This window comes from Epinephelus fuscoguttatus, linkage group LG3 (assembly GCF_011397635.1).
Source record: "Epinephelus fuscoguttatus linkage group LG3, E.fuscoguttatus.final_Chr_v1".
Lineage (NCBI taxonomy): Eukaryota > Metazoa > Chordata > Actinopteri > Perciformes > Serranidae > Epinephelus > Epinephelus fuscoguttatus.
Window position 1 is genome coordinate 9,763,945 of NC_064754.1, and position 70,572 is coordinate 9,834,516.

Genomic DNA, 70,572 nt, shown 5'->3' on the forward strand with positions numbered 1-70,572 from the left:
TCCTCTGTGCCTGTGTACAGCTCCATTGTTGTCCTAAAGCTATTAAAAACACATCAGTGAGCCACACTGTAGCACTGGGTAACATGTCCCTGCATTATAATAAACATGGTGACTGTAGTTTTATTTGAGTTGAGCCTGCATACGCTGCCCTGCTGCTGTAATTTGTCACAGTACCAAATGTGTATTTATCCGCAGCTAAAATGGTTCCCAACAAATGCACTATTTACTCCTTGTGGAGGTGGGTGTGATTAGTAGCCAGATGCAGGGGAGAGGTGTGTGTGTGTGGGGGGGGCTCATGAGAATAGCACCAGGTGAGTTGATTGACACAGCTGCTGCTGATTTGTTCTGATTACATCTCTCCCTTTTTCATGCAGTAGTGTGCCGGCACTCAAAGGACTGCGGCCCAGACTGCGGAGAAGGACACTGCTTGAGTTTTTGGTTTGAAACTGAATGGACTGGAAGACGTGCTGGAGGAGTCGGGCAGCTATAGGCACATGTTGAGGACTGATTTTGTTGTTGTGTGCTGGGTCATGGTAAATAAAAGTATTGCATATAGATGGAGTGCTGAATCTGCACATCTGTGCTGGGGAACTCACAGAGGTAGCAAGACGGCTACACTCCTGTTTGAGTATCGTTTGCTAAAATCTATGGTACCCACTGGTTTCAGGAAATTATTTTTAAAAATGAAAATTTGTATTTGTAACCTGTTTATACAGATTTATAAATTCAGGAACAAAGAGGCTTGGGACTTACAGGCAGGGTTATGAAGTTCTAAAGAGTTACTAAACCCCAGAGTTTTACTTAAAATGCCTCTACCCTGGAAATAAAAAACAAAAAAACTGGAACGCGAGAAAAGTTTTAACATGGGCAAGGTGCTGAGAAATGCACAGGCAAGCTTTTTCTATATTTGAGCCAGACATTTTGGTGTGTGTCTCTGTAGATAGTATGCAAGCTACGAGCATGTACGAAGGCATTCATGCCCAACGCGTTGTTTGTTGCAATATGTTTGGAAATGCCAGGCAGTGTACAAACAAAATATTCTTTATATAAGCAAGTAGATAGGTAGATAAGTCCACTAGTGTTACCAGCAGAATGTTACCGGAAAAGTCGGCTAACTGGCAACAGTAGTAAACAACAATGAACCACCAAACATTGCATGTGTACACTGTAATTTTTACTGTTGCTTATCTCAATTACAGCAATATTTCATGTTCTTCCACACCCTAAGGCAAAAAGGCCTTGTCTTTCCAACATGTGGTGGCTACTTCTTCCATTATTTTAAGGTCACCTGACTGTCCCTGTGATCTCTCAATGAAGAGTCGCAGAGATGTCTGTACAGGCAAACGTGCTCGGCCAAGACTGTTGAACTGAAAGAGCAGCACATGCAGTGGGCACCTAAAAATTCAGAGGTGCAGAAGTGCCGCAACAACTTTTGGAGCCTTTGTGCATGAGATGAAAGGGGTAATTACATCAATTTCTGCTGCGCTTAACCCACACCAGGGACACGCTGAGCTTAAACCACACATTGCTCCTTCCTGCTGTGGAATAGTGGAGGGGTGGTTGGTGACGAAATCTGTTAGGATATACGTCACCTGCCACCACATCAGCCAGTAGCAAAATTCAATTGCATTAGCCGGGTCTCGAACAGTAGCCGGCAGTCGCTTTGTATATTCATAGGACAATATGCAGAATTTGAGTACTTTGCACTAAAATGTCAAGATTTTCAAATACCCATATATACTGGTTTTCAGCTGGAAAAACTGGTTAAGAGATAGAATAATGCATTGTTGGTTTTCGTCTTTTCAGGGGAACATCTTCAGCTATCCTTTGACCAAATCACAAAAGTACATGCACACAGTGGTTTCGGAAATCCTTAGTAGCAGATGTTACGGCACAACTGGACTGACCCTGTTGGTCAGGATATGAGGGAGGGTGATGTGTGCAGAGGAAGCGGAGCTGGCTGTTCCACTGGCTCACTGTAACAGGAAATTCTTTCCTGTTTGATCCTATTGTCTCTGTTGACAGGATGTGACAGCATGAGATGTTGGTCACGTGTGGCGGTCAGGATGTGTCTTGCTAGAGCTTGATTACTTCATCCTTATTTCTGTTCATGACGCTGAACAAAATCAGTTTAACCTTTGCACACGTAAGAAGCAACTTATACTGTGATCCTTTTTTGGTCATTGCTGCTGTATGTGCCTTATAGATTTTTTTCCTAACCATATTATCAGCCCACAACATGTCCAATGTGACCTTTGGCTGCAGGGTCAAAGGTCAGCACACACGCATCTCTGATTCATTTCAGCACACTAAAATAAAACCTGAGCAGGCGATGCACTTTTACATAAAGAAGTCTGTTTATTATTCGATAGATATCATTATGCATCTTCATATAATAGTTCTAATACCAGTAAGTCAAAAATAATAATCATATTATATTTATATATATAGATATATAGAAAACTAATCCAATAATCTACTTTTTACTTGGACTTTACTTCCTTGTAAAAAACAACATGGAGAAACGTATAATCTTCTCCCCAGCTTCAATATAGGCGCTTTAAGGGAGCAAAAAAGATAATACAAAAAAGAAAAATTACACCTGAACATTGCATCTTATAGAACTAGAACATCTGTCAGCAGCTAGTAATGATGACCATCTTGGTTTAAGACACAGGAAGAGGTTGTTTTTTTTTTCTTTGCTAGAACATCTTTGACAATTATGCTTTTTGTTTTGTTTTTAAATTCATTTGAAGATGATGGATCATGTGATCGGCTGGAATTGGAGACCGAGAGACAGAACGTTAAGATTACACCAGTCTCATTACACACTTTGAAGATGATGGATATCTGAAGATGAAGGAGAAGAGGGAGGGAGTGGATAAACAGGGTGGGAAAGAGGGAAAAGTGTGGGATAATGATTCAGGTTTCGAACAGCAGGGTATACAAAGTTTAATTTATGTGCTTCTCCACCAGTGATGTACATTTGTAAACAGAGGTTAGCGGCACAAAACAGTGCAGAGTCCTCTACATCTTCTCTCACCGATCCCCGGTGTCCCTCCCTTTCTGCAGGCGCTCTCCGGGAGGTAGCCGTGTCACAGTTGGAAGGGAGAGATATCCACTCTTATCCATTTAGCTACGGCAGTCTTCGAGTTTTACCAACCGTACTAACAGCATTCCCCCCAGAACTCCCTCTCTTCCCTCAAACTCTCGATATGTAGAAATAAAAACATGGAGGCAGGCTGTTTCAGGGCTGTGGACATGGATGAGGCCATGGACGACAGACCATCCGGAGTTTGGAGGGTGGCGTCCAGGGGCCCTCGTGTCTATCCAGGCCGGAGACACTGGAGGGCTGTACCACTGCAACCTCCCCTCCGTTTGAGGAGCCTAGCTGGTCAAGTTGGGGTCAAGAGGAGGCATCAAAGCTGTACAGGAACAGAAGAACAAGAAGAGGAGGTCTTATTACTACAGTATTATGTTGTATCTTATTGATCCTTGATTAAAAGAATTACAAAACTTAAATTCAAATGGGGTACAACTAGTAAATGCATGTGTTTTTTGGGAGTGAAAAATCTTGTGCTCAGATTAATACATGTATTTCATGAGAAGTTTGATGTGTAATAGCGGTATCAAATGAACCTCATCATGACTAAGAGCTAGCTGACATGAGGCCAGTCTCTCTGCTTGGTTAAGCTGAATGAAGTCAGGATTCCGGTAGGTACAGGAAGTCCAGCTTCTGTTGGATAAAATCACGCATTCATGACCGCTATTTTGTATGCATTCTTGCTAAATAGCTGCCTGCTAAGTAAAGCACCATAAAATATCTGTATAGCAACGCATTACTCAGAAAGCATTATTCAGTTTCATGGTGATTAACACTCAACTGTTAGCAATACAAACACTCTCGGTTTCGCAGCAGACATGTTGACTTGTCAAAGCAGAAAAAAAGCACAGGTGTTACTAATAACATTCACGATGGCTCTGCTGTGTTCAAGTGTCCCAGTCAGCAGTGACAGTGAGCCAGCAGACACAGGACTCTAAAACTGACTCAGCTAAATGGAATTCAGCCATCATTAATGTTATTATTTACACCTGTGCATTTCCTGCTGTGACATGTCAAAATGTGCGCTATAAAAAAGGCTTATTCTTGTGTGTTCTCCTGCCAGATAAGTACCAGGGTTAGTTGATGTCATAAAAATTGGCATATGATGATTTCCTCAGTGAAACATTGTGATGGATGATGATACTTTTGTTGCGGGGGCAATGACACAAAAACCAAACCGGAACCTGACCTGCAAACCACAAACTTTATGCATTACAGTGGCACAACTGTCAGGACCAAGGACTGAAATAAGGACAGAGTATATATTTCAGAGAGAGAGTGACAGAGAGTGGAGAAGAAAAGGTGGAAGGTGGACTATTGTACGCAATGTTTCTGTAAGTTATTAATAACTTACTGAGAGCGCTGCTTTGTCACTTTTTGACCTGCCCGCTGGAACCAATGATTCTTATATACCATTCATTCATTCATTCATTCATTTATTTTCCATAACCACTTATCCTGTTGGGGCCCGCAGGGGAGCTGGAGCCCAGCTGACTCTGGGTAAGAGGCGGGACCATTCAAGCTCACGTTCGCACCTATGGCCAATTTAGAGTCACCAATTAACCCAACTCTTTGGACTGTGGGAGGACGCCAGAGTACCCAGAGAACTCGACAGAGCATGCAGACTCCGCAGAGTGAGGGTTCCCCTACCCCAGGGTTCAAACCCCCAACCCCAGGTTCAAACCAAGAACCCTCTTGCTGTGAGGCAAAAACAAAAATAACAATATATACCAGTTAATTTAAAAAAACAAAAAACTAGAGACCATCTTGTGATGCGATCACTCTAGCTGCGACAAAGCTATCTGTGATGTCAGGGGTGGAGGCCATAGCCACTTCCCAACCCCCTACACCCTGAAACCAATGCACATATCGAATTTAACCTTAAAGGCAATATTCAGTTCTTACAACATCAAACGTAGGTGGCAATAACTTGGTAATAAACTGATTTTTTCCTAGATTCACCAGCCAAGGGGATTTTTCATAATCTTCCTGAACTATAAAACATGTGCAAATTATTTATTAACCATTATCTGAGCTATTAGTTACAGCTTGTCAACCCCAACTGTCTTTAGCGAGTGACTCATACAAACTGGAGTTGTCTAGATAGATAGATAGATAGATAGATAGATAGATAGATAGACAAGTTGCAGAAATCCTGTGGAAGCATATAAAAGAGGGAGTTTAAGAGAGATAAAATGTTCATTACTGCAGGCTTTTGTGTTGCTTATCAGTGACAGATCCTTTTGTTCGTGTCTGTCTTCACCACAGCAGAGAGAACCCATGGATGGCCATGGGACCTGTCTTCAGTCTGCATTGTTAGCACATCCTTGTTGCTTTTCTCCACGCTCGCAAATCATCGACTGACATACAGTACACTTTCTTCTGTTCCTCACCTGAGTCATTGATATTTTTGTACGAGGTAAGTGGGAGTGGGCTGGGAAAGCGCAGGCACAGAAGGAATGATGAGGTGAAAAGACTGTGAAAGAAGAGGAGGAGGACGCCTTCATCCACAGGTAGGAAAGGTCACCATTTATGGGAGAACGACCATGAGAATGTGTGTGGATTATGCGTGTTTGTGTGCGTGTGTATCCCGGCTACGTGGGGTTGTGACTATCCTCTGGGGGGAGGTGTGTCTTGTCTTGCAGTCATTAAATATTAACACAGCCATCTTGCCCTCCCACTGGGGCCTGATTGAAGATGTAGGATGGCACACGGGGACGGGATAGGGTCACCTCTAACTCTGTAGTCCCACTGTAAACCCACTGTGACTACACCTGGGCCAGACCAAGCATGCAAACACATTACTCATCTGGAGCTGGGACGCTGGGCTAACTCAAGGATTGACCCTGCAATGACACAGGATCACAACAGAATATAAATCAGAGATATTGTGTTGATCACTTAATGATTAGAAGGAGAACAGAGAGAAAATATTGAATTATTTAGACTTGGAGATTTCTGATCATCTTCACAAATATCCTTCAACCCGACTCTTAAATGTAAATTGGTTTGGAGACTCCAGCTAAAGGAGACACTCTGTATGGTAAAATAGAATAATGGGAGCTAATTACAGGATTATGGGCCCTCGTGGAAAGAACACACAATGACCTTCATCGGTTTTTCTTCTCTCAAAGACTCTAATTAATGCAAAAGACGTTTGTGAAACAGAAACAAGGCGGAGAGGGGTTCTTACCTGTCCCATAGCTTGACATTTCTACAGTTGTTGGTGCAGCAGCCGGCTGATATCAAAGCTGTCACAGAGGGAGAGAGAGAGAGAGAGAGAGAGAGAGAGAGAAAGGAAGAGATGAGTTTTCAGTGTGTTGTTTTGACAAGACAAGAGCGCCTCATTAATCTAAGAGCCTGTTTTCACCTGATATTACCATGCGTCTTGGGTGATCAGATCACAAGTGGACAGCTTCAAGTCTGTCTGTTCACACCTGGCGTTACAATGCATCTCAAGTGACCACCTGTGATTGGATCACACTTCCACGCTCAATGTGCAAATAAAGACGGACATCATTTCTGTTTGCAAAGGTCAAATGCATTGTTGTGTTTAACCAGCGGGAGTCTGTCATGCTACACACACTTACAGCCTATTAAATAGGCTGTTAATTTATTGAATAAAATTGTATTTCATTGTAGAGCTCCTCGCAGCACATTGATTTGTTCAGCTCCTCCATGCCCTGCTCTTTGTCTCTCTGTTTATAATGTAACAAGTGCCCTCGAACCAGCGGTCCCTCTGCCTCCCCACCGCTATAGAAGATTATTGCTACAGGAGTGTGAGCTCATAGCCAGGGATAGTTGGTGATAGTCCGCCCACACACTCAAGATGACAGGGCTAACTGTCAGCATCACACCACTAATGTTACCTAAAAGTTACCGACAGGTTTAAAGGTTCAGTGTGTAAGATTTAGTGGCATCTAGTGGTGAGGTTGGAGAACTGAGACTTCTCCCATGTGCCAAGCCTCTGGAACTGGTCGCAAATGGCGCTATTGAGAGTCAGTGTTTGGTTTGTCCATTCTGGGCTACTGTACAACATGGCTGTGAGAGAGGACCATGAATGTATAAAGAGACCTGGATACAGCATTAGCTACGAGGCCACGTTCATTTGTATGAAATTTGCTCAGTGGCGCGTGAAACCAAAATGGTTCAACTGCTGCCTATGAGACTACCCAGATGATGCTTACAACGGGTTTAGCACTCCACCTACTTGAATTGGGATAAAATAATTCAATAGAGCAGCTCTTCTAAACTTTCCAAATGATATCAAACCGAATGGATTAAATTCTGATTTTGCGGGGATTGAGACACTTGAAAAAATTGTATCCACTGATTTACAGACATCTCTCATTATGTAAGCCTATGGAAAAAAGTATTTTTGGGCCACAGGGTATCACATGCAGACCCAGAAGTTATAATTGTTTGGCCATTATGAAAATTGGCTTCAAAACCTGGCACACCTCCTGGAGGCCTGGAGACATCCTGCCCTGTATGTAGATATAAACAGTTCAATCTAAGGTTGTTTCCTAGTCTCAGGAAATTATAAGATAAAAACAACATAGTTATGAATATTGTGTTCCATTTCTGTCAATGTATTCCTGAACTGACCGTCGCCAGCCCAGGAGGAGAGCGGCTCCAGGGATGGCTCTTCGGCACTGCATCTAACCTATGTAACAGCAGCAACAGAAAGTTTTCTTATGGTATTCACTGGGCCTAAAGATTTGGAGCTGATGTCTGTGTTTTTAGACTGCCAAAACAGGGAAAATGACTCACTGATAAACCATGGAGAAGGAGGAGGCTACTACCAGTTTTTCTTTCCAGCAGAAATGTATGTAAAAGGTGAAATTAAGAATTTTTATTATTAAACTCGTCCAAGTCAACACTTGTGCAAAAACTGAGTGAAACATATATGAAAGAATACTTTAACATTTGGGGAAAAAATGCTATTTTGTTAAGAGTTAGATGAGAAGCAGTACCATTCTCATGTCTGTACATTAAGTAAGGAGATGTAGTTAGGAGGTGATTAGCTTAGCTTAAGAAAAACTGGGAGGAGAGAGAAACAACTGGCCTGGCTTTGTACAAAATTAAGTTGCAGTATAACTATTTCTTGGCAAACAGTAGTTTATCATTACACTCAGCACTTCTGTGTAGCTTGTTGTGACAAGGACAATTTTGAGAAGTCACTTCTTGCAGCTGTTGTTTACCTAGAATTAGCAACAGCCCATAATTCCCTCCATACCACAAATTACTGCTTTCACATTATTGTTTGTGAACAGATTAAACAAAAAAAGATACAATGTCTAATTAGTGAGCTATAAAGATGCTGGTTGGCAGATTTATTTACTTTGGAAAGAGCCAAGCTATCCTTTTCCCCTTGCTTTCAGTCCATGGGCTAATTGCCCATAGGCTCTAGCTCCATATTTAATACAGACAGTGGTATCAATACTTTCATCTAACTTGTGGCAAGAAAGTGAATAAGCGTATGTCTTTCTCTTTGTATGTTACATCACACTTGACTTTTATCTTTATCCTTTATAAACTCAAAGCATTTTGTGACAAAAGTAACAATCTAGATGAGCCATTAGAATTCACTGAATGATAGTAGTCTCCACTCAGAAAGCCCATGGCCACCACTTTATACTGTGTTGTAGCATTCACAACTGTGCCACATTCGCCCCTCGTCTGTTTCAATCTCTGCTGCAACGGTGCAAGTGACAGCAAGCAGAGCAGCGACAACCTTCAAAGAAAATGTGAATCCTAATGCGCACACACATGCACACCTACAGGCAGACTGATTTATCTAGACCTTAATCTCAGAGTGTATCAAATTTAAGACTGGAAGATAACGTGGGACAATAGCAGGAGACTAAGAGGGGCAGACAGCAAGAGATAAAAACAAGGATTTATTAAGGAGTAACACATCAAACAGCTTTGTGCAAGACTTCACACTATCGCAGTCAACGTTATTGTCCTTAAATACGAGGCAGGCTCTTGACTCTTATCTCGACATCCTTCACCGAAAACTCCTGTGCTGCTTCATTTCTGCTTGGCAAGAAAGATGTTGCTGTCAAACCAAATGGTGTTAATTTCAAGCTGTTTTAAAGTACAGGACGCACAGTGTTTGCCCTCATACTCTCTGGCTCTGTGAGCACTTCTGGTCAGAACTTGGTTCGGTTAAGCGGTGGAAAAATGCCTTTGCCTTAAGCAGTCCAAGCTTTGAAAAACTGTTATCCCTTTGTACCTCCTTCGCCCTTCGAAACAATTTTTATCCTTGCCCCCCCCCCCGCTTGATATCCCTCTCCCTCTCTTTCTTTCTCTAACAGTTTCCTCCCCATGAGCCCATAATCATGTTTTCAGCACATTTCCTCTCCTTGCCGCGCTAACATCTCTCATTAAAGATTCATAACGCTCTTGTGACCGCCGAGTTCTGCGAAAGATTCCAGTATAGCCACCTTCACTAAGTTCCCTGCCCCTTCCCTTGCTGTGTTTATCTTCGTGGGGAGGGGGGGGGGGAAGACGGCACAAAGAGATATGCAAACTCCTTTAAAGAGTCGGGGGATGCAGGGGTGGGCTGGAGGGTGTTTTCATTTGGAGGTCAGGGTGTGTGGAATAGAATTGATTTCACGGCTAAAGCGGAGCTCATAGACCAGTTAGAGAGCGGTAAATACATGATCACATCTCACATCCTCCTCACACATGAACACAAACAGAGACACACAAAGTCTACAGGAAGTGAAGCTGATAGCTGTTACGGTGATAGATTTGAAAGCAGGACTGTATCTGTACACGCTCTGATGGATCAATACAGACGTAGAGTGGTTCAGCAATGACATCCCAGCAGCTTGTGAGTGTGGTTTCAGATTGATGCCAGGATTAAAATCAGCATTTATTACTGTGATTCCATCATTGAGTGTAACAGTCCCTACAAATCAGCTTTAACTTTATGCTTGTCATATTAGTGCAAAGTTAATATTAGGCCAACTACCCACTGTACAATGTGATTAGTTCCAGATGTGTTCCAGATGACTTTCCAAAACAAACACTTGGTTGGTGTGCCCTCTGTTCCTGAGCTCAGAGCCTCATCTGGGACATTCAGATTAGTGATGTGCCAGTCATGAAACAATCGCTCGAAACAACGAGTCCTCATCTCTACAAATTCACTCATTCTCTCACCCCGCCTGCCTGCTACGAGCAAGTGCAAACTGCCGAAGCGAAACCACATGTCAGCTACTATATTGTGGAACTCTTACATTAACTGTATTAAGGTGTTAAACTAACCGAGAGGAGCAACCACTTTGGCACCTGTTTCAATTCAGTTCTCGCTCTCCCAGGCCGGAGCTCGCTCCCCGCCCTGAGCTGAAGGTCTGACTCGGGCTGCGTGTACCTTTTGCTTGTGAGTGACTGGATCACTTGATAACTCAGCTGTCAACTCCAGATGAGCAACTCTGGAACAGGTTGAGTGCCTCTGAGCAAGATCCCAGGAACAGCGCCAAGCTTTGAAGCAAATTTGATATAGTGGTCAAACCCTGTAATTACAACTTGCCAGTCCTAGCATTTTTTGCCGCACAGAATCATGGAGAAAAGGAGTAGCGGTAAAATGGTGGATACATTGTTTGGAGCATCACAAACCCCACAAAAATCACTTGTTTCAGTCAAGAGGCAGCCTCCAGGGCTAAAAAATGAATCCAACTTGAAAGTGCCAAAAACTGTAGTTCCTCACATGACCACTTGAGGGTGGCGCCAAGGGTGAGTCAATCTCCCATTACCACCCATGATAAAATGCTCAACTTGAAGCAAAAAAAACCCATTTTTACAGCCTAGTACAAAAAAGAATTTTGGTCTCTATGGCTAATTTCAACATTCATGGCAACTGTACATTTCATTAACGCCCAAAGTCCTGCTTATGTATGGGCAAGGCTGCGTGAGTGACAGGCTGTCTGTGAGGCGTGGCTACACCCTATGAGTCAGATCCACCCCTTGCTCCACCACAGCTCCACCCTCTAATTCAAGCATGCCAAAAAGTCCAGTCCAGGGGCCAATTGTGGCCCACAGACAGATTTTATACAGCCCGTGGCTCGTCTTTCAAAATATACTGTATGTGGCCTGCCTCACAATGTTGGTTAAACAAGCAAGTAAATTGTGCATTTTTTCCGTTGGTCTCATGATGCACGACTATCATACAGTTGTAGACATGGACCAAGTAGGAACCACGCTAGTCTGAGTGGACGGAAGTTCGCTGCATAGATCAGCCTCTCATTGGGCGGAACGAGCCACTCGCTGAAGTCCTTCCCTACCACCTTGACAAACGTCCTTTACTAACTTTTGTGTTTGATCTTGCGGAGATGTAGCCATTTTTCTGCCATGGTTCGCGTCCTGTATTTTTGTGGGCGTGTTACACCAAAACCTGTTTCCCCCCGGCAATATTTTTGCAAGCGCACCCTTGCTGTGGCACCGCCAAGAACGACTGTGATTGGTTGAAAGAAATAAAAAAAAGCCGCTGCGTTTTTTTTCTCCAATCTTAAAGTGAGAGGTGGCCCAGCCAGACCTTTCTTTTCTTGAGAAAGGTCTGGTGAGCGAGACTAGAACCATGCAGGTGGAACTATTGTGTTGTTGGGGCGTCTGTGGCTTAGTGGCAGAGCAGGCGCCCTATGTACAAGGCTGTTGCCGCAGCGGCCCGGGTTCGACTCCAGCCTGTGACCCTTTGCTGCATGTCACTCATGTCCTATCAAATAAAGGCTTGAAAAAAGCCCCCCAAAAAACATCTTTTTAAAAAAAAAAAAAGGAACTATTGTGTTGTCATAAACAGACAAGCTAACGAAGAGTTATCTAGCAGCGACATTTCCTCCAAGGTTGCAGACATGGACATAGCAAAAAAGCGTTAAGTCAAAAGCGAGGGCCACCGCTTCCAGGGGCAGTGGAAAATCAACCATTTTTCCAGTGAAACATTTGACAGCAGCATTCTTCCTTGTTTGTCTGGCGGCGCTGCCATACTATATTGTAATAGAAGATGTGATGATGGATTCAATGATGGCTGAGTAGAAAAGAACAAGGACTTGTTTCTTGATCCGGTATGTTTTAGCTGTCTTAGTGCAGTTGTTGTTAAGCTATTGCAATGATGTGTTCAGTGTTAGTGTTCCACTTCAGGTTATTTTTAATGTGTGCTCCAAGGTGTTTAAAAGAGTCAGTGGTGATGAGGGGGTCTCTGTGTATTCGTATGGGTATTTTTGGATTTGGCGTGCCACTGAAGTCAATAGTGAGTTCCTGGGTTTGGGCTGTGTTGAGCAGGTGGTCACTGCTTGCCCACTGAGTGACAGCTTGGGCCACCTTGGTGCAGTACAGGGTTTCATCACACTGACTAAGGGTTTGAAAATGTCTTATATGTATTTGTTTTAACTAGTTTTCCAGGGACATTTGTGTTATGATTTTGCTTTCACTGTTGTTTTAAGCATTACGATCTTTTACAGTAACAGCAGACATGGCAAGGCAAATGTACAGAAAAGTGCCCCACTGATGCTCTTGGCTGTCTCCATCTGTCAACTGACCTTCACCTTGCAGGTTGCAGCGGTCCTAAAGTCTTCCAACAGACACAAACACAGAAAGTCTCCAGGAAGTGCAGTTGATAGCTATTTAAATGGCACATTTGAAAGCAGGACTTTGTCTGAACATGCTCTGATGGATTCATATAAACATACAACGGCCTAGCAACGACACCCCTGCACTTTCTGAAAGTGTTCTTGGACTGTTGCCAGAAACATGACTTTAAAATTGATTATACTGGTGCAAAATGATTTGGCTCACAATACAATATGATTAGTTCCAGATGTGCTCCAGATGACTCTTCATAATAAACACATGACTGCAAGGCCTTGCCATCACCCTGCTGTATGGAGGTTGGCGCCCCTCTCTTCCTGAGCTCATCACCTTGTCTGGGGCGTCAGATCGGTTTCAAACATGCTTGATATTTTTGTCTCGTTGCATTATTTTTGGTGTCAGTCTGGCTGCTCTGTACGTCACAGTCGATTTAGGCCTACCTGCGATTCTTACAGTTAGCCTACAGCGCTGTTAGGAATTATAGTACAAGGACAACATAGAATGCGCAGATAATAAACTATGTCAGTCAAGAAAAAGTAAAGATAGAAAGCAACAGCCCTGTGGAGACAATACAGTTTCTTGTTTGACGTATCATGCAAAGTCAGTTCTGGGTCTTAGGATGCGCTCAGTCAAGCACAAGAACAACTAGCTTAAATGGATTTGAAAATGGATTAAATGGATGGTCTCGAGGTTTGCAGTCACAAACACAGGTCACAAGACTACAAACTGCTGTCTCGTGATGGAGCAGTTCTGTTAACACACTGTGCTAAAATCCAAGAGAATCCCTTTAAAGTGAAGTTGATCAATGTCTAATGAAACTTGCCTTGTGACCTCTTCAAGGAGAGTTATAAAGTGAGAAAACACACAGCACACTTGGACCGTGTTTGTTGATTTAGTTATGGGCAGGGCGTTAAAACCAAAATTGGATTTAACGGGATGTGAGAGATGTGTAGAGGGAAGAGGGCTCTGTGTGGGTCAGAGCAAGAGTGTATAGATAATGTGATTACTCAAGAATAATGTGGGGCCTAAGCTCCCTTAAATTCCACCTCTGTACTCCGGAGCTCGACTGAAAGGCTCTAAATTTCCCCCACAAAGAGATCTGTGAGATTGGCTGGGGAGAGGCTGCTCCCATACTGAATAAATCACTGCTCCTGATGGGGAACCCTTTTCCCTGTGCAGCCAGACACCAATTATTAACTGTAACTCATAATCTTAGTTTATATAAGAAGTTCAAGACTTTTTTTTTCTTTTGTTTCATGAAAATTGGTGAAATAAGTTTGCAAAATGATCCAAAGGAGCAGAGTGTAAGATTTAGGAAAATTTAGTGGTGTGTAGCAGTGAGGACTGTAAATTGCATCCCGCTTTAACTACTCCTGATTAGGATTCCTTCAGTGTTCATTGTTGTGGAGGTTTTTACTGTGAGCCGAATTATCCACAGAGATCCCTTCTGCCCTAGAACAAACAGACCAGGTGACTAAAACCAGTAAAAACATTGAATAAAGCAGTTTTTATACACTGTTTGGCACATTGCAGACAGGACTCTTGCCCAGTGCCTGCTTTGAGTGCTCACCTTTTTTCCTCTAATAACTTGATGTGTGTTCACCTTCTTTCTAATCCAGATATTCAGGAGGTTTTTACCGAGAGCCGAATTATCCACAGAGGTCTCTTCCTCTCCAAAACAACCCGACTCTGTGATTTAAACCCGCAAAAACACAGCATAAAGCAGTTTCATGTTATAAATCAGTGCTTCTCTGATGCTGTCTGGCATGCCAGGGACAGGCTATTAGCCCAGAATCTGCTATGTGTGCTCACCTTTTTACTCTGATAACCTCAGATCCAGACAAACAGAAGGTTTTTACCTAAGCCATGTTATCTTTTCCTCTCCAAAACAAAAAAGACCTGGTGATTTAAACCTGTAAAATCACTAAAGCAGTGCCACATTAAAAACCAGTGTTTCTCCTGCGCTGCTGATCGCAGAGGGACTGCTAACTACGTTGGCATACAGGAGATTTTTCCTGTGAGCCAAATTATCCGCAGAGGTCTCTTCCTGTCCAAAACAAACAGACCCGGTAATTAAAACCAGTAAAAACACTGAATAAAGCAGCTTCACATCAAAAAATAAGTGTTTTTCCAACCCTGCGTTTCGTAGAGAGGCTTCTAACTACAGTGGCATTTCTGGAGACGCAAATGGCCTTTCTATAGTCAGTGTTTGGTTTGTACATTCTGGTCTACTGTGGAAACATGGCGGTGCAACATGGCATTCTCCATAAACGAAGACTCACTCCCACATGAAGATATAAACGGCTCATTATAAGGTAAAGAAAACACAACAATTCTTATTTTCGGGTAATTTTATACACTAAAGAAAACACACTTATTATCTTATATTCCCTTTCTGCCAATAAATCCTCCACACTGGACCTTTAAAAGGAGGCTGAGGTCCAAACCAGCTCTGAAAAAAAAAAATGAAAGAGCAGTGTATCCGTATAATTTGTCAAAACCAGTAATCACATTGGTATTGATGTCTGAATCAAGCCAGTAAACACAAGAACCTGCTCTCCTCACGGCTGCTCATCTCGCAATCCTTTTTGATCCGTCAACCCCCGCCCCCCGCCCCCCCCTTCCTTTGCTTCTCTCAACTAACAGGATCAATGCAAGGTAATTTCACATGGCCATTCCCTCAGATCTCCTAAAAATCTGCCACATAAATTATTCAGGCCGGCTGCGCAGGAGAGCCTGTGGAGATGCATGGTAGATCAGTGACCTTCCGTTTATCTAGCAGTCAGTCAGACAATCAGGGAGACAGTCAGTCAGTCAGCGAGGCTGCTTGGCAGGAGAACTGCTTGTCTTGACGTCCCCAGGGCAGTTACAGTCAGCGCTGTTACGTGCAACTCTGGAGCGTGAGGCTAAGCTCTGAATGCATAATACGGAGATTATGAGTGGCCAGAACACAAAGTGGAAACACAGAATGCAGGGTATTTATGGATTCAAGTCAGCGTTTGGTCAGTCTCACAGAAAGGCCCAGTCTTGCGAGGCCAGATTTCAGGTCGATACCACTTTAGGTCGGGGGGAATTTCATTGCTTTGGTCGTTTCTGCTGCACTAAGATTGTAGCACCGATATGCTGATTGGTTACACTGGTTGTCAGCCATGGATGAGTTGGCTGTCAGTCAGTGTTGGAGAGACCCTGGCCTGGTGGATTGTCTTCATCATTCAAATCAAAAACAATGACAGTAGGAGTAACCTTGTTTATGAAAAGAAGCAAAAAATATCGAGGTGTCACTCACTGAGGCTCGCCTTCATCAACTCATCAACAAAATGGCTGCCTGAGGATTTCCAAAGTTCTCTTTCCAAAGGCATTTTTTGACAGTGTCTCCAAACACTTAATCTAACTAAATGGACATTACACTTGGCGGGTGTGATACTACAAACTCTGGAGCTCTATGGGACATATCTATTAACAGTGTATAATGTCCATAATGTGTAGAATATTGAGAGGGGATCCCTATTAAGTGTTTTATTGCCAAATGGCATGCTGGGTACAGCTTGCTCTTGATTGCTTGCTGCAGATCATTCAAGAACAGATGCAGAAACAGAGAGCGGAGACTGTATTAAGTATCCTCATACAACAGTTCATATGATGTCTAATGAATCAGCACCCAACAAAAAAGCAGGTTAGGTTCAGGAAACGTTATGCCTTAACATTAAGTTACGAACATAATGTAACGTGGCAATATATCTTAAAATAACTCAATGATGATTACAAAGGTTATATACAAATCAGTATACATACAAACAGTGCATGAGAACAGCCTGCACTGTAGCAAACACACATTTCAAGCATCAGCGATGTAGATGTCAGAATGAGCACTGTTTTCCAGAAGGAGCTGGGCTTTGACTTCATCGAGGCCATAAAATGTTCATGTGAGCTTTTGCACCCAAATGACACGTATACCCTAAATGCAACTATGTCATAGCAGGTGTATTGCTCAGGACCCAAGGAAGCAATACCAGAGAAAGCTGTAGGTCACAATACCAGAGGCAGAGCAATCAGCCCATTCCAAACAGGCATCAATGACAGGAAATGTTACAGTAATAATGGTGTATTTTAATGGCAGTGAAAGTTAACTTTTGTATATCCACAAATCATGCATTGTATCACTAGAGAACACCAAATGAATAAAAGGGACAATACATCTACAGTCGCTGATTCTATTAAAGGAATGTTTTTTCAGTTTTAAACATGGAGGTGGCTGAGCTGGTGTCTAACAACAGTGTTGACAGAGCTAACGGTGTTAACTAGGTGTGAACCAGAGGATGTGCGCTATGCTCCTGCAATGGCACTGTCCTGATATCACCGGTAACAGCCATATGAGCACAGTGCAAAGTGCCGGCTGAGAGCTGACCCAGGGAATACACATTGGCCAGGCCGGGTTACCACAACAAACCACAGAGAAGCTCAGATTACAGCACACACACACAGGTAGAGTGCGCTGTTGCTCCACTATATCTTTACACAGCAAATAGTTGGTTGGTGCTTTATTAAAGGGATAGTGCACCCAAAAATGAAAATTCAGCCATTATCTACTCACCCATATGCCGAGGGAGGCTTAGGTGAAGTTTTAGAGTCCTCACAACACTTGCAGAGATCCAAGGGGAGAGGAGGTAGCAACACAACTCCACCTAATGCAGGCTGACGGCGCCCCAGATTCAAACGTCCAAAAACACATAATTGAAACCACAAAATATCTCCATATTGCTCGTCCGTAGTGATCCAAGTGTCCTGAAGCCCCGACATAAAAAGTTGTTTATGGTGAGACCAGCGAAAGCACATGAACACACACAAATGCAGTGCCCATGTCTCACGATCTCGCACAAGCGTGTACATGTGAGCACGTTGTACAGAGAGGCAGTTAGAGCTGCAGGCTACAATGAGGCTAAAAACAGAGTTCAAATGATGTTTTTCCAAACAACTATTTATGTCGGGGCTTCAGGACACTTCATCACTACGAACGAGCAGTTCGTATTGTGCTGCTACCTCCTCTCCCCTTGGATCTCTGCAAGTGATGTGAGGACTCTAAAACTTCACCTGAGCCTCCCGCGGCATATGGGTGAGTAGATATTGGCTGAATTTTCATTTTTGGGTGCACTATCAGAGTCTTCTGTCTGTATTCTGCATTAACTATATTCATATTTGTGAACGTTTTCTGAAAGCTTAAGGATACAGACGAGGCAACAACCCCATCATGTCCTTCCACTAACCTATCTGTGAAATTAATCTACCATTTTGTTTTGTTTTTTGTGTTTGTTTTGTTTTTGAGGGTGGATCATGGGGTGTACCACCAGTTGGTCCAGGAGCTTCGCCTCGATGATGGCCATCTCTACACACAAAAAAATGCTGGGTTATTTCTGTAAACACATTGTTGGGTTGTCCATGCTGGGTCATAATTCTGGGTTATTTGGGGTATTGTAAACACATTGTTGGGTTGTTTCATGCTGGGTCAAAGGGGTTGGAAGGGGTTCATTCATAGCTAAACAGTTGGTTGGGTTATTGTGACCCAACCAGTGGGTTATTATTTTTCCCGCTCTTCTATTGTTCAACTTTCTGGAATTTTCCATGAGACGTCACAGGACATCAAGCAGACAGACACACACAGATTTTCTGGTAAGTTTATATTAATACATTTATCTATATTTTCAATAGTTGGTGGTAATAGAGTGAGCTTATTATTATTTCACAATCCTGGATCTTAGGGGGGTTAATTTTTTTTATTCTGAGACATTTATTAATAAAGTTGAGCAAGTTTAGAATTTTTCCCCAGATGCTAACGTTAGCTGACTTTAGCTAATCTTTAACAATGCTATAACGTTAGCCGTTTTGAATTTTGCAATTTAATGTGTTGTAGTCTCCAGGCTTTATTGGTCATCTGGCTTTACTACCCACTGCACATTTATATCTTTACATTTTTAGGCAGCATTAGCTGGTTATCTATCATTGAGTTAGCCGTAAGGTTAGCTAACATTAACTAGCTATCCTAGGAACCTCTGGTGTAACGTTAGGTTAACGTTAAGTTAAGGGGACTTGGCGTTACATGCCGACCATGTTTTATTACTATTACTTACCTTGATGCGGTGTTTTAACCGGAGAAAAACCTGAGCAAACTCACAGCTCCTGCCAGAGTTTACGCCTGCCGAATAGCATTGGCATAATGGTGATTTTTCATTTGAAACGGCTATATTTAGTGCTATCTATTTTTATCACTGGGTCTGTATATTTTGGAGAGGAGTAGACCTCTGCGGATAATTCGGCTCACGGAACAAAACGCTCGAGCTTGTAGATCAAAGGTTATCAGATAAACTAACGTTAGGTGGGCTATGGGTCAGCGGCAGCTTGGCTCACAGCCTCTGCGCATAAGTCCTATGTCAACCGAACAGCTTCAGATAAACACAGATTTTTAACGTGAAACTGCTAATCCATTCTCACTGAGGATTATTCTCGCGTAAAATATAAAAGTTGATTTCATGGATTCTTATGGAAGTTTGCACACCGGGGCGGAACTTTCGTGCGGTGAAAAAAGTTTCCGCCCAGACTTTGACCCCCCGCGGAATTCCAGTCAGGAAGGACAGCATGTGAGAAAGGTCGATAAACCTCGTTTCACAGCACCCCGTCCTTTTTGATAAAAGACGGGATGATTTTATGCACAGGAAATTAAAGGACAACGACTGGCAGTCCATTGTCTAGCTTGGTGGCAGCGATGAGAGTGGTAAGTGCTAAAGAAAGTTGATGTTGACGCTTGTTAAACGTTAGCTTGCTAGCTCGCTGATGCTGTTGCTGCTGCTACTCTCGTCCATGTTCAGCCACACCCGTTCACGCAGCGCGGACTTGGAACACAACAACGCGAAATCCCGCACCACATCCGTACCACGCCTGTGTGTATGGTTTGAGCGAGGAAAAGCGCTGTGGGAATATTCCGCAAATCCGTCCCGCATTTCTGCATCGCGGCAGTGAAAATGAACCTGGTTTTTACTGATTTCAATCACCAGGTATGTGTTATTTGGAGAGGAGTAACGTTAGATCTCTGCCGATAATTCGGCTCACGAAACAAAACGCATGAGCTTGTAGATCCAAGGTTATCAGATAAACTAACGTTAGGTGGGCTATGGGTCAGCGGCAGCTTGGCTCACAGCCTCTGCGTACATAAGTCCTGTGTCAACCGAACAGCTTCAGATAAACACAGATTTTTAACGTGAAACTGCTAATCCATTCTCACTGAGGATTATTCTCGCGGAAAAATATAAAAGTTGATTTCATGGATTTTTATGGAAGTTTGCACACCGGGGCGGAACTTTCGTGCGGTGAAAAAAGTTTCCGCCCAGACTTTGACCCCCCGCGGAATTCCAGTCAGGAAGGACAGCATGTGAGAAAGGTCGATAAACCTCGTTTCACAGCACCCCGTCCTTTTTGATAAAAGACGGGATGATTTTATGCACAGTGAATTAAAGGACAACGTCTGGCAGTCCATTGTCTAGCTTGGTGGCAGCGATGAGAGTGGTAAATGCTAAAGAAAGTTGATGTTGACGCTTGTTAAACGTTAGCTTGCTAGCTCGCTGTTGCTGCTGCTACTCTCGTCCATGTTCAGCCACACCCGTTCACGCAGCGCGGACTTGGAACACAACAACGCGAAATCCCGCACCACATCCGTACCACGCCTGTGTGTATGGTTTGAGCGAGGAAAAGCGCTGTGGGAATATTCCGCAAATCCGTCCCGCATTTCTGCATCGCGGCAGTGAAAATGAACCTGGTTTTTACTGATTTCAATCACCAGGTATGTGTTATTTGGAGAGGAGTAACGTTAGATCTCTGCCGATAATTCGGCTCACGAAACAAAACGCATGAGCTTGTAGATCCAAGGTTATCAGATAAACTAGCTGGGCTCTAGAGCCACTGATGTTTTCCAGATATCGTGATTTCCCAAAACTGAATAAATACCACGCATAGCAACACAAAACTGCTTTGCTTGATCAATCGTTTTGTAACTAAGGTCCTGGTATTGTACATACAGGGATATTTTGCCCCAAAATAAAAAAAAAAATGAGAGAATACAATTAAGTGTGCTTAATACCTAATATGTGTATGACTGAGATGTCAACGCGCATGGAATTGTATCAGTACCTGGAATCAATTTTTGGCAGGTGAAATACTCTGATTTATGCATTGTAATGGCCCTTTAACTCACTTTCAAGTGGTAAAAAGCACTGGTTGAAGTCAAATCTTGTAAATATAACTCTGCTGAGTGATATTAAGTCATTTTGAGGCAGAATACCCCTCTCTGTGCCATACCAGGTGCTGGACTCATTTTTTGGGAAAAAGTGAGGGGGAAAAAATGGAAAAAATAAAAAAGTGTAGATAGCCATTGCTGCAATCAGGTGGTGCAAACATGATCAAATGTAATTTTATGAGCTGGAAGAATCAAATGAAACATTGATCATAGGCATCTTTTATACAAATACATGGAGAGATTATAAGAAGCCTGTAATATGTCAATGTGATCTGTGAAGTGTAGCTTAGATCCATTGATGTTACTTAAATTCATTTACTCAATCTGAAATTTCATTCCAGGGATGCACCTGAGTGATGGACAGTTTTGTGAGAGAGAAGTTAACTGAATGGCAGCTTGACAGCCTGGCAGACACCTTTGAAGGTAAGTTCACATTTATTAAGACATGAAGTTGAGATGTTAGTGTTAAGAAACAGAAAGAGATCATTTCCTTGATATTTGACATAATGTTTAATTGCAAAACTAAAATGAAAATCTGCTCTGGGCTGGGCACTGTCCGGTGCTGAAGGCTTTCAGCAGCTTTCAGCAGTACCACCTGAGACAACTGTGTTAATAATGCTTCTGATCAAATGGTTATCACAATGTCAAAAATGAATGGGCTGAGGGTTGTTCCCATTCATTGCTAAAAATTTCATTCACATTTTTTTGTTTTATGGCATCAACAATTTCTTTCTTTGTATAAGCAAGGAAGAAAGGATTTCACCACAACTTCACATCTGTTTCAGTTCCTGGTCATGTTTCAGATTACACAAATATGACAAATTAAATATTAAATATGAAAATATGTATTGTGTGATCTTGTTTCGACAAGACCAATAGCTAACAGCTGTTTTTATGTTTTAGTGGATAACTTAACACCACCCTTCTTTCCCCCCACTCAGAGCTGTTGTCTCATTTTCTCCATTGCCTCTTTGAATTTCAGACCAGGAAGTGGATAAGGAGAGTTTCCTTCTTTTAGATGACTGTGCCATAGCCTGCCTCATTTCCAAAGTGGGACTGCGTGTCAAATTCCAGAAACACCATAAGGAGCTTGTGAGTACAGTTCAGTCGTAGGTTTAACCTGAATTAGGTAAGCTTCTGTTTCTCCACCACACACTTCTGTGTTTCTGACCTTGCCTTTGATGTACTATTAATGCCACTGACTATGTGACTGATGGCGGGGTAAATTAGGGTGTTTTCACGTTAGGAACACTTTAACCAAACCGTGCCCAGGAACACTTGCCCCCCCTTTCCAGACCCCCGCTGGTCAGCTTTCATACTAGTATTTTTGAAGCGTTCCCTGGCACGCTTGTGTTGGTGGTATTATATACTGTCATATACGGTAATCATATGCGCCTGCGCATATGCTGTGTTACTTACGGTAATGCTCCGGTAACTGCAGAGAGTGCTGCACAAAGTTAGTGAGAGTTAGCAGACATACTATGTTGTTATAGCTTACTGCTCGAGTGTTTCATTAAATCCTGTAAAAAAAAAAAAACGTCATTTCGTTGTCGGACTCGGACCACGTCGCTCCCTTTCCTGCTGTTATGCGGCTGCTTTGAACACAACGGTCGATTAGTTAGGACGTCGCATGACATTGTAAACACTCAGAGGTTCACTTTGAGGGGAGGTTTGTGTTCACACTAGAAGCAAACCGAAGCGAACCGTGCCCTAGACCACCTCTCCCAAGTGGACCAGGGAACGGTTCGCTTACCGCACGGCACGCTTTTGTTCACATTTATCAAGTGAACCGGACTTTGACGTCAAGCATGCCAGGGCACGCTTCAGGGTCCTAAGTGTGAAAGCCCCCTTAGTCTCTCACCACGGTTGAAGTATTATTTAAACTGTCATGCTACACATGTAGTTTAATAATGGCATATACGTGCTTCCGCTGCAAACAAAAAATAGCCGGTGATGCAAAGGGTCTGTTTGTTCACTTGAGAGCAGTGCATGGTATAAACAATGCTTCAACATTCTTTCAGTGCTGTGAAGGTGGTTGCAGGCGGACTTTTAGCTATATTCGTTCTTTCAGGAGACATCTGCTTCAGCATTCAGTCCCAGAACAGCATTTTGAAACTGAGCAGCATTCCAGGAGGGGCACAGAAGTATCCATGCAGGGCCGGGAAGTGCAGAATGCAGATATTTCAGATCCTTCAGAGGCTCTGCCTCAAGACAATGAAGACAATGATTTCTGGGATGACTTGGAACCAGAAACCATAACTGAGCGAATAGCTCTGTTTTTGGCAAGCTTAAAGTCCAAATCTGCACAGACCTACAGTACAGTCAGCTTTGTTGTCCAGCAGACATCAAGCTTGATTTCAGACATTGTTGGTTCACTTCAGAGAAAGACTTTGTCTCTGTTTGGAAAATTAGGTCATAAGGACAATCCAGGGTCCAGGAACTTCAACATCACTTTGAAGAAGCAGCACATCCATTCAAGGGATTAGAATCTGACTTTAAACAGATGCAATATTTTGCAAAGTCAGGCAACTTCATTCACCCCATAGAGGAGCCTTTGCCTGGAGTGTCCTATGTGCAGAGAAGGAACACTACTGGGTCAGTTAAACAGGTTGCAGTTCAAGATGTGTTTTATCGTGTCCCACTGAGACCTGTCTTGACTAAACTGCTTGAGATCCCTGGCATTTTGGATGCCATCTTTTCTTGGCAACAGAGAGAAAATGGAGGCCTCTTAGACTTCAATGATGGTGAATATTGCAAACAGCACCCTCTCTTCTCCAGGAAACCATCTGTTCCTCTTCTTTTGTACAATGATGACTGTGAAACTGTCAACCCACTTGGCTCAAAGGTTGGGGTGCACAAGTTGGGGCTCCTTTACTTCACAATCAAGAGTCTGCCCCCAGAGTTTCTCTCAAAACTGTCATCACACTTTCTGGTTGCAGTTTACAAATCAGACGATGCCAAAACATATGGAATTGACAGTGTTTTGCTCCCAGTCATAGAGGAACTTAAGGATCTTGAGTTGAACGGCATCTCCCTCAACACACGTCATTTCAAGGGTGAAGTGCGGGTTTCAGTTGCCCAGTTCTGTGGAGACAATCTTGGCTTAAATGCCCTTCTTGGATTCACAGAGAGCTTCTCAAGCAATTACTTCTGTCGTTTGTGCAAGGCACACAAGACGACTGCAAGGGCACAGACAAAAGAAGACACTGCCCTGATGCGAACTGAGACAAACTATGCTGAAGACGTTCGTCATGCTAATCTATCTGAGACAGGTGTTAAGAGGGACAGCATTCTGAATAATCTGTCCTTCTTCCATGTCACACACAACAAAGTTGTGGACATAATGCATGATTTGTTGGAAGGAGTGGGACCATATGAACTGAAGTTGATACTCAGGTCACTGATTGAGGACAAATATCTCACCCTTGAAAAGCTCAACTTCCGAATCACGAGTTTTGATTATGGCTTCCCTGACCTGAAGAACAAGCCATCTGTGATTGGGAACCATGAACTGAAACATCCAGAAGGAGCAATGCATCAGTCTGCAGCCCAAACATGGTGTCTCCTCAGGTTGTTGCCATGTATGATTGGAGACCTCATACCTGAAGAAAACAAGCACTGGGAGCTCTTGCTTCTTCTTCTGGAATGCATGGAATTTATCTTTTCTCCATCTCTTACACCAGAAGCTGCAGTTTACTTGGCCATCATTGAAGAGCACCACTCTCTGTTTCTTGAGCTGTACCCCACTTTGCATCTTCCAAAGCATCATTTTATGGTGCACTATCCAGATGCTATTCTAAAGTTGGGACCTCTGATTCAGTTCTGGTCTATGCGATTTGAGGCCAAACATGGCTTTTTTAAACGGATCAGCCACATCACCTGCAACTTCAAGAACATTTGCAAGACCATGGCGTTTCGACATCAGATGATGTTATGCTACTCCCTCCTTTCTGGTTCTGTGTTCAAGACTGACACAGAAGTTGGTCCAGGTCACAGCACTTTGCTTGCTGAAATGGATGGGTTTAGTGACGCAAAGTGGACTCGAAGATATCCCACCTTTTACGGAAGCTTTCGTGCCAGCTTGGGTTAAGGTACATGGTACACAATACAAGCCTGGTATGACTGTATTTCTGTCTTGTGCTGCTGATGGTGAGCCTCAGTTTGGTCTAGTGAAAACTATTCTTGTCCTGGATCACTCAGTCAAGCTTGTTGTCCAAAAGTGGGATACAATAGGTTTCGACAGGCATTTTTTTGCCTATGGTGTAACAGCAACCACCAGCATGTTTGCTGTTGATCAGAGTTCTCTCCTTGACCATCATACTCTTCATGCAGTCAAGTCATACAGGGATAATGACAGATGCTTATATGTTTCACTTAGATACAGAGTCTTTTAAAAATTCTGTATTCTGGTCATCTGGGATTCATCTACACATTCTTGAAGAAATACAGTGGGTAAGGAAAGTATTCAGACCCTTATAATTTTTTCACTAATTGTTATGTTGAAGCCTATGTCAAAAAAAAAAAAATATCCGCATCATTCTACACTCAGCACCTCACGAGTGCTAACACTAGGAGGCGAGGGGCAGCTGGCGGCCGACCTCGGTCGCCAGCTGCCCCTCGTCCTCCCAGTGTTAGGAGGGATTGCTCGGTCTTGGTGCAGCGCTCCGCTTCTCTCCCTTGCCTGAGGAACTAGATCCACCTGTGGGCTGAAGGTGTTCTGGCCCTGTTTGCTTCCAGCCTGCGGGTTTCTAGTGTATCTGCCAGCTTGTGAAACACCTTATCGTGTCGCCATCTGTACCTGCCCTGTGACAATGCCGACTTGCAGCCGGAAAGAATGTGCTTCAGGGTTGGGTTTGAAATATTACAAAGCTGGCAGGGTTCTTCTGAGCTGTACCAGATGAAAAGGTTCCGGGTGCAAGGGAGTAGGTCATAGGTGGCCCTGATTTGAAAGCTCAGTTTTGCCTGGGGTGTTCTCCACATGTCAGCCCAAGTTATCATCCTATTGGTCACAGCCTCCCAAGTGGTCCATCTGCCTTGCTGATGCTGGCTCACAGATGTGATCTTGTAGCCTTCCTCTTCCTTTCTGGTAACTTCAGAGATGACGAGATCCTTCCTCTCCTTCTTTGTGGCGTTGGACCATCTCTTTGGTGCTGCTCCCCATCCTAGGCCAGCTCTGCCCTGTTGTGTGAAACCGACAACTTCCTGGTGTTTTAGCCAGTCTATGGCCTGGTCTACTGCCTGGGTTGCATTCCACTTGCGTCCTGTTTGAACCTGGGGATTGGCCATTTGGATAGCTGTGTCCGGTGAGTCTCTAAGCTCGAATAAGAGTCTCACCTTCTCCTTTTTGTACACTAGGCTGATTGACTGCAGTGGGAGCTGTAAGGTGTTTCTTTCAAAGCGCTGTGGTGGAGAAACATCGAGGAAGGCCAAGCAATTTCCGGATGAAGCTGTTGGCTTTTGCCACCAGTTTCAGGATGGTTGTCCAGGTGATGTCACTCAGTTTCAGAGGCCACATGAGGCGTTGATATAGTGTAAACTGGTAGCACCAGACCTTGAATTTTCCTGCCAAGAGGCACCGGTCGATCTTGTGCAGGCCGTCTTGAAGTTGGGTTATATCAGTTGAGGCAGTGCTCATATCTGGACATAAGGCTTCAACTTACCAAAGTGAAAAATTGAAGGAGGTCTGAATACTTTCTGACTGTAATGTCACCTTACTTTTGATTTATGGAGATTTAAGATGCCATTGCCTGATACCGGCTCTGTAAATAAGTTGAGTCTAAAGTTTTTTGGTAAGTATAACTGATATGCGATTCTAAAAAGCAGTACACATATTAAATTCTGTGGTAAGTATGCTGCATTGAATTGTGCATGACTTTGCATGTTGAATAAATATGAATCGTTCTTTATTTCCAACCATGACTGTCTAGGTTGCCATTCACAATAACCCACTTTTCACCTAGTAGTTGCTAGAGATGTTAGCATCAGCACTGGCGACTGCCTGGAGCTCACATAAACGGAGCCTGGGTCAGTTGAATGTGGCAGTGCCGTTTGGTAGCATCAGCACTGGCGACTGCCTGGAGCTCGCATAAACGGAGCCTGGGTCAGTTGAACATGGCAGTGCTGTTTGGGTAAGGTGATAGGATAGGCAGTATTTGCTAGGCTCTGACCACTTTTCCACTAACTGACGCACCAAGCATCTTGCACCATATCCACGTTCCTCTACCAGTTTCTGTTTGTAGCATCGTATCTTCGATGTGTTTCTGTTACTCGGCAAGTATAATTGATATGTAGGTTCTAAAAAGCAGTACGCATATCAAATTCTGTGGTAAGTATGCTGAATTGTGCATGTTCTACAATATTATCTGTATAGTACAAGAATAAATTTGAATCCGACTATATTCCCAACTATGACTCTCTAGGTTGCCGTTCACAGCAACCTACAAAGTTCAAAGACAGTCATAGTTCAAGAGAAACAGTGGAGACAGGGATGGAGGTGCAGACACAGCCAAATCCCATCACTCTGACTTTGCAACTTTCTCCAGTATTTGTAAGTATTGACTTTCTATGAAGAAAAATAGATGAAAATGCAATGCCAATTCAACTGAAATATTTAATTTATTCAGCAGTGAGTTGATTTAACATGTTCTTGCATAGTCAGTGAGTCCTGAAGTTATACAAAATGCCTCACAGAGGTTACTGTATGTCACCATTTGTGGTCCATTCTATTTTTTATAGGAGATTCGCAAGGTTTTGGAAGGCAGTATGGACGGGAGGTCAGTGTTAAAGAGTCTTGATGAACTCCAGTCCATCACCAGCAAGGAGAGAAAACTTCTTGTTAGACTGCTGGTGTCCCACCTGCTGGAAACCAATGGTGAAACGTGAGTCAGTTGTACATAAATTGGCCAGTGAACATAAAGCAGAGGGGTGATCATGTCCTACCAAGTGCTTACCATAGTTATTATAGTTTTGTATTTTTCCATTAGGTTTTATTTTTATTTATTTTTTTAATTTTTGTTTTCAATTCAGTTTCAGTTTAGTTTCCAGAGTTTAATTTCAGTTTAGTTTTTGTTAAAAAACCAGCCATTGGCTGGAATCCTCACGTCTGACGGATTCATTTGCATTAAGTTGAGTCGCGGTCAACTTTTAGATGCGCTGGAGCTGCTCAAACGGCCGCGCCACCTAAAATGCATTGTGGGGGAATCAGTAATGGTTTGACGTGCTCAATAGAAAATGAATAGGGATACGCGTCGCCACAGACACAAAAAACGCCAGTGGATTCCAGGCATTAAACTTACAGGCTTGTTGCTCAGCATTTATTAATTATCACAACAACATAATGAAGTCCTGACAAATAGTCCTAATATAAATAAACACTGATACAAAACTCTGTAACACACAAGCAGCTCCATCTTCTCCTGTGTAATGTTCAGGGACAGATCAGGACAGTCTGAGGACAGACAGCTTTGAGGTTGAACTTCATATTAGGGCTGCCACCAATGATTATTTTCATTGTCAAGTAATCTGACGATTATTTCTGCGATTAGTCGACTAATCATTTTATCGAAAAATGTGTTAAAATGTTGAAAAATGTCAGTCTGTCTCTCCCAAACCCCACAATTATGACATCTCAGGTCTTTTTTCGTACTCACGCCAAAGGGTTTTAGTTCACTGTCATGGGAGAATGTGTAAAGTTGCCAATATCTGAAAGTAAGAAGCTGCAATAAGAGTGTTTTGGGGTACTTTTATAGTACTTTTCTATGAAAAATGACTCAAACCGATTAGTCGACTACTAAAATAGTCACAGATTATTTTGATAGTTGATTAGTCATCGATTAGTCGACTAATCGTGGCAGCCCTACTTCATATCAATGAAATATACATCGTCAGACTGTGATAGATCTCTGCTGTAGCCTATGTCTCAACCACATATTAGCTGCGGTAAAGAAAAGCTCAGCTGATTTCAGCTCCTGCTCCTGGTGTTCATATTAAGCTATTTTTTCAAACACTTCACCTGTGTCAACCCATGTTTGTGACTTTTTGATTTGTTAGACTCACTGGTCATCAGCATTTTTTAGCCATGCAGCGATCGTACACGGTGAACTCATAGGACTCATACAGGTCGGTGGTCTTGCCCTGTGAGACAGCAACAGTACCAAAACAGGTTCTGCACACCTGACGCTGTGCAGCATCTTCTTTTTTAATAGGAACAGTCCCACACAGGGACATCCCTGACATTAAAGATCCTGTTGTGCTACATTCAGCTCAGTCTGAGGCCAAACAGGAAACAGTGGTGTTGTAGCGTCTTTTCACCGACAGCTCCACTCTCCTTTGCATTAAACATAACTAGAGGATAATGAGCGATGAGCAGCCTGAGCGATTACAAAATCGCGTTTTATACATATCGCAGTTTAATTGCAAATGCAATTAATCGTTCAGCCCTACTCTCAACTGATGTATTTTACAGTTGAAATGAAATATTCTGAGACCTTCTTGGCAAAACAGGTTGTGTTTGTCTATGTGTGGATAGTTATTTTAGTATTAATATTCAGCCATCATCTTTTTTAGTGAAGCTTGAAAATATTTCCAACTGAAGTATGAATAAAACCTACATCTTTTGCAATAGACTACTATATTGCTCCTTTTTTGACAAACTACTTTTTTGTCTACTTAACAGGCCATCCTCAGACATCAAGAGAGCTCTTGCCATGTCACTGGTGAATGAATTTCCGTGTCTCAAGGATGATACAGGCAGTGGTTATGTAAGTTTATCAAGTGATACACAAGTGGAGCAATCAATAATATTTAGCCCCCAAAACGGAATTACATACAAGTAAGTTAGTTGTCAACCTTGTTTTCCATAGTGCACACTCAAATAAAGTGATGATTCAAATTGTTTTGCAGACTTGAAAACTGGAACCATTTTGTTCAGAAAAAAAAAACAAAAGTAAAACAAATTATTGCCATGACTATTTAGAAAAAAAAAACATTCTCAAGGAAAATTGTTGATTGCTCCTTAAAATCCCTTTTAGTCACCTTGGTATACAACTCCCTCATCCTGGACACTATAAGATGACTGTAATCTAACAATCTAATCTGTAATGTTACAGGGAGCTTGGTTCACACCTGGTCGCAAACATAGACCTGCCACAGGTTTTCTGGAAGAGCGGCTGAGGAATGTAAGAAAACGTTTGAGAAACCTGAGACGACCGCATCACCAGGAATCAGAGGAGGAACATACCGTCTCTGCACAAGGCAGGGATCATAATTTCCATTCCTTTTACACTTTCCATTCTAAATTGTTGCTTAAAATTGTTTAGTGCCACTTTAAATAGCATTGTTTCACAAGCATGTAAAAAAATAGTAACTTCATGCTTGGACTTTATCATCCTCGTTCAACAGAATCTTGTTTGGCTCCTGAAAAACTTCAAGAGATGGTTGACTGGTTGAAAGTCAACAAATACCCGGTCTCTGAAGTTGAAGCATACATGAAGGAAACAGTTATATACCGAGGCAAATGGATCCGCAGTAATGGATCTAAAAGCATCCCAGAAATACTGACGGAGTTCCCCAGGCTTGTTGACAATCCTGGCATGGTAAGAAATTCTTTTACTTTTGTGTTTTTGGTTATTTTGTCTTTATTGTCCACAGATTTCTGATTATGTTTTATAAATAGACTTGGAGGAATTCCATGCAGTTTTTACCTACCAACAAATGTACAAATGTAACTGTTTCAAAACTAAAAATTTGAAATCAGTTAGTGGAATTTTATGTATGCATTCAAAATTTTGATTTCTTAAATCTATACTGTAAAAACTTATGTATAAACTTTTCTTAAATCAATAGACTATAACAGTTGATAGTGTTTATTTTTACATTTGTGAGGTGTCAGATCAAAGGTGATTGTGTTGTCTATAACTCAAGAATTCATATGCTTATATGACTACATTACAGATAATCTAATAGGATAAAATGATGAATTGATTTCTAACAAGAGTGACTGAGTTACCTGCCACTGCTGAAATCTATCCGCATTTGGCAGGTGGGTGCTAATGGCAAACCCTGCTCACAGGTGTGTGAATTATGAAGCATCCATAGCACAGAATAATATAAAATATGTAAAAACATACAGTGGAAATGCTGATTGTACACCATTAATGGTTTCCCTAACTCATTGAACTGTCTAACTCTGGGCTCTCTACTTCAATGATCGAACAGACTTGACTTATTGACCCTTCTAAGTAACAACCTGTCTGGCTGTCTAAAGTGATAGACATGTCTAATTAACTCACTCACTCACTCACTCACTAACAAACAAACTGACATTTACCTATTGAACTGTTGTGCATCATATGTCAATATGAGCTTGCAAAATGACATCTTGACTCCTTCACAGGTGCTTCCTGCAAGATCCCATAAATTCTTTAATCACTGCCGTTCTAGTTACACTTGTTTTCCATGTTTTCAAAATGTATCAGATATCACAAGACTTCCAGCAGCTTCATCCAGAGGCAGCAGGAAAACTTTTTGAAAACTGGGCTGCTGTCAGTGATGGAATCCTTGCTTATATCCAGCGTGAAGGAAAACTGAACGTAGCACTGGATGACATGACACCAGGTAAGCTATCTCTCATAGTAAATATGTCAAAAATCTATTTAAAAATAACAGAACATAGTTAAAATGTTTTTTTAATTTAGACTGATTTTTTTAAGTTTATAATCATGTCTTTTAGTCTGGTAAACCTGACTATCTGCCAGCTCTCATGATTCATTTGAACTGGCAGGACAGTCTGGATCCTTATCTATTGTTACCTGACTCTCTTCCTAGGGAACTTTGCTCTTCTTTTGAAAATAATTTAAAATACTACGGGTCCGAGCAGGCGATTCTGGTGCATGTTTTTGAAAATAAAGCGTAGTGAAACATTTTTATGATATTTGAAATTTAATTTCAAACTAATTATGGTCAATATGTGCATAAATAATAGGCTATATATGTATCTATAAAACATATATCTTCCATTCATACAATATACTACTTAACATTGTTTTCACATTAAAAACAACAACAACAACAACTCATTTTTAAGGTGTGGTGGCTTTTATTTTGCCGAGGGAAAACCCTGCTAACACTGAATAAAACTTACTGACACATTTCCTCATTTTGATTTTAAAGCAACACCATGTAACTATTAGTCATTGTTTCCCCTGTGTGTTTGTATTTTGGTTGTTGTCGTCATGGATACATTGTTGCTTCTCTGACATGGAGTGATATGCTGTGATTTGCAGCTGTGGGCATATGCTCATTATATCACTTATGAACCAATCAGATTGTCTGATTTCACCTTTCCGTTTTATAAGAGTTGTTCTACCACTGAAATAATTTTAGAAACATTATTCTAAGGTCGAAAAACAACATACTGCACTGTGTCTTATGTTCAATTTATTTTAGCTGCCAACGGCGAGAGAGCCCTAAAGCTGCTGCCAACCTTGCTTCCTCCTTCAATTTATAGAGACGGAGGAAAAGTGTGCAGGCCGACGATTGAAGAGTCACGGAGAGCCTTTATTGAAACTCAGCCTGTAAGTTTCACTTTAGTTTTGACATTTCAATAAGGGTGTACATTTGTACTGCTTGATATGCGTGATAACTATTAAAGGGAATCCATTATGCTTTTCCTTCTTTTCAGACATATAGATATATATATATATATATATATATATATATATATATATATAAATATATATACTCTGCTCTGTATACACACACACACACTGTGTGTGTATATATATATATATATATATATATATATATATATATACATACAGTACAGGCCAAAAGTTTGGACACACCTTCTCATTCAATGCGTTTTCTTTATTTTCATGACTATTTACATTGTAGATTCTCACTGAAGGCATCAAAACTATGAATGAACACGTGGAGTTATGTACTTAACAAAAAAAGGTGAAATAACTGAAAACATGTTTTATATTCTAGTTTCTTCAAAATAGCCACCCTTTGCTCTGATTACTGCTTTGCACACTCTTGGCATTCTCTCCATGAGCTTCAAGAGGTAGTCACCTGAAATGGTTTCCACTTCACAGGTGTGCCTTATCAGGGTTAATTAGTGGAATTTCTTGCTTTATCAATGGGGTTGGGACCATCAGTTGTGTTGTGCAGAAGTCAGGTTAATACACAGCCGACAGCCCTATTGGACAACTGTTAAAATTCATATTATGGCAAGAACCAATCAGCTAACTAAAGAAAAACGAGTGGCCATCATTACTTATTATTATTATTATTCTGCTCTGCTCTGCTCTGTTCTCTACTCTGCTCTACTATACTCTACTTTGCTCTACTATGCTCTGCTCTACTCTGCTCTACTTTGCTCTACTCTGCTCTGTTCTACTCTGCTCTACTTTGCTCTACTCTACTATACTCTGCTCTATTCTATACTCTGCTCTGCTCTCTACTATATTCTACTTTGCTCTACTCTACTATGCTCTGTTCTACTCTGCTCTACTTTGCTCTGTACTCTGCTGTACTCTATACTCTGCTCTGTTCTCCTCTACTCTGCTCTGTTCTATAATCTGCTCTACTCTGCTTTGCTCTATTCTGCTCTACTCTGCTTTACTCTATTCTGCTCTACTCTGCTTTACTCTGCTCTGGTCTGGTCTACTGTATAATCTACTCTACTCTATCCTCTATTCTTTTCTGCTCTATTCTTCTCTACTCTGCTCTGCTCTACTTTACTATACTCTGCTCTACTCTGCCTATACTCTGCTCTGTTCTACTCTACTCTGCTCTACTCTGTTCGACTATACTTTGCTCTACTCTATTCTACTCTGCTCTACTTTGCTCTACTCTACTATACTCTGCTCTACTCTATACTCAGCTCTGCTCTGTTCTCCTCTGCTCTACTATACTCTACTTTGCTCTACTATGCTCTGCTCTACTCTACTCTGCTCTGTTCTACTGGCCTTTTATTGTGGCCAGCCTAAGGCACACCTGTGTAATAATCATGCGGTCTAATCAGCATCCTGATATGCCACACCTGTGAGGTGGGATGGATTATCTTGGCAAAGGAGAAGTGCTCACTAACACAGATTTAGACAGATTTGTGAACAATATTTGTGAGGTCTTTTGTGTGTATAGAAAATGTTTTAGATCTTTGAGTTCAGCTCATGAAAAATGTGATATATATATATATATATATATATATATATATATATATATATATATATGTATATATATGTATATATATATATATATAATGTCTGGGTGAATACTCAATTCTCATTGGCTGCAGGGTATCCGTTAAAAAGTGTTATAGCACACCTATAAAGACAAAAACAAAACATGAATCTAAAATGAAACCCATAAACAAAAAAAGTTACGGTCAAGTCCATCGCCGTTCTTTTCTGGGGTTTTCATATGGAAACGCCCACTCTGCCTTTACAAAAAGCAATGACATAGGTTAGAACAGTGTTGCCCTCCCTTCCTCTTCCATACTTTCCCCTCCCCACGCACAAAAGGTGTCCAGTCCTCTAGTAGTCTCTGCTGGGAGATGTATACCAGCAATGATGTTGCAACTTTCAAAAAAATAGTATAAAAAACAAAATAAACTTCCAGAAATATCAAGAAAGGAAATATTCTTACATCGGTTGTCTGTTATACATATATATGTACACCTTCTGAATTCATCTTTTTCTCTTTTACCATACTAAGACAAGCTTGTCTGTAAAACACACTTAAGACTCAACAGACACAAAAATTATTTGTTAGTCTCTCCAGTGTTCAACTGGGGACCTCTCAAATGCCAGTTCTGGTTTGGTTGAAAATAAATCCAAATCCATTGTGTTAGGTGTGAAAATATTGTGGCTCCCTGCTGCCTCTCTGATGCCCAACTTCCTTCTCACTTCTCTCTGCTTCACACCTCTCCTGTCCCCACTCAACATGTTTATTGTCCTATTGATTTAATGTAATTTCAACTTTATATTGCATCACTGAGTGACTGATGTTTAATCAACAGGTTGGGACCAATATGGTCGAGTACCTCAGTAAGACCAGCCAGCCACTTCCACACGTTCTGTGCCTGGGAGATGACACCACAACATCACAGGCCTTCACCATCATCTCTGGGAATGCCTTGGAGTCGGAGTCCTTGCTGGGGGCAGTTGATATATGCTTCAAGGCTTTTTATGTTTTCGACTTGAACTATACCAAACAATGCAAACAAATTTGGGAGTTTATCCAGCATGCAGTGTATGGTATTGAAGGGCACGAGTCCCCCTCTGTCACATTTTTGAGGACAGCCATCTCTGCCCGCATTTGGTGAGTTTGGGTTTTGGATAGAAATTTAGTGAGACCTCACTAAAACCCAACCCAATGGAGAGAAGAGGGGAGGGGAGTTGAGAGGAGGGGAGGAAGAGAAAGGGAAGGAGAGGGGAGGAAAGGAGAAAGGATGGGTGGAGACGAAAGGAGAGGGGAGGAAAGAAGAGGGAAGGGCAGGAAAGAAGAGGGGAGGAGATGGGAGGGGAAGAAAGAAGAGGGGAGGAGAGGGGAGGGGAAGAAAGGAGAGGGGAGGGGAGGAAAGGGGAGGTGAGGTGAGGAAAGAAGAGGGGAGGGGAGGAAAGAAGAGGAAAGGGGAAGAAGAGAGGGGAGGAAAGAAGAGGGGAGGAGGAAAGAAGAGGGGAGGAAAGAAGAGGGGAGGAGGAAAGAAGAGGGAAGGGGAAGAAAGAAGAGGGGAGGGAAGGGGAAGAAAGGGGAGGAGGAGGAAGGAAAGAAGAGGGGAGGAAAAGGGAGGGAAGGAAAGGAGAGAGGTGGGAGGGAAGGAAAGGAGAGGGGCGGGAGGGAAGGAAAGGAGAGGGGAGGAGGGAAGGAAAGGAGAGGGGAGGGAAGGGAGTAAAGAAGAGGAGAGGGGAGGAAGGGAGGGGAAGAAAGAAGAGGGAAGGGAGGGGAGGAAAGGGGAAGTGAGGCGAGGAAAGAAGAGGGAAGGGGAAGAAAGAAGAGGGAAGGAGGGGAGGAAAGAAGAGGAAAGGGGAGGGGAGGAAAGAAGAGGAAAGGGGAGGAAAGAAAAGGGAAGAGGAAGAGGGAAGGGGAGGGAAGGAAAGAAGAGGGAAGGGGAGGAAAGGAGAAGGGAGGGGAAGAAAGGGGAGGAGAGGGGAGGGAAGGAAAGGGAGGAGGGGAGGAGAGGGGAAGGGAGGAAAGGAGAGGGGCGGAGGGAAGGAAAGGAGAGGGGAGGGAGGGAAGGAAAGAAGAGGGGAAGAAAGGGGAGGGAGGGGAGGGAAGGGAGTAAAGAAGAGGAGAGGGGAGGAAAGGGGAAGGGAGGGGAGGAAAGGGGACGGGAGGAAAGAAGAGGGGAGGGAGGGAAGGAAAGAAGAGGGAAGGGGAGGAAAGAAGAAGGGAGGGGAAGGGAGGAAAGGGGAGGGGCAGAGGGAAGGAGAGGAGAGGGGAGGGAGGGAAGGAAAGAAGAGGGAAGGAAAGGGGAGGGAGGGGAGGAAAGGAGAGGGGAGGGAGGGAATGAAAGAGGAGGGGAGGGAAGGAAAGGGAGGAGTGGGGAAGGGAGAGGAGGGGAGGAGAGGGTAATTGCATTACTATAAATAGTTCACTTTTTTATTATATGTTAAAATACTTGTAATCTGAATTTTTTGTGTTTTAACTTTTTTAAAAACACGTTTTCATATTCAGACTTGTTCAGACAGTTTTCATATGTTCTTTTTATTTTTATTTATCTTTGTGTGCTTGTGTTACAATTGTGTGATCCTACTTAAAACATTTATACAATTTTTATAAAATGAAATATAGTTAATTATAAAATGCAGTTACAATGGTCTTTTTGTGTAGTGTGTCTGTATTGTTGTGTTGTGTGTTTGGAAATTATGGGAAATTGTACTATTATTATTATTATTATTATACTTTATTATTTAACGAGACAGGAAATAACCCAACATATGGATAACATTCAACCCAGCAACAGAGTTAATTTCACTCTCTAGGTTGGTTAAAAGGAACAACCCAACATATGGATAACATTCAACCCAGCAACAGAGTTAATTTCACTCTCTAGGTTGGTTAAAAGGAACAACCCAACATATGGATAACATTCAACCCAGCAACAGAGTTAATTTCACTCTCTAGGTTGGATAAAAGAAATAACCCAACATATGGATAACATTCAACCCAGCAATAGAGTTAATTTCACTCTCTAGGTTGGTTAAAAGGAACAACCCAACATATGGGCTGAATGGCAAAACCCATCTGTTGGGTCAATCCAACCCAGCACGTGTTCTGTCCCATAGATGATCAGCAGTTGGGTTAAGGTTGGGTTATTTTTCAACCCAGCATTTTTTTGTGTGTAGGCATATTTTAGTATGACACGGCAGGTTGACAACCCGGACAATCAGCAAAAAAGATGATGAATAAAGAGATGACGTGGAGCACTTTTCTGCTCTCAGTTGAACTTTTCAGAGTGTTCAGAATGCTCCGGCAAATGCCAGGCGACTAGAGGACAGAAAAGCGAGGTGTGTCGCAACACAATAACTGCAAGCAAAAAGCTTCATTCTAACTGAAAACAATTACAAAACCTCCAGCTGCCTAAACGCTGTCTGTGTGACTGGGGCCTTAAAATGTCAGAATGGAACAAATCAGTAACATAGTGACAAGACTTCTCCACCCACATATTGCAATGTTTTAATGGCCTCACAGACCACTACCCTTGACAACGCTGCCTCTGTTAAAAGGCACATTGTTACGACCTCCTTCACCATTGCCATGTCAGAACCTTTTGGCTCTGCCCACTAGTGCCTGTTATTATCTACTGGATAAATCTATGTTTCATGGGGAGTCTTAATGTTAAGGTAATGGCTCTCTTACTCTAGCAAGAATAGGAATAAACATCTTTATTCACTAAATGTAGAACTATTTCTTAAAGATGGACCCATTACAGCGCAGGTACAGTACTGTCTTTTTGCCCATTTAGAGTCCTTCCAAGCATTTTTCTAATTCACTCACTGCTTTCAGAGGAGCAATTTGTTTTTCAGGTTTGTTTAATTAGTTAAAAACATCCTCATCATTCTTCTTTGTTGTTTTTTATATGTATTTCAGGCCAATAAAAGGGGGCAATCTTCCCAGAAATCCTTTCTGCTTTAAAAACACTTTTATTTTTTAAGCTCACATTTGTTGGCACATCAGACTGTAATTATAAATAAGAGAGGAAAAGCTGTCACGCTGCTGTAATAAATGCTAAGTGTTTTCTGACTACTGTGTAAGAGCTGTAATGAAGTAAGCGATGGCAGCAGGTAGAGACGGCAAATAACTTGAAGCCGTGGTTTCTGCTGTTCGGCTCGCTGTGAGGCTGAGGCAGACTGTGGAGAGATGAGAGCACGAAACTCACTGGAGTAGAGCTGGATAATTGGAGCCCTGTAGGCTGATCAAGGCTACAAGGACTGTGTGTGATTTTGTGTGTGTGTGTGCTGTTATTTTGCTTTTGTGATCCCAGGGACACAGACAGGCGTACACACATCCTTGTTAAAAAGGGAGAGAATACTTTAACAACCACGTGCGAACCCAAGCGTGGAGTAAAGACGCAACGTTTTGACTATTACCAGGAATTTTAGTGTTTTGTATGGGTGCTAAAAAATTGAAATCTTTCTTCTGAAATCCACCACTGATGTAAGATTCATATCTAAACAAAGGGATCAGCAGAGCAGGGAAAAAGAAACGGAATACTGTCAGGAAGATTTACAGAGGCGAGTGCTGTCACAACATCAGCCCTTAACTTTTCTTTTTACTTTTGTCCTCTCTCTGTGCTCAAGCCTCCCCCTCTACATCAGCCCTTCTACAAGGGCCGTGCTGTCAGTCGCATTGGCGTGGTGTGCGTTCTGGTATGACTCTCAAAGGTAAATTAAATATTTAAGCAGACATTTGCAAGATAAACTGCTGTTGTCCTATTTTAACATGTCACCACCCATCACTCCTCAGCGCTGTTGAATAATAAAACAGGCCGGGCACACAGAAGCGTGTAGAGGATTGCGGTGTGTGTGTGTGTGTGTGTGTGTGTGTGTGTGTGTGTGTGTGTGTTTGGCTCAGATGGGCGGGGATGAGACGCAATATTGGTAATTCCACCAGCTGTGAGTGATGTTAGATTTCAAGCACCCCAGCACTATTTGCTGCTTCCTCTTTGCACCAAGGATCCAAATTTAATAGCTTCTGTCTTCTCAACTCCCACGAGCTTTCAGACCTTGATGACCCATGTCCTGAGGCTGAAACTTGTTTACACACTCGCAGACTGTTTTGTCTTTCCCCTCCCTGATGAAAACAACTAATCCTTCTGTAGTTGTGTCACATTAAAAAGCCCCTTTGTATTAAGACAGAAATAATGCAATGTGTTGCATCATATACGAGGTGGTTTGCTCCAGAACAATGCAATGAAATAAAGACTTTAGGTAACATTTCATCACGTAATGCCTGAAGGATGAGCTGACATTACTGCTGGTGTATGAGGCCTTCGGGATTACATCTAGGTGTGGACAAGAATTTATATTCTTTTGCTCTTGAAATACTGCACGTTTCATACAGCTCTGCTCACATTAAAGGAGGGAACATAATAGAGAGTAGAATAAAAGTAAAATTAGAATATTAAAGGTCCAGTGTGTGGGATCAGGCTGTTCTCACAAACTGTTGGTATGTTTGGACCCAAATTCGTGCATATCCGACATGTTTTGAAAGGCTACGATCATGTAACCTGCGCGCTGAGGGGAGTTAACCAGGAAGCAGTCCCAAGCGGTCCTGTAAGGAGGCAGGTTGGGGTGGTGCATGGCTCACAAAAACCTGGACTTTTCCCTGGAGACACGTGTTCAGAACTGTGTGAACTCTGAGTCATTTTAGGGTACGACCTCACCATGTTTCTTTTCCTAAACTTAATCACAGTAGCTTTATTTGCCTAAACCTAACCTCCGTAACTCGGACCATGATCTCACGCCAAAGATGTCGAAATCTGGCGCTTGGGCAGTGACTTGCGGTGTCAGAGACCAACGAAAAAGGTGTCCTTAAACATCGTGATACACAGACAGTCGCTGTAATAAGTTAACAGCGCCCAGCGGCATCAGGGGGAAACGCAGTGGGACAAGGATGAAAATTAAGGCGGCGAAAGTCTGAGTGGGGCAGACAGGAGGTGTGGTGAATGGATCCAACAAACACCGAATTTAACCCGAAAGAGAAGTGTTCTCGTCCTGTAAGACTCCAAAGCCAAACCCTGTTCTTTTTTTCCTGAACCTAACCACTTCCTTTTGTTGCCTAAACCTGACGGTATTTTTCTTGGTGTGGTACCGACGTTGTGCATTTAATTTTAAAGAGACAGTATTTAAATGCAAAATTTCCTGTGAAAACGGAAGTGTATCTAGAAAGAAGAAAACTTGACATGGCATCCAAGAACATCAACAAGGGTACCTTTCACTAGTGATGTTATGCTCGAGCCAGTTTGCTCGACACAGTGTCGATCTTTTGAAGTGGCCCAAGACAGTGTTTCGATCCCTGCTTCGGCACGCCCACAATCACGTAACTACAGAGAGCGAGGACTCGCTAATGGCACTCTTGAGGTCTTCCACTTAGATGCAGTTCTGACACACAGCCAGCAGATGTCGCTCTTCTGACCGTATGAAATGCTTCGCAGCAGCGTGTCATTCCTGAAGCAGTTGTGTCAAAGTGGTTCACTGCTTAATGAAGCTTCGATTTCACCATCACTACCTTTCGTAGGATATTATACAAACTGTTTCGCATGCATTTTTTTGTAGGATATCATATGAACCATTCTATGACAATACGATGGTAGGATTTAGTTGGCAGAAATGGAATGTGATATAAGGAGAATGTCTTCTTTAGTGTCACCTGAAAATAAATGTTTTTGTTACCTTAAAATGAGCCATTTATATCTACAGAGGCAGCGAGTCCTTGTCTATAAAGTGCGCCATGTTGCACCGCCATGTTACTACGAAACCAAACACTGGCTCTAGATAGGGCCATTCATGCTGTCATGTCGGCCACTGCAGCTAGCAGCCCCTCTACAATGAATAGTGCAGGAGAAACACTGATTTTATCAACATGAAACTGCTTTATTCAGTGATTTCACAGGTTTAAATCATCACCAGGTCTGTTTGTCTTGAAGAGGAACACTGAAGGAATTCTAACCGGGAGTTTTAGCTGCTTGCAATCTGCAATACTCACCGCTAGATGCCACTAAATCCCCTTAAATCTTACACATTGCTCCTCTTGAGATATCAAAATAAAGCTGAATGCCAATAGAATGTGGAAATTCATCAGCCTACATTAAGAGAAACTATTAAAAATGTAACAAAGCAGCACAGAAAACGACCATCTACAAAGCAACCCAGGAATTCTCTCAATTCTGTTTTACCTGCAGCCTAAGCTCTCACAAAGCCAGATGAAAGAGGTAATTAAATGTACCTTTTTGCTGTAACAGTAAAGGAAATGAGCCAGTCAGTCTGGAGCAGTGGGGGGTAATGAAATTGATTTCAATATCTCCGAGAGGAAATCTCACAGACCAAAAGACTTCTCTGAAAGAGAACTGGTATAATGACAGTGGTGCCAATCATTTCACATCTGTGGGATCAGCCCATCCATCCGCGGTAATGGGAGCTGCGCACGTGCCTCGCTGTCATTCTCATCAGGAAAAACATTACTTCAAATGCACATAATGCACAATATGGGCAGGAGATTTATGCGCCAGGAAATGGATAACTCCATCCTGGGTGTTGTGAAAGGGAGGGATAATCATGTTGTCAGCAGCAGCGGTTTTTGACATGTTATGTTCCCGATATGTTATCTCACTTTCTAGTCCAGTTTTAACAGATGGTGAGGCTGTAAAAATCATCACCATGATGGCAACAGTAAAGTAGCTCATCGCCGCTGCTTGATCAGCGATACACGTGCAAAACAGACAGGCCCCACAGACAAGCTAACTGAGCATCAAAGCAAGACTGTATGCAGCCTTTAAAGAAGAAATGACACATTCTTTCTCCTGTGGATTTAAAGTTGGGTTAATATGCATGAAATGATGTTGCTGAATTCAGAGCCCATACCAATTTACCTGGTCTGGTATGGCCAGTAGCTTCTGGTGGCTAATGTTAGCTAACTATAATCCCCGTTTAGACATGGAACACCTAATCTATCTGTTATAGAAATGGCTTTTGTCTTAGATGTCTATTACATGAATATTTGTAAAGCCTTTATTCAGACTTGCTTGCATGGTATTTGGCACCTGGTACACCACAGGGAGCGGAGTCACTGCTGGAGATCAGCGGTGAGTTAAACAATTAGAATATGAAAGAAGAAGAGTTCTCAGTTCTCTCACAGGTTGCATCAGTGATGGCTTCTAAAAAGTTCTTTGCCGTCATCCACAGGGATAGTACGTGAGATATCAATGACCATCAGACCCTCCCCCAAAAAACCTGTTATGAACATGTTCAATGCTTATCCAATTCATGGTCTAGAGCCTATCCCAGCTGGCATAGCGGCAGACCCTGGAGAGGTCGGCAGACTATCACAGGACTGACACACAGAGACAGACAACTATTAATTCAAGTGCACATTCACACTGCAAGTTAGAGCTCCCAATTAACCTTAACCTGCATGTCTTTGGACTGTGGGAGGAAGCCATAGATCCCACAGAAAACCCACCATGACACGGGGTGAGGTGACAAGGTTCCTGTGGATCCTTAAAACGTCTTAAAAGTAGGAGTTGGGGAAAAAATCGATATGGAATAGTATCGCTATATTTTTGTGTGGCAATATCATATTGTCACACAGTGCGAAGTATCTTTTTTTTATTAAATAAATCATTAATATGACAAATAGGCCTACAAATTACAAGCGGTATTAAAATGTCTTAAATCAACCTTTTAAACATCTTAAAAGACATGAGATGTAGGATTTTATGATTTTTTTCTGATGTCAAATGGTAAAATCTAAAAAGGAACAAAAAAAAGTAACATCTATTTTTTTTTTTAAATAATGTACCAAATGGCTGCCACATCAACGACATGCAGATCAGGATAGAGGAACCAACAACACTCATATTTGTTTTCCAGACAGGATGCTCAATGCAGTCTGCAGCTCGCTGTCACTGTACCCTGGATGACATGGAGAAGACTACAACTTCAACAAAAACTGGCTATTCAACCAAGATTTCAGGGCATGGCTGAAACCAGTACAAGGCAATGCATGCGAGGCTCGGTGTATTTTGTTAAAAAGCAGTTGAATCCCGCATGCAGAGTGAGCAACATGCAATCACAAAGAAATCCCGCCAACAAACAGCAGGTATTTCCCAGTTTTGTTGACACTGGTTCATGTTTTTCTTCAGTTTTGGTAACTGTAAAATTGGTGCTAAATTTCAATCCAAGTTGCATTAAAAAAGTCTTAAACCTAACTTGTCTTAAGCTGTAGGTAGAATAAAAATATTTAGTTGGGATGCTCATTCAATCCGTAGTTTCTCACATGCTGTATATACATATTTATATATAGCATGGATGAAGAGTGAAGATATAGAGTGGAAATGCTGATCTGATTCCAGATATGGTTGTTTTTTCCCTGCATCACAAGGGGGTAAATAATCATCTCTTTATCAAAATTTGCTCAATTACAGTGTTACTGATTTATTTAGCTGACTTTACTGATATTCTATGTGCATAAGAGATGACAACTAAGGACACATTTATTGCACTGTACTCATGGGAATTACTGAGTTCATCACTCTTGACTGGTCTCAACTGGTGCTACTATGTTAGCATTTTACCATTATCCTAAAAATGTTATTTATGGCCACAGAGGCTGCTGTTCAGCAGAAGTCACTTAGACTTGATTTGAGTGGGGGTGAGGTAATGTGAAGATAATTCTATTCATTCCTCCTCCTATTCTGTCAATGCCCCTCAGCAAACTCACTCAGGCTGAATATATATATTAATTTGAATAAGTCATGAAATTCATGCGAGTCAGTATGACTGAAAAAAAACTGCCACAACTGAATGCTGCCAAAAACAGAGCTGCACACTGTATGTGAACCTGATGCACTCAGCAACATCCATCCAGCTCCACTCACCTCCTTCACTCCCACCTGATCACCTGATGCCCTCAGTCTGCCGTCATGACACACAGCTACAGCTGAAGTATATGTAACGTTGCTAAATGTGGTTACTGCTGGTGACTTTGGGACTGACAGAGGTTCCCTCAGGCCCAGTGTTGCCCTCGTACATGGCAGCTACTCAACTTCCAGTTAATTACCTGGCCTAGCAAGCTAATTTCCTCTTAGCTCAGTGGGCCGTTCCCCGTTGGCACGGCGTAAGAGGACAAAGGCTGTTCTCCATTCCACTGGGTTTGCGTGTCTACCGGATGACTGGGGCTACAGTGCAACATTTGTCACATACCTCTGGGGTTTGGGCTGGAGCGATGCTTGAACACGCCAAGCAGCCCCGTCATAACTCACACAGCTATTTAGCTGTGGAGCTGCTTGTTGGGGGAAATGTATGGGTGCATCAGTGGCCAAGTGCTCAGCATGTTCATGAATACTGATCTGTTACAACAAATCATAACATTTACATCCATCAGAGTGCCAGAATGCTGCACATGCACACATATGTTCATCTTGGTTATATCTGCAGTACATTATCATTCTCCTTGCCTCCCTCTAATTTATAATTTAGCTTGCCAAAAATAATTTTTGTTTTCTTGTTAGAGACATTTCACACTCCATTTCCCATTGACATTACTGTTGTCTTAGTATTTGACTGGGATTTACCGATAAGGGACCAAAAAAAGAAGCCTGTATTGTTCGAGTATCACACTGCAGAGAGGCAATACACGACTCTCTGCTCCATCCCGGAGAAGCAATCTTTAAAGAGACGGAGCTGAGGGCGGCTTGATTAAAAATGACAATGATATGCACTAGAGGTAGATAAACAAAATGCCTAATCATGCACTCCTTGGTTAATGGAATCACTGATGGCCTATAGGCAAGGGTGTTTGGGATAATTGGTCTCAGGTGTGATTACAGATTCAAATGCCATGATAGCATTTAAAAGCAACATTTTCCCCTTTGCAGGGGTTGTGATAAAGACATCCGCCATGAGAAACACGTCTCTCATGGCTTTAACTCGAACTATCTCTGGAGCTTTAACCTGCTCTCATTCCTCTGCTCTTTAACTGATAAAACACATCAAGCAGGGAATACCCAATTTTGGAATGAAAATACAACCCTTATTAGGCTATTCTCATTCACTCTTGGTACTTATTAAAAAAGTAATGTGTTATAATTCCCACGCAATCGAGGCCAGGAGGCTGTGATCATGTGACCTGTATGCTGCAGGCTGTCCTCCTTCCTATAATGCAAAGGAGGAAGTCAGGTAATGTAGAATAAAGAGCGACAAAGTCTGCATTCGGAGGCCATGCGGTTGCAATGGGTCAAACAAGCACAGGGCTTTCACCTCGGAGGCTGGGGCTCCTGTCCCTTGTAAAAACCAAAAGTCAGCATTGAGTTATTTTAAGTTACTTACATAATGTCACATCATCATGTCACACTAGTTACATTAAAGGGTTAATTCGGATTTTTGAATTGGGTTTGTATAAAGTAGTTATCCATGGTAAGTGGAATACACACAGTATACGTCTGTTGGTAAACCCCCAGTTTGGAGAAGCAAAAGGAGTGCTGACACAGGGCAGCAGCAAAACGTACTTAACCACCTAAAAAAATCTGATATAGATTCAGTGTACAATAAATTCAACAGGAAGCCATTAACGGCTCAACACTCTCTTCAAAGCCACCAGACTCCACAGACCAAACCCGTTTAGCTTGCTGCACACGGAAGCTGCTGATCTACCGCTGCTTTGATCCGTTAGTTTCTTTGTATTATTGTGTGACTTTGGTGAATCTGAGCTAACCCTTTCAAATGCCAAAGTCACACAATAACACAAACAACTGATCGAGGCAGCAGTAGACCAGCAGCCCCTATTTTCAATTATGTTAAATCATTTTTCTCAATGGAGTCTGGCTTTGAAGAGAGCAATATAACAGCTTCAGTTCCCCATCAGAAACTGCTGTCTGACGGCAAGGTATAGAAGTAAAATACTCTAAATATAGCGTACATTTAAACTGATACTGATTTTTTTTTTTAGGTGCCAAAATATGTTTTGTTGCTGGACCCCATCCACAGCAGTACATTGCCTTAGCCTCCATGCTGATATTCCAGCCTGCTTCTCCAAACTGAGGGCGTGCCGACGAACATTTACTGTATGTATTACACTGACTATGGCTAAATACCTCATACAACCCCACATCAAATGATCCTGACTATTCCTTTAAGTGCATAACATGATTATGCCCTACCACAATTCTTTTCCTAAACCTAACCGGTAGGGGCGGTAATTATTCATACAGACAGTTATAGTGTCTGTAATAGTCTTCATTTAAATACAGAATTATGTATGTGAACAAGTTAATCTGTGCAACATCATGCCACTTTGGTAGGTTGAACTAGTAAGGAAAGGGAAAAGCTAGGATGGTTGGCAGTTCAGATGAGGTTATCTGGTAATAATACTGATCCATTTGAATTACAGCAGCCTAATGCTCCCCTAAATCTTTTCATGCCAAGCAGCTGTGACAAACATTTGAGTTTCTTCATGCTGCTTAGGCTGTGAGATTTCACAATTTGTCAAGGGGATGCTTTCCATCCATCGCTCTGGCAAACCAGCAAGGAAGAAGAGGGCAGAGTGGAGTCAGAGGAAGAGGAGAAGATGGGCTGCAGAGAGGAAGACAGAAAGAGACAGAGAAGGAGAGGAAGAAAACAGCCAGTAATCCACTCAAACACTTCCTCAACCCTCTTTCCTCGGCTCAGCCTGGCAAACAGTACATCCTCCAGCCTCCTCCAGAAAGCGGGCTTTGTAATCAGAGTTTTCTCTCTGTCCGACAGCTGGTTGTTCACACTGGCAGCCAATTAGGATGGAAGGAGGGAGAAAGACAAGAGAGAGGAGGAAGAGGGAGAGCGATAGCCAGGCTTTCACAGTGACAGTGGAGAGGGAGAACATTATCTGAGGCCACAGCTTCAGTGATGATTTCCTGTTGCAGACAGGCAACAGCCAGAGGAGCTGGATGGTCTGAACTGATGCTACAATTATAGATTAATAGAATGAGAGCGAATGAGACAATGGGATGATCTTTGCTAATTTGATCAGATAAAACAGCACAAAATGCTCAAGAATGGAGAATTATGCTGCCAGTGTTTGTCAGTTCTCATTAAGTTGATTTAGACATGGAGATGCAAAAGCTCACGAGACACTTCTCTCAAAGATACAGTCTCTGAATAAATATATTTGTTTAACTGACTAAAACTAAACCCGCCCCCCAAACAGTGATTGTCAAATCATAGCTTAGCCACTGTAACCACATGGCAGGCCTGTCAGGCTTTGCATTTCTCCACATGCTGAAGCAGTATGTAGTAGTTCGGTGGTTGTTTCTTTGATTCTCTTTCCATAACCAGAGTAAAGTTAAGAGTCAGAGTTTTCAGTGTAACATTCCCGAGTGCCTGTTTTTTCAGGGACAGCCGCACCCTGAGATAAACAGAGTTCAACTTGACCAATCAATCACAGCTGACAGACGTCTTTCCCTTCTTCCATAAATATCAGTCTGTGATAAATATGGAGAATTTAAGCATTTTAGTGCAGAGCTGCCAGAGCTTTACATCCGTCCCATGAACAATAGGCCTACACACAAACAGCGCCTGGAAGAAGATCAGCTCTGCACTCAGGATTTCAGGTAAATAGGCAATGATATGGTGCTTGTTAAGGTTGCTTAGAAACCTCAGGCAAAACCTGCTGCTCTCACAGAAAAGGCACAACAGTAGCACCCAGCGCCCAACCTCGTGTTTTCCAGGCAGTTAAAGACGCAGCATGTGTACGGCCCTTTAGGATGACCAGCTAAATAGCTTACCAAGGCCAAGGAGCACATCACTGGCGGACCTTTTCGAAGTGTTTTCATTTTAAAACAGCATTTTAAAACGAAAACAATCTCCATACACATCACCGTTTTAGCACTGTGTCAGAATTTGTCTCCATCACGCCTGAAAACGTATATCACGTGACAACTTATGTGCACTGGGCGAGCACATTGTTTCCTCTGTGGTTAGTTGCTTAATTACAGAACATACTGCAGAGATGACCAAAAGTAAGACCAGAGATTTCTTTGCTTGGACTGACGAAAAGGTGAAACTGTTAAAAAAGGTAACACAAATACAAAGCAGTCAAGGTGGCAGAATACAGATTGGGAATCGTTACAAAGCAAACATGTCAACATATAAGAGCCAGGAGCATTACCCATTGTCGGAGGAGGCATGGCAATGGGAAAGTTGTACCCACACAAGAAGGATAAAATCACCCTTATTAGGCTATTCTCATTCACTCTTGGTACTTATTAAAAAAGTAACGTGTTATAATTCCCACGCAGTCGAGGCCAGGAGGCTGTGTGTTTCTTACTAAAACAGAGTGAGCAGTGTTTTCAGAGATGTTCCCATACGCCAGAGTAATGAGGATGCTAGGTGTAAACATAGACATTGTTATATGTTTTAAAGCAAAAATGTCTTAGTGTGGTTGTCTAGTCTTTTAGCATCATATGTAGCCATTAGTTGCATATTATGTAAGATCTTTTAACTGAGCATAGTGTTAGTTCAGACAGGACACAATGTCGATCAGCTCACATCCCAGCTACATCAGTTGATCTCAAACAGCCCAATCAACTGATGGATCAGCTGATAGATCACATGATTACTTTCTATGCAACCAGTTGGTAAATCTCATTCAGGGTGCCCTATTTAAACTGCTCTGGCCTGCCTACTGTTGCTGCTCCCTCTGCAAGCCGCCTTGCAAGCCACCTCCACCCCAGCTCCTCCTTTTCATGCTGTGTCTGACTTATCAGTGTCATTTCTGTTTGTCACTGATGCTGCTCTGTTCTGTTCCTGAGGGGTCTTTGATGCTGCTCTCTCTGCATTGGGTTTTCCACATAAGCGCATGGAAGGGCAGGGAGGTTTGCTCTCTTTGCCTTGGGCTTTCCTTGTTTGCACATGGAAGGGCAGCGAGGTGTGCTCTCTCAGAACAGAGTCATACTGCTAAATATAATACTGCAAATGGAAATAGAGTTTTCTTTGATTAAAATGTTCCTGACTGAAATATAGTTTCCATTTTAAAAGGACTCAGCCAGAGACAGAGTTTTCAACCAACTCACAGAGTAAAGGCCCTTTCAGACACAATATGAGTTGAGCTGCACTCACTGCTGGGTTAAGCGCACATCTGACAAGTTGCATAGAGCAAAATAGGTAGATTTTTTTTTTCTTTATATTTCTAGCAGGATTATGTCATCTTGCTGTTGACAGCAGTTGTTGACCTCAGAAAAGAAACTTTGTAAACAGTCTAACAAACCTGAGCTATGTTTGTCACATAGGCGACACATATACCTACAAGCTATCTGCTGAAACACACCTGATGGTTGGAAATGTGTGTCCAAGACGGCTTTCCTCCTGAGGTCTCAATACAAGAGCAAATTTGTTGTACAGTTCAGGGAATTCAGAAACACACAATATTGGTTTTTCCTCAATTTTGTTTTCAGTGCGCGGCTGCCCGGCTTGTTTCCCACGTGGGTATTCATCACAGCATGTAGCGCCCACACTTCAACCTTGTTAAACTTTAGGCACAAGCTCCCAGAGCGGCTCGCTAAAGGCGCTTTGCTTGTTGTAGCGTGTCTCTGTGTGAAATCAAGAACCCATAGTTCCAAAAATAACTAGGAAGTTGGAGTGGTAAACCTGCTGCTGTTATCTTTGTAAAGTTAATACATACAAACCATATGTGTGCAAGGGAGTGGGGCTTCGTGTGTGTGTGTGTGTGTGTGTGTGTGTGTGTGTGGGGCATTCATTGGCATCACAAGGGCAGAGGTTCTCCCACACACTGTAATGTCTTTTTTTTCCCATGCGGCCTTTTTTTTCTCCTCCCGATCATCTGAGCAGCTTAAGCTAATATGCAGAACTTGTGATTGCTAAAGCAGAAAACATGATTAAGTCTCTCCTCTTTTTGAAAAAGACCCTCTGCAGTGCAGCGATCCTACAGGCTTAGCAAACAGTCTGGGTCAGGAGACTACAGTGTTCATGGCTGATTATCTTTGACTGAGAGGGAATCTATCACATGGCAAGATGGACGGATTTGATCTGGGTCACAACTGAACTGAAGGTTTCTTTTTTTATTTGTACTGGGTCACATACAGGTTTTACAGGCCCATCGTTATATGTAGGCAAGACAATATTGCCATCCAGGAACGTATAAAATTCAAATTGACATGCAGTTATTTTTATGCCTTAACTTTCTAAATGCCTTTTACATACATGAATTAATTACTTTCTGGATCATGGGCTTTTATTCTCGTTATTACAGTGCAGCAAGACAGCAACAGAAAAGGGCATGAGAGAATGAGGATGACACAAAGCAAAGGGCCACAGGTTGGAATCGAATCCACGCCGCTGCGAAGGACTTCAGCCAACATGGGGTGGACAATCTATTCACTGAGCTAGGAGCCGTCCTGTGGATTATGTATTGTTGAGATGAGAGGGTTTTTTTTTTTTTTTCTGGCAGAAACCTGGACTTAAATCAAAACTAAGAATGCTTCTCATCATTTTTTTTTTTTTTTTGTTATACCCTTCTCCGTGATTCAAACATAACAGAATATGTGTGATAAGCTTCCCAAAAGATGCAAAAGCAGTTTGTATTAAAAGGCTGCAGAGGTCAGTGATGTTTTGCTTTCATTTTGGATTTTGTCAGGAATTTAAATGGCCTGAGCCTCAGTGCTGTCTAGTGGCACATGAACATGAGACTTTCATTTGTCTGAATAAAACACTGCTGCAGTGACCCGGGATGGGACACTGTGGCACATCCACCCAAATCACATACACACACAAGCACACACGCAAGTACATAAAAAAATGAAATAATACTGTGCAAAAGGCTTAGAGGATAATCCAAGTGAGTGGAGTGTACTACATCGTCACAGGAATTAAATTCCCTCTTCGTCCAAAAAAGGACATGGCAGTAAGGATGGGTCAGTGGATGTCACACACGGACACGGCCACAAAGCTGCTCTCTTTACTTCCCCTACCTCGCAGCAGGCTATCTGTTCATGCACTCATTTCTGCAGCGTTTGTGTGTTTTAATCTGTCGGCAAAATTTCACACCAGTACACAGCCTTTCTGTGATGTGAATGTGATGCAATTATTTAACATAAAAGCAAAATCTTCCACCTCCAGCTAAGTCTTGATTGCATGTCTTGATCTAACTGTAAATACAGTTGTGACACTTGAAGTTAGCATCCTTGTCAGGTGAGCGAAGGCATGGCAGCCCTGTGGGGACATTCATGATAGAGACAAATAGCCATTCTGACAGACAACTATCATGATATACTAATATGACTCTATAGCAACACGCACATGCTCACATTTCTCTCACACACATGCTTAATGAAGTTTTTATGAACCTGGTTAAAGGCTATTTGGTGCATGCATTTCCCTCCGAGCTAAGTTCACAACAGTTATGCCACAGTTGGCAAACCACCAGGCTCGGGGGCCAGCGAGCGCCCCGTGCACTCACAACATTTTCCAATTAAGGATTTGTGAGGCATTAATGTGGCGCGGCCTTTTGCAGACATCATATGGGTTTCAGGTTACATCAAGATTGAAATCTCTCATAGAGCCACAGAGCGCAGAGGAAAAAGCTCAAATAGAAACAGAACGATGATCCAAATCAAAGTTGTGTGTGTGTCTTTATGATAATCCGGTGCAATCAGCAGAGATTGCAAAATGGCTGGAGAGAGAGCATGTTTACTACCAGACTGTAATGTCTGAGGCTGCAGTGGCTGTATTGTAATTCTTGTGCTTCAGCAATTTGGTGTTTTAATTTGATAAAGTTGTGTGTGTGTGAGTGGGTGGGTGGGGTCTCAAAGGACAGTTAACAAAATAATGGTTACAATTAAAGCAGCAGAGGTTGAGATATCCTGACTTTTAGTACGAGTACAGGTCAAACCCCAAAAACACTTCATTTTAGGGCTGTAGCTGACTCAGAATTATATCAGTCTAAACAGATTTGGCAGTTTAATACAAATGTTCAATTAATCGTTACTCTTTTTCCATACAGCGTTTGAGATTTTGAACAGGATTTGCAACATTCTGGGTGACACTGAGTTGGGCCCCTGAGCTAATGCGTGCTAACTTCGCAGAAGGCAGAAAATAAAGTTAGCTCGGAGCCTGACCAGGCAAAGCCTCTCTTTTCTGCTACCATCTCACTCACACTGACCCTGGCTCTGGGTCTGCAGCTGTCTGTATCAGGGAGCAGAATGAAAGCAAAGAGCACTCAATCGGCAGCTAAATCTGGGAACTATGATGACCCAAGAAGTACACTTACTGACCAAAAAAAAAGCCCTGCTGGACTTGGAGAAATCTTAGTCAACTGGGGCGTCTCTAACTGATTATTCAAACCTTCAACTTTGATGGGGCAGCCTCACTACATTTCCCATAATGCTGCTCAATATTGTATCTTAGTTAGACCATCCCTGTCTGTTAGATACCCATGTTTTTACAAACTCCACAACTTCAGCTGGTAACAAGATTATCATGGTTGACTAAATCTAAATATTTTAGCTAACTGAAATAAAAACCAAAACTAGACTCTGGAAAAAATGAAAACTATCTGAAACAAAATTGTGGAGAATAGTTACAGAACTACTTATAAAATAAAAACATACAGGAAATGTCTTTAGTTTTAATCTTTGTCAACAAACTAACCTGAGGAAGTCTTGGTCAGGCTGTTCTAATGCACTGCCTATAAATAAAATACTGCAGTACAATGTGTCCATAAGCTCACAATTTTGACACCACAAACACAAACCTACACGTTCGGCAGAATCTCCTCCCTCTGATGAACAGATTGTGTTGACGATTACATTCACGGTTTGGCATCAAAAGGAAGAGTGTAAGAGCCAGAAATGGGGAAGGCTGATGGTGTTTGGAACTGTGTGAAACCAAGTGACTTTAATGTTCGTCATCACCATGTCTTTTCCTAACCCTAACCTACGTAACTATACTTGCCTAGAATTAAAGACACCCAGCTGTGTTTCATTTCTTACACCTCACCAAAGTGACTCTGATGCCTAAACTTAACCTATGTAACATTATGTTAAGTACCTAACGCCATTCATGGGGCTCCTATTCATTAGATATCATACAAACTGTAGTATGAGAATACATTGCATTGTTATTAAGAATAGGATGTCTACGTGACTGAGTCAATTTCCTTTACAAAGTGTTTGTATTGTAGGGCTGCAATGATTGGTCGACTAATCGATGACTAATCGACTATTAAAATAATTGTGACTATTTTAGTGGTCGACTAATCGGTTTGAATCATTTTTCACAGAAAAGTACTATAAAAGTACCCCAAAATACTCTTACTGCAGCTTCTTATGTTCAGATATTGGCAGCTTTACACACTCTCCCGTGACTGTGAACTAAAACCCTTTGGCGTGAGTGTGAAACAAGACATTAGATGACGTAATTTTGGGGTTTGGGAGAGACAGACCGACATTTTTCAACATTTTAACACATTTTTCAATAAAATGATCAGTCGACCAATCGAAGAAATAATCGACAGATTAGTCGACAATGAAAATAATCATTAGTTGCAGCCCTATTGTTTTGTAACACCTATTTTGAACTTCTTAAATTGTGCCCTGACAATAGTATATAGTATAGTATAATAAGCAAACTAAAACTAACACTGAAACTTACAAAACAAAACTAAAATTAAACATTTTTATACACTAAAAACTAAACTGAAACAGCATGTGCACCCTGGAAGCCAACTGTAAAGAAACTTAACTGAAAACAGAAATTAAAAACCATATAAAAACTGATGATAAATACAAAACTATAACTACTCTGTAACAGTCTCTCTGACATTTTTCAGTTTCCAGACCAACAGACTGAGATAACCCTGATGACATCATAATTACATCACCGGGGCTTTTTTTCCTCAGACTTGACGAAGCTCCTGCAGAGCCACAGATTACATTATACAACTGATTTCACAGGCTGCGTTGTGCTCCCTGTGACCAGTGAACTCATCATCATCTGTAAAATCTGTGGAGTGCCCCTTTAAGGTCATCCTAATGTCAGTACAAATACCTCACTCTGTAAACAGTCATTTGTGTCTTTGCTTTGTAATTATAAGTAATCATATCAATGCAATAGCACATAACTGGTGGCATATATACACACACATACTCTGCCCTGTGTACACTATTTCTGTTTCTCTTGTAATTTCAGCCTCGTATTGCAAACTCAGGCAGATATTTCACCTTGAGGAATTTGTCCTTTAGCTTCTGCCAGCTCTGTGCCACTCAGCACTTTTTTTCCCCTCGGATTCCAGAAATCATTATCAGCCACTGTGGGGTATTTAAACAGCAGCCAAGCTGGTACTTTGATATTCCTCCTTCTCTCTGACATCCTTAACTCTCACTGATCTCACTGAGATGGGCACGGCTGCAGCAAAGACTTAGGGGGTAATTCGTCGTCTGAGAGGTGCACCTGTGTTGCAACGCTACACCACACACTGATGTCTGAGCACGGTTCATTTGAGTCGAATCTGTTCGACTTGTATACAGAACATGTAAAATAATAAAATAATCTGAATCCCTTATTTTGTCTCTCATCCGCTGAGCCAACCCACATTCCTCTCGAGACGCCAAGAAAATCAATAATGCTGTAAATTTTGCAACAGTCACATTGAGGAAGAGCATCTGTGTTTTCTCAATCAAATAAGTGCATTCCAGTCGCATCTCACACAGCAAGTATTTTTTTTAATTTTCACAGTTTTCACAGAGAATATCACTGTCTTCACCCTGCTGTAGATGCTTTAGGTAAGTTTAAAGTGTGAAATATGTTGCATAGTTTCATCCACTGAATTCCAGGGGTTGTGTGCATGGGAATATTTTATAAGATGTTAGAAACCACAGGATGATCACATTACATGCAATCATACGCTCAAACTTACCATTCATGCCATTGTAGATGCTCCGATGGTGTGGCGACAGCTCGTCTCCGGCCGGCCTCCTCTGCCCGTCTCTCACAGGGCTGCCAAACTTCACGTGGTCGGGGCTCATACTGTACTGGTGCCTATGAGTTTCAGGGCTGCCCCCCTGGACCACGCAGCCCTTTTCATGGTGCTCAGTGGCGCCTAAATGTGCCTGCCTGGGCTCTGGGCTCCCACAGCCTAAACTGCTAATGCTGCTCCTGTTGTGCCTCTGATAGAGCTCCCCACTGCCTCCCTGACCCGGGAAGTGCTGCCTCTGGCCCAGGAGGAGATCCGAGCTGTGGTGCTTGGGGTGCTGCTCCGGACTGCGTCGGCCCACGTTCCTACCATACTTTTCCGGGCTGAGGCCCCGCATCACTCGACTGTGGTCAGGCACGGATATGGAGCCACAGCGGGGCCTGCACAGCTGAGGCAAGGTGTATGGATACTCCAGGCTTGTACTCCGGTGGCGCCCAGCAGGGTGCTCGGGGCTGGACACATCCCTGTCTCCTCCGCTTCCGCCTCCTATTCCACTGATGCTGCTACACCTGGGTTTGTGCACAAGCTCGGGGCTCCCTTTCTCCCCACCACTACCAACCCCACCCACGCCTGGAGCCAGGTGAGGCTGCTTGTGGTGAGGGTGATCGGAGCTGTCAGCGCTCCCGGCACTGGAGGTGCTGCTCCCGTCACCCACGTCTCTCATCAGGAGCCCCTGCCCGGGCACCAGCAGCAAACTACTCTGGCTGTCTATGGAGTTGCGGCACCCTCCCACGCCTACACTCCCTCCCCCTACGCTTCCTCCGCTGCCACTTCCTCCACCTACCACCCCCTTCTCCTCATCCAGCAGCAGGCAGAGCTCCTTCAGCTCCAGGTTCTCCCGGATAACCTCCTCCTGTCGAAGCTCCAGCTCCTTGAGTTTCTGGAGGTAGAGGGTCACCTCTTTGCGCATGATGCTGGCACTGTAGCGTCCCAAGCGCTGCCACTCCCTGGACACACGTTTGCCTTTCTGGCGGTCGTCATCCAGGAAGCAGCACAAGTCCCGCAGCTCACGGTTGTCCTCCTGCAGCTTCTGGTTAATATCCTGAGAGGAAGAGAGAGAAAAACAAGAGGAAAAGAGAGATGGGGTTAAACTGAGGCCTAGGCATTAAGAAGCTTCATAAAATATGACAATGCTGATCAGAGCAGAAAGAACATTAATGTGCTTTTGATTTGGTACAAAACAAAATAATTTGTCTTCTATTGATTTAACTCCAGCTAAACCATTGTCCGATTTCAATCCATTTCACCGCTCTCTTAGATATCAGTCAAACGCTGTATGCAATCATAATGAAATGAAATCCTAATCCTCTCTGTCTTTCCCACAAAAGCACTGACTCACTGTGTGCCATTCAATGTGAAGTACATAATGTAGACTAGAATGCCCTGCAGGAGATGGAGAGGCCACACACAGAAATAAGACTGGGTTACAGCAGTGAAATCACACGCCCCGAACATTTTACACCCAGCAACGTTTACTTAAACATCCCTCCTTCACCTCCCCGAGAGCTCCTTCTCTTCTCCCCTCCCCTCTCCCACTCTCTTACCCTCCAGCTCTTTCCTGTGTAATTAGGCAGCTCGGATAGGATGGGTGGAGAGGTGACGAGGTCTCCGAGAAAGGCAAATGATCCCCATGTGTTTCATCTGAGGCTACCTCAGGCTGGGTCTCAGCTTTAGCTGTAAATATTGTGGACATTTGTGTCACATTCTTCTTATTAGCAGTGCAGAAAATAGAAGCAGTAGAAAGGTCACTGAAAAAGGAGAATGCCTGCAAATACTTTCAAAGCAAATGCCACGTTCTTGAGGCAAATTGTGCTGCACATGCTGAAGATTTATGTGCAGGGATTGTCTAGGAATGTGAGGTGTGTAGCTCAGACAGGGGGAGATCTGGATGCCAGATTTGAGCACTGGCATATGATCAGAGAGACATGCCCTCCCCTTCAGTATTAGGAGGATGAATGTCTGCCTCATTGGCCTGTACTGTACTTTATATGTTGAGTTGTAGGGATGCAGTTCGCTTTCCCTTGTTAATTAAACTCTTCTTCATTTTTAAAACATTGGATTTCCCACATTTCTGGCAAAAGTTAAATTACAACTCTACCCCTGCTTTAGGTTAAGCATGCCCAACAAGCCTGTGCACACGGGTCTGCATTCATCCCCATCAGATTCTCACACAGGCCTACACAATGGCACACTGAACTTCAATGATACCATCTATTCTCACACCACGTTTGCAGAGGCGCTCTCTCCACAGCAGAACATCCCTCCCGCTATGCGCGCTCTCAGGTGCGCTCCAAAACCTATGATCTCATCCCTCACCGATGCGCGCCCCCTCACCTTCAGCCCCCTGATCTCGTTCAAGTGCAGCTGGAGGCTGCGATTGACCTCTCGGATGAGATTCCCGTGGTCCAGAATCACGCTCATCTTGTCGGCCTCGGAGCGCCTCAGCCGCCGCACCAGATCCTCCTTGGTCCACTTGAGCAGCTCCTCGTCAGTCAGCCCGGAGATGTCCTCCGCTGGACTTTCAGTCTTCGCTATCGACAGCTGGAGCTGGGGCTGGGGCGGCGGAGTCGCTTTCTCCATTGGCACAGCTCCTCCGGCACCGACAAAGGGCAGAAAATAGTCAGAGGCTCGTTGGCAACCTCTGCTCGCATCCGCTCCCCGGTCGACTTATGGTGGAAAACGGTTACCGGCAGAAAGTCAGTCGCATAGTTTGGCCTTTTCCTCTGTTGCTCCCGACTCTTCACTCTCTGCTAGAGCAACAGCTGACGATACCGGCTGAGTGCGATACAGTGGAGAAGCTGATCTGCTGTCTATCACTGCAACATCCTCTCAGCCGGGGTGGACAGTGGGCAGCCTACTTCCAGTGTGAGTTGCCGTCTCGGTTTAGTATCCAAAATCGCTCCCAAATGTGGTGGAAGTGTGAAAAGCTTGAGCGGACAGTCGGTGCGCACACACACCTGCACACTGCGAGGCAGAGACAGGAGAGAGTCCGCTGTGCACGGCGGAGACACGGATAGAGGAGGAGAGGGAACAGCTCTCCCCCTGTCTCTGCCTCTCTCTAGCTCTCTCCCTCCAGGGGTTTATCCTCCGCCAAAAATACCGCTTGGTTACAGCGCCGCTCCATGTTCACTGACACTCTTACAGGCTGTGGGAAATGCTGAGTTCACGTCCTCTCGGATTTAGGCAGCTTGAGCTGCAGGTGGGAAAACGCAGGTGTCCTCCAGGTCCTAGTATAGTGTAGTCCAGTGAATCTGTGGTTTGATCCAGCCGGGGAAGATTGCAACAGTAATCATTCAAGTTTTTTGTGATCTCTTGGCACAACTAAATAACATATTTAAAGTATACCATTATATTTTTTGTGGATCAAGGTAATTTCAGGGGTCCAAAGAAGTGTCACACAAACAAGTGCAGATCTCAGCTTCTGCATGATATTTTATATAGACTACTTAATGTCTCGACATTATAGTTTTTTAGGATGATATTTAACATATAATCATCAGATATTACCTGTTCTAAATGTATAAGTGCAATTTGGGGGCACCCTGACCCCAAAATGACCTTTTTGTGAATCCAAAGTCAGTAAAATGAGGTTATAAAGCATATTTTTATTCAGTTTTCTGCACATATAAATTTGTTTGTCCATGGAAACCATGACGCATATCAGCACTCAGAGTAAGACCTTAGGTTTTTCATTCTTTGGTTTAACTGTTGCCATTGAGGGTTGTTATCTGTTAAGCTGCCACTTGGGAAGAGCTATTTTATTGAAATAGCATTGAGAGCTTAAGAGTTTTTCTTAATACCAAACTAGAATTTGCACCTTGGGTAGTAGCAGTTAGTGAAAATTCTGACCTGGGTCCAGGGGCTGGACCCATAAAACACAATCACCACTGATATCCCATAATGTTTTTGGCTGTAACAAATAGAAGTTTCCACCATTGCACCATATGTGTTTCATATCCCATCTAAGATGTACAGGATGCCTTTTCTGGTACATCATCATGAGGCACATCATTTCATATTGCTTTTGCAATTTAAAAAAAATATTGCTAATAGAACCAGTCAGCTCACACCTACTGTGCACTCCTCTTCAATACGATCCCCTACATAACTCTCAAACTTACACCAAATTATGATGTTACAGATACTAGATATATACAGAATAATTTATATCCAGTTTAGATGCGGATACACCCATCAGAGCAGTGTGGCACAAACTGTAAGTGGAAAATGTGGCAAAATAATTGGTTGTTGGCTAGTAGTGCCCCAAGTACAAGTGTAATACATCAGAATATCCTCTTTAAAAGTGTTTTATTGAAAAGATTGACCCCCAAAACTTAGAAAAAGACACCAAATATGTTGGATAGGTGTACATGGACCCAGAACATGTAACTGTAAAATGCTGAAACTTTGCTTCTGACTCCAAAAAAGAATGTTTCACCAAATCCATGAAGGTATACTTTTAATATATGAAGCAGGAGGGTATAAGAACCAATTAAAACTATGAAACATTGCTATAGCAATTTCTGACGTGACAAGTAAAGTGAGCATCAGGCCATCAGTTTGTGTTTGGTGTAGTTTTAGATATTTTATTCAATAGTTTGAATAAAAGTACTTTTAATAAGCAGACTGTCCCATTCACAGTCAACCATTTCAGCTAGGCTAATACCTTACATGTTTTAAAGTGCACAACAGTTATACATCAAGTTGCATGTCAAATGTTGAGCTGTGTTTTCTTTAAGAAAGTAAATTGTCAAAAAAGACAAATGACAGACTAAAATTAAAAAATAAGGACATAAAAAAGAGAAATTTTGAAATCAGTAGTAGACAAATCACGATATGTTTTGTTATTTGTTATAGTGGTTAAACTTATTTAACTTATTATTTTCACGTTACAGAGACAGCATTGATTTATCAAATTAAGACTTGTGTATATGACCTTTATCAAACAGGATCATGACATTTATCATTGCTTTCAAAATAAACAATAACACATAGAGATTAACTTTAAATAAACTGACCAATATTCCTTAAGACATACATTTCCGAATGTCCAAAATTAAAAGAATGTGAACAACTATAAAGCAAATGTTTCAACATTTCAGGTTCATGCACAAATACATGGTGGCATGGTGGTGCGGTGGTCAGCACTGTCACCTCACAGCAAGCAGGTTCTGGATCCAACCTGGGTGGGGAGTCTGCACAGAGGGAATACCCCACCCCAGGGCTCAAACCAGGAACCACTGTATCTACATTAACAGGAACCAGTTGTATCAGTATTACCACTTTGGTTGTATAGATTACACAGTGTGATTCTCAGAGCATGGCGGTCCTGTCCGACAAGTTCTCTACAGCCAACTATCAAGTGGTGTTGATGCAGACATATACCAAACATCCCAGTATGTGAGACGAGCCTTGAATGCAGCATGCCATGACCACAACCAGCAGCTGGCACTCCAGCACTATGGACAGCTGCTAATGAGAGGCAACAGGGTTTGTGTGACCTTGAGATGTAAAATTGTACAGTAAACAAACAGCAGTAGGCCTACAGTGTATAGATAGGCCTGTGCTGCTTACCATTCATTACTTATTACCAAAAAGGGATGTCATTGCAGTATGCAGTAGTGAACACTAATTAGTAAGGCTGGCTAGGAGCAGGCTACGCCCTCTGTTCATCCAAACAAATCAAGCTTGCCTCAAGCTGTATGAAAAAAAAATCTGTGGGTTTGAATTGAGCTGCCAAAATATTCTTTATTTACTGTTTTAGGCTACAGCTGCAGTGAATCATATTGTATATGATGATAATATGGATGGAAAATGAGTTTTGTGTGTAAAATTAGAATCTATGAGTCAAAGTGCAGTGACTTTACATGGAGATTAATTAAATTAAAACAAAATAAATAGTGATTTGCCCTTCACAGGACTTCATTCTGCAATGACAAACTTCAGCAGATGCTGCAGGAAGCCTCTAATAACAGAAAAAAACATTGCATTTAATTGTATTATTACTAACAATAACTTCCAAATACATGTAGTAAAGTACAAAGTAGATGTGCAATATTTCCCTCTGGGTTATAGTGGAGTAGAAAAATAAAATGGAAATATTCAACTCAATACTTGAGTAACTTAATTTAGGCTACTTCACCTTCCACAACAGGTCAAAGGTCACACATAAATAAGTTGTGATTAATTATCTCTCTACACAGTGGGTAACTAGGTGCTGAGATAACAAAGAGTTAAAACAAAAGTCTAATCACACGTCATCACACTGTACATGATAACAAGCCCTTTGCCACTGAGGCACTGTTGCACTGTAAACTCAATTTCCCATAGTAACCCTCTTCCGGTGCGTAGGCAAACCAGAGCACGCACGCCCTAAAACGTCACGGAAAGAGGAGCCAATAGGAGACGCCCGAACTTGGAGTAACACGTCATTCTAGTAAAGTGCAGGAGCCGGCTGATAGGGAGCGATCCCCTCACCGTCGTCTTTCTGTCCCGTACATCCGTCTGCCTCTACCTCCAAATGCTGTAATATCTTTTGAGCACAGCAGACTACTTCGCTCTTGTTTAGACCCGAGGCCAACCTGATACACAAGGTAAGCACTCGACTTTATTTAGCTCGACAATAGGCCGCTAGTTTCTGCCTCCATTCATGAAGGGACAGGAAGTGGGTTAACGTTAATGCTACATTCCGTTAGCTAACACAGCTAGCCGCACAACGTAGCGTTAGCTTGTTGGAGGGTTGAGTGACAGTCAGAGCAACGCAGAGATATTAAACATTATATCACTGTTAACATGACTTTGTTTCGACAACACCATCTCTACTATGACGAGCCTTGTGTGGCTGCTTGCTGGAAGAGAAAGCGAAAACGATGTGTGTACGTCTCTGAATAGAAATGCTGTTCACGACAGATACCAGCCTTCACTGTTGGGTTCATCTGTGATGATGATACGTGGCCTGTCACAAGTTAGCTGCTGTCATAGAGGTTCATTTAATTCCCTGACATGATTTCTGGGTAAGGTTTCCTTGTACTTTCCATTAGAGGGCAAAAGGGGAAATCACCAAATACCCCCAACAGCAGCAGCAACTCCACATGCCCTTTTTTGCATAGGGCCAAACAAAGGCCATATTTCGTAAGAAAAACATTAGATATAGAGCAGCTGACATCTATTTTTACTATCGATTAATCTCCTCATAGTGATGGCTTTAGGTTGCTTGTTTTGTCCAACTAAATATGTCAAAGACAGACAGAAAATGGCAGCAAAACACTCACACTGAAGGAGCTGGAACATGGGAATGTTTTTCAGTTTACCTACATGATCAATAATAAATCGATCATCTAACAAGAGCTAGACACTAATAATGTTCCATAAGTGGATGCATTTTTTTTTATAGCTTCTGAGAAATGATAGCCTCTTGTGTCACACCAGATGACCGTCACCTTTTATATAATATACAGCAACCTGGTGTCATACTGGAACAGAAGCCATTCGTTTATTAATTGATCAGGTGGCAGAGAAGTTAGATAACCAGCTATTTCAATATTAAACTGATAAGCTGATCAAGGCTTCAGGGTGATGTCTTCATTTTGTTTGTTTTGTCTGTCCAACTGTCCAGTTCAGTTTTTCAAGACAGAAAGACATAAGACAGAGAAAGGCACCAAAACTCACGATGAAGAAGCTGGAACACAGGATTGTTTCACATTTTACTTATATGATCAATCAATGATTAGAATACAGGGCTAGATAGAAATCAAATACCACAGTATTTCTGACACCTCAATACCAATTCAGTGATAATTTCATGGTTGACTTTTGTTTCTTTCACAAAATATTTACACAGTGAGATTAAAAAAGAAAATCTGTGATGTTGAAATAGGTAATGACTAAGTGGGTAAAGGCAAATAATAGAACAGCTAAAACAGGCTGGTAAATTGCATCACTTTACTGTAATGCAGCCTTCAAAACCAGGAAAGGACATCACTTACCATATTACAGTATCCAGAATGAAAGATATCTTGTTTCATTTTATGATATTGAGATAATATTAATATATTGCACAGCCCCAAGTGTTTGTAGCTACTGAGAAATGAATTGCCTCTTATCTCAGGCCAGGTAACTGTCACCTGTAATAATTAAATGTACTACATAGGCATATAACAATCTGGTGCAGTGCAAGAAAAGAAATCATTAAGTCAGTAATCGATTAGGTGACTGAGGTCATCAAGTTAGATTGCCAACTGTTTTTATAATAAAACTGGGAAGATTTTCGTGCTCTCTTTGTTTTATGTGATAGTAAAGTCAAGATTTTGGGGCTTTGGACTGTTGGTCAGACAAAGTGGTCATTTGAAGAAGTCACAGTGGGGTATGGTAAATCACGTGGATGTTTCAGTATTATATGACATTTTACATACCAGTTATTTCTTTCAATTAAGTGAGGATATAATGGTTTAATTTGATTTACATTTTTTAATTAGATAGTGACGAAGCAATTTAACGTAGTTCCAACACAGAGCATGAGACTGTTGTGCTGCTATTACAATTTGAAACTCTTGTCCCTCATTGGGCTTTTGTATGCACAGTGTAATTGAAATATACAGCTTTCAGTATCCTAAAACCACATACTGTAAAATGGAGATGTAATAAAATACACAGACCACAATACCCCAATAGAGAATATATTAAATGATAGTGACAGTCTACCTAGTACACAGGTATGATCTAAAATTCTATGCTCAGCCAACAAAAAAAGATTGTAACTTTTGTTTTTTGTCATTTTTTTTAAATGTACCTTGTTACTCTGCTGAAATGCTGTTATATTGCTCAAGGGATATAAAGTTCCTCTGATAGTAGTGAGACAGAGGGAGCGTACACAGTTGCTACAACAGGATCTCTAGTGATGCTTTGCTAAAGGCGTCACTGATATGTCACTGACACAGGCCAACAAAGGTGTCGCCTAAAAATACCACTGGAATTCCTCTGCACTGTATTGTACCTCAGGAGAACACGCTGGTCAAGTTTGTTGATGACACATTTCTACGTCATACTTTCGAATATCTGTCTCTTATTTTAGCATAGCAGAGAAAGGAGCACCTGTAAAAAGAGCGGCTCACTGCAGTGAAAGGCAAGAACAAGTTTAGACTACCTAGAGGGAGCACCTGTATAAAGAGCAGTTTACTGCAGCTCGTGAAACCAGGAACAAATTTAAGCTATCAGTGTTACTATTGGACTTACAACCTCACCGTGATCTACTGGGCTCTTTCTCTACTGAAGCTCGGTGATGGCGACCTACCAGGAGTTCATCCAACAGAACGAGGACAGGGATGGGGTGAGATTCAGCTGGAACCTCTGGCCCTTCAGCCGCCTGGAAGCCACCAGGCTAGTGGTCCCGGTCTCCTGCCTCTTCACACCACTCAAGGAGAGGCCTGACTTGCCACCGGTCCAGTACGAACCAGTTCTCTGCAGCCGCGCCAACTGCAAGGCAGTGCTCAACCCACTATGGTGAGTCAGATAGCAAACAACACCTCTGCTTACAGATGTGAACTTTTTTAATGTTTGTTCCAGCTGCAAAGCAATAAAAAACTCTGAGTATTCAGCTACTATTTAAACTTGATGTGTAATTTAACTTTCTTTTTTTTACATAGGAATTATGTTTAAGTGTCTGTGCAACTGTCTAATGCCTGTGTTCATGTCATTTATTCAGTGTAGCAGGGATTTGAATTTGGTGCTGTGTTTGAATATTTTTCAACACATCAGCACTTTCAAATGCTGAAGTGTTAGAAGCACTGGGTGTGGTACAAATACACCTTAAGTGGCCCACTATCAGTCACAGTTACACTTCTGCCAACTGGACGCAAACCCTAAATTGTTTTGTTCCCTCCTTTACAGTCAAGTTGACTTCAGAGCAAAAATATGGGCATGCAACTTCTGCTTTCAGAGAAACCCGGTAAGCACTGACGTTCACGGCATACTTCAGTTTGATATTACGCTTGTCATAACTCATTAGATGACATAACTTAATGTGGACCGGCTACATTCCTTTATTAATCCCTTTTCCCTCCGCAGTTCCCTCCTTCCTATGCAGGCATATCAGAAGTGAACCAGCCAGCTGAACTCATGCCACAGTTTTCTACCATTGAGTACATAGTACAGGTAAATACAACATACATGTCTGCACTCTGACCTCTGCTCTGTTCATGGAGATTATATGTACTGCAGGTGTACTGTGCAAAGGTGAATACCAACGATTTCATCCTGCAACTCTGGCACATCTGAACAGCGTTGTTCTGGATTTGGGGATCAGTTTCAATTGGGTACATTAGTAAAAGAGGTTTGTCATAACCTTATAGTGTTTTAATATGTTAAGTAAAAAGTAGGCTATAATAAATATTTCTTCCTGAAATTAAAGAGACACATCCTTGGCTTTGAGACCACTGAGGGCCCGACTACTATTGTGGCTAACAAGTGTGGCTTCATGAATAATGCATGTGGTTTTCAAAAGTAATATGAGCTGTGTCTCTGCTTGTGTCAGTATTTTAGAAACATAGAATCAGCAAACAACAAACCAAACATTAAACATTAATTCAGCCCCGTTTTCTTTTAGGCAAACATTTTTCATTTTGCAGACAAGGAAAACAAAGACATAAATTAGCAGTGGCAGCTCCTCAGTATGTGAGTGTGTGTGTGGAAACAAAGCTCATCATTTCACCTCTTTACAGCGTGGACCCCCGGCCCCTCTCATCTTCCTGTATGTGGTGGACACATGTTTGGAAGAAGAGGACCTCCAGGCCCTCAAGGAGTCCCTGCAGATGTCCCTCAGCCTGCTGCCACCCAACGCTCTGGTGGGCCTCATCACGTTCGGACGCATGGTTCAGGTGCACGAGCTCAGCTGTGAGGGCATCGCCAAGAGCTACGTGTTCAGGGGCACCAAGGACCTCTCCTCCAAACAGATCCAGGTGGGTTGAGGGCAGAGGCATAGTGAAACTGAGCAAAGAGACAAATGGAGGAGATTAATGTGTAAACATAGGAAAAGCCAACTGTAATAACTGTTTTTCTGTTTTGTCTGTTTCAGGAGATGCTGGGTTTAATGAAGCCAGGAGCAACAGGACAACAGGGTCGCCCAGCGGCACCTCAGGAGGCTGGAGCTTTCTGCAGGTATGGAAGAGCTTTAGCACTTCCCACATGTCTTTTAGTTGAGGAGGAACACTGGTATTGTTCAGCCCGGAACCTGTTTCCCATGTTTTTGTGTCTGCTTGTGGGAACAACAGTCTTTTGAAACTGGTCTAGTATTGAGAGAGACAGCTGCAGCCTGCAACAGTGAAACAGGCGACGATGTAGTGACTCAATTCATCAATTAACATCCATTTTAAGTGTTTGTTTTTGTCATTAACATGCTCAGATCGTCATAATGAATGTCTTACAATTAGTGCTGCCACGATTAGTCGACTAATTGATGACTAATCGACTATCAAAATAATCAGTGACTATTTTAGTAGTCGACTAATCAGTTTGAGTCATTTTTCATAGAAAAGTACTATAAAAGTACCCCAAAATACTCTTATTGCAGCTTCTTATGTTCAAATATTGGCAGCTTTACACACTCTCCCATGACGGTGAACTAAAACCCTTTGGCGTGAGTACGAAACAAGACATTAGATGACATCATTTTGGGGTTTGGGAGAGACAGGCCGACATTTTTCAACATTTTAACACATTTTTCGATAAAATGATTAGTCGACTAATCGAAGAAATAATCGACTGATTAGTCGACAATGAAAATAATTGTTAGCTGCAGCTCTGCTTACAACATTACAGAAAACACCCTACAGAGTGAAATGTTTTTCCGTACCTTTCGTGTGTTCTGGTCTGTTTGTTTTGCTATCGAGAAGTCATGCTCTGAAATCTTAAGAGATGTGACTTGTTGCAGGAAGAAGACAGTGAGTGAGCGTTAGACAGGAGAATGCTACTAATAATTTGTTGTGTTGAAATACAGAAATTGTATCTTACTCTAATCTAAAAGACTTTCAATATCATGACTGAATATTTAGCTGATTTCAACAATGTGAAAAAGTCCGCAAGACTTATTATCCAGATCTTGGACACAGAACAAACTGCAACAAAAGAAAGGTATGGAAAAACATTACATTACATAAAGTTGTTGCTCCCATGAGTCTACAAGACACAAAAACATGGGGAATAGGGTCTATTGACGAGTTCGCCTTCAATGGTTACTGTTTCCAAAAGTTAAAAAAAAAAAAACAACACAGTCAGCTTTTCTTGTCTAAACAGTGTTTGTGTTCCTGTTCAGGTTCCTTCAGCCGGTGCACAAAGTCGATATGAATCTGACTGATTTGCTCGGTGAGCTGCAGAGAGACCCGTGGCCTGTCCCTCAGGGCAAACGGCCCCTCCGCTCCACTGGTGTTGCTCTGTCCGTCGCTGTCGGTCTGCTGGAGGTACAACACACACATATTCAGAAACACAAATAACAATACATTCCACAGTAACCTGAACTTTAGCCTCGTGAAGACGATTGTGCCACATGTAACTGTTGAGAAAGGTACAGACCGGCTGATGGTTATCTGCCACAGGAACAGTACATGTGCTTTGTCAGTTCAAAGGCTAGTTCCTTGTTTGCCTTCTGTCTTCTCCCTCCACCATCATTATCCTCTCCTCTCCTACTGCTAATCTGTGTGGTTATATAACTGATGCAACAGATCATTCCCCCGCTGTACTCTCCTTCAGCAGATATGAGATGAGGCCCGATTAGAGTAAATTTGGTTCTTTCAGTGACTCCAGATTCCCCAATTTGTTGAGAGACATTTGACTTGATGACTGAGTCTTTAACGTGAAAAGCTGAACTGCGAAAAAGTGTTTAGCATCCACTTTTTGTAGGCGTATTTATTTGATTGCTGTCTATGAACGAGGACACGTTGTCCCCGTATAAATGAATCACTGTTTACGTGGAATGTGTTGTCACTGAAAGCTCATTCCAGTGGCTTTGTCACTACGTGGCCTGCTTCCAAATGTCTCAGTGTCTCTGACTTTCCCAGATTCCTGGACTATGGACTTTGTTGTAAGTCTTGGCTGCGTCACTGATTCCCCAAAAGTTCTCAATCAGACTTGTTACACTCTTTATACTCTAGCAGAAAATTAAAACTGCTTTGTTGAATAGAAATGATGTGATAAAATAGTTATGAATTATTATATAATTATGTCTTACTTGCTGATGTGAAACCTACCTACACGTACTTAGTGCCAATTTTATAGTTTTTTTTGCTTGTCTTTAGAAGGTGTTTTTGGATTACTGACACTGTGTTTGTATTAATGATCCTAATTCTTCTACTAAGGCAGCCCTTACGCTACTCTTTAAATGGCACATTAGAGAACTAGGTCAGTAGTCCCTAAGTGCTCATTATTAACATTCACAAACCAAAAACAGAAATTCAGCACATGTGCTGCAGTTTATGAGCAGTCCTGAAATGCAACCCTGATATCAATGTGAATATAAATTAGTGCATTCTTTCTGTTCTAATGGGCAAAGTCTGTTATGACTCAGAGTTCCTGCGGGTCCTTAAAAAAGTCTTAAAAAGTATTGAATCCAAAAAGAAGGTTTAATTGGTATTAAAATGTCTTAAATCAGTCTTTCAAAGGTCTCAAAAATGCTAAGACATGGGAAGTAGGATATTATTGAACCTTTTTTATGTAAATGTTGCAGTGTAAAATCTCAAAATAATTGGTGGTATTTATTTTTTAAATAATTTACAGAGTGCGTCTTGCATTAACTTCACTCCAGATCAAGATGGAGGAACCAATGACACTCATTTACATGTACCCCATCCAATCGAATGACAAATGAACAAGGTTTTTCAAGGCAAACAAGGTTTTCCATGTGCTCCACTCTATGAAGTTTTACTTTTTTAGCATTCTGAGTAGATCATTTAACTTTTTAACTTGACTAATAAAGTCATGTTTGATGATACAATCAACATTTTGGCAAAAGTGTCTCTAATGTTTTTCTTTCCTTCAGTTTTGGTTAGTGTAAAAGTGGCTTTAAATTTCATTCTGAAGCATGAAAGACGTCTTTAAAAGTCTTCAATCTAACTTGCCTTCAGCTGTAAGAACCCTGTAACCACTACATGATACAGACAAATAAAAAGCTTGTGGTATTAAATCATAACTCTAGCAGAGGTTGTATACAATGACACTTAACTGAAACAAAATTCCTCTCCTCTTCCTCTTCAGGGTACATTCCCCAACACAGGGGCTCGTGTGATGCTGTTCATCGGAGGGCCCCCAACCCAGGGCCCAGGCATGGTGGTGGGAGACGAGCTGAAAACCCCCATCCGTTCCTGGCACGACATCCAGAAAGACAACGCTCGCCATTTGAAGAAAGCAACCAAGGTGAGCAGATCTTGGCATTTGCAGCACTGTTTTCCTTCACAAATCTCCTATATGAGGGAGGTTAGGGTATAACTGCCATTGAGTTGTCGTTTCATGTCTTTTGTCTGTTTTTTTTTTTAATCACACAGTACTATGAAGCCATGGCCAACCGCTCAGCTGTAAATGGCCACTGTATTGATATCTACGCCTGTGCCCTGGACCAGACGGGACTGCTGGAGATGAAGTGCTTATCTAATCTCACTGGGTACGTCAGCACGTTATTAATGGAGGGTGTGGGATAATATCACACTTACAATTAGGGATGTTTGATCCTTGATACATTAAGACCTAATCAATTTGTTGTAATTTATTATCAGGGGGCACATTGTGATGGGAGACTCCTTCAACACCTCCCTGTTCAAGCAGACCTTCCAGAGAGTCTTTAGCAAAGACTACAATGGAGACTTCCGCATGGCCTTCGGAGGCGTCCTGGAGGTCAAGGTAAGGGAGAGATTTAGTCACAGGAGTAACACATCGTTTGCTGTGTTTTTGCTTGAGTAAGAAGCGTGTATGAATTACTTAAACTTGTGTGTCTCTCTGTCTATATAGACATCAAGGGAAGTGAAGGTTTGCGGGACCATTGGACCGTGTGTTTCACTCAACTCCAAGGGCTCCTGTGTGTCAGAAAATGTAAGTCGCCACCCCAAATTCAGATTCCATCCTTCTCACAATTGAGGAGTAATCTGAGAGCCATTGTTCAAGACATCCTTCACAATATGTCCTCTGTGTCTGTGTAGGAGATGGGTATCGGTGGCACGAGCCAGTGGAAAATCTGCGGCCTCAACCCCTCCACCACTTTGGGCGTTTATTTTGAAGTGGTGAATCAGGTGAGGACAACTCTTCTTCGACCTTAGCTCGTGAGCTCTGATGTGATTACTGTAGGCTGATGAAAGCACAGCCGCTAATCACGTCAAACAAGTGATTAATTGTGATATGATGAAGGCTTTGCTTAGGAAAACTCTTGAGACAATGGCTTTTT

At 42.3% G+C, this 70,572-nt stretch overlaps 2 protein-coding genes across 2 annotated transcripts in view; one reads left to right on the top strand and one right to left on the bottom strand.

Annotated features, from left to right (window-relative positions):
• Positions 1-2,373: 2,373 nt before the first annotated feature.
• Positions 2,374-58,367, bottom strand: ccdc85al (coiled-coil domain containing 85A, like). The gene is made up of 4 exons (XM_049571836.1): positions 57,492-58,367; positions 55,101-56,199; positions 6,297-6,354; positions 2,374-3,425 (listed from the first exon to the last, which is right to left on the bottom strand). Exons 1-4 carry the CDS (start codon positions 57,735-57,737, stop codon positions 3,407-3,409), a joined length of 1,422 nt encoding a protein of 473 aa, XP_049427793.1. The 5' UTR covers positions 57,738-58,367; the 3' UTR covers positions 2,374-3,406.
• Positions 58,368-61,571: 3,204 nt separating this feature from the next.
• Positions 61,572-70,572, top strand: part of sec23b (SEC23 homolog B, coat complex II component) — a 13,157-nt gene continuing 4,156 nt past the window's right edge. Inside the window, exons 1-12 of the mRNA XM_049571675.1 lie at positions 61,572-61,750; positions 64,428-64,655; positions 65,043-65,100; positions 65,220-65,306; positions 65,873-66,109; positions 66,226-66,308; positions 67,462-67,606; positions 69,396-69,554; positions 69,683-69,798; positions 69,911-70,034; positions 70,143-70,223; positions 70,331-70,420. Coding sequence (XP_049427632.1) covers positions 64,435-64,655; positions 65,043-65,100; positions 65,220-65,306; positions 65,873-66,109; positions 66,226-66,308; positions 67,462-67,606; positions 69,396-69,554; positions 69,683-69,798; positions 69,911-70,034; positions 70,143-70,223; positions 70,331-70,420 — 1,401 coding nt within the window. The 5' untranslated portion in view covers positions 61,572-61,750; positions 64,428-64,434. The remainder of the gene's footprint in view (positions 61,751-64,427; positions 64,656-65,042; positions 65,101-65,219; positions 65,307-65,872; positions 66,110-66,225; positions 66,309-67,461; positions 67,607-69,395; positions 69,555-69,682; positions 69,799-69,910; positions 70,035-70,142; positions 70,224-70,330; positions 70,421-70,572) is intronic.

Bases quoted from the DNA above. Each gene is read 5' to 3' on its own strand.
- ccdc85al (XM_049571836.1), bottom strand. From the start codon at position 57,737: ATGGAGAAAGCGACTCCGCCGCCCCAGCCCCAGCTCCAGCTGTCGATA. The intron at 56,200-57,491 runs GTGAGGGGGCGC...TCTTCCTCTCAG, and splicing joins ACGAGATCAGGGGGCTGAAG to GATATTAACCAGAAGCTGCA. The intron at 6,355-55,100 runs GTAAGTTTGAGC...CCTCTGTGACAG, and splicing joins CATCTACAATGGCATGAATG to CTTTGATATCAGCCGGCTGC.